Consider the following 72,089-nt stretch of genomic DNA (forward strand, 5'->3'; position numbering starts at 1 on the left):
ATTACCTATGATGTTGCTCTGAAATGTGAATTTTATCCTCAGTGTAATAACACAATCCTATCTATGTTGCACTAACGGTGCTTTTACTCTAACAATTACTTTGCATGTTAAAGGGATTTAAGGAATTTCAAACCTTAAACTGATTTTGCACATAAATGATTTGTACCCTCAAAAGTTTTCCATAGATTGACATTGTTCCAAAGGGGATTTTTGAATCCAAATGTTTCACCACACACTTGTTGGTGTTAAACTACGGGTGATTGTTCATCTTGCACCTAAATATCTTACAACACTTAAGTGTATCTCTCTTCTCCTGTTGGTGTTGCACCTAGAATAATTTTGTGCTTAAATGTGATGTTTGACCTAAACGTTATTTTGCCTCTAACAGTACATTTGCAACTAAAAAAGCTTTTGAACCTTTATGTTTTATCTTCTAATTGTAATTTGAATTCTGAAACGTTTTTTGCAGTCTCCTAGTGATGTTGCACCAGGGGTGGTTGTTCACCTAAATTTGATTTTGCTCTTAAATGTAAAATTGAGACCTGTTTACTTGGCATTGGATGAGATTTGTGATTTGTATGCCCACGTGATTTCTCTACTCTTGCTTATGTTGACCCAAAGGCGAGGTCTTCCCTTCCAACCACATCCATCCACATTGTCAAACAAATGGGCCACGACCTATAAATCACTCAAGCCTTACCCATGTGTCTATCGTCCACACTCTTCCAAGAACACACCCACCCACCCAAATGCACACATTCATCCTTTCAACCCACTACCAAATATTCGTCAATCTATTCACACACTATGCTAGCACGCCCATCCAGCATCCCACCAATGACTGCAAGCACCAATTGCCAACTAACCATTCACACAACCACACAGTTATAAATGCAGTCACCGAGGCCCCCAACCAACAACCACTACATATGCATGTAAGTGTGTTACCGAAATATTGTGGATCTGTATGTGTGTATATTTGCATCTATGTTCTCCGAATGGATCCCTATGAGATTGCTTCCTATTTCTACAACCTAATATGTCATACAAATGCGTAGGTGTATTACACCAAAGCAAAAATTAAACTAAAGCACTGCTTAAAATTAATTTTACCACGCTCGATAGTGTGATGTTACTTTTGCTGTTAATTGTTCTGTGTTCTGCATTGTGCTGTGTTATTATACATTTTAGCGGATTTACTAAATATTAAATGCATGGAGGGTTTCGGATACTTGTTGCACCTTCATGGTTGTTAAGCAACGAAAAAAATCATGCCTCAGACACGGCTATCTTTTTTAATGTGTTTAGAATCAAAATAGATACAATTACTATGCGGGATTTTACAGCACCAGCCAGCCAGCCCCTCATCTGTTGGTATTATTTGCATGGGGGTTTCCTTCCCCGATGCCGTAAGTCAAGCTGCGCCCATGCAAAAATAGGCCTAACGATAATTTTGTTCCATTTCCAAATGAGGATAAATGTTTCATTTTAGTGGCCCTGCAGCACTTACGTAGGACTAAATTGCATGAGTTATGAACTATTTTAACATTATCAACGAACAAAACACAAGCGATGCAGTTGGGGCTGTCTGCGCCGTACACCCACCTGCTCCATTCCTTCAGACGCGTTGTGCCTGATTGCTGAAAATGATGGATTCTGTATCTCAGACCTTAATCATCCTCCCAGTTGAGTTGCTGATGAGGTGTGAAAAATATTCCCGTCTGGCCCTGTCTGTTTCCAGGCCCCACTGGAACCTTGCACGCTGACAGCAATGACTCCCCAGCACCAGCCAGACCCACTCACTTAATGAGAATTAATCTGCCGGCAGTTCCTCAAGGACACCTCCTAAATGAGGGAGTTTGACAGGGTGTGGCTGTGCTTGAAATGAGTGTGGTGTGAGGTAGGCACGTGCTGGAGGCCAGTAACAATTGCATATTAGTTTTACGAAACAGAGCAACAAAACATAAGCGTTTCCTGACTTTCAGAGCCGATGGCTTGTCCCGCCTGCGTTCAGAATGGAGATGTGCAGCGCGCCTTGGTGTTCCATCATGATGACAGCTCATGAGAAACTGTTTTTGCCAGCTGCTTTACATTATTGTGGGGATCTCACGCGCCAAATAGTCCCATCAATCCGGGCTTGTCAGGCCTTCTTGTCCTTAGAGTGGTCAAAACAATGTAAATCTAGACAGGCTCACAGAAAAACCATTACAAGTGTGAGAGAGCGAGGTATTTCATGCAATTAACTATTGCCAGCCGGTTCGCAGGGAGACGGAGGCGCGCATCAAGTGACCCCAGAAATAACCAGGTCTGACAGGGCGGCGTATTTAATGCATTCACCTCCCGGAATCTTCCGCCGCGAGACAGGAGCCCCGGTGAACGGGCTGGGGTAGCTGGCACTCGTCAGCACTGCATCTCATATTGAGATACATCTACATGCCATGCCCCGGAAGTCTGGATGATTGCAAGCCAGATTCTAAGAAGAACACTGTTATAAGAATACTGCTGGCTCTTAAGTCTCTTTTAAGTAACATGTTAGTGTTAGTTCCTCTCTCGAACTATGGCTAAAGTGTTGGCATACTTCCAAAGTAAAACCTAAAAAACCACGGAAATTCCAGTTATGGTAAACAGAGCAAACGATTACTCAGTGCTCCTTGATGCCCCACTCATGGCCATATCTTTACCATTACTGATGGGGAAGATGACATCACTGAGGACATCACAAAACTGACGTGGTTACTGTCAATATAACATATTGACAGTAGGAGGCACAGGGACGAGCAACAGAAAAACACCCAACAGAGACAACATCCTCGACAGTGAACTGACCATAAAACAACAAGTCAGCACAGTCGCCTTCTGCTGTTTCCACACCCTCTGCATGCTCCTCAGAATATTCAGATGGATCCCAGTCATCACCAGAAAGACCGTCACACAGGTCCTCATCACCAGCCGCCTTGAAAACTGCAATGCGCTCTATGCTGGCATCTCGACCCAGCTCCTCAAATGACTCCAGACCATAAATAACGCTGCAGCTAGACTCGTCATGGACCTTCCCAAACAGACCAAAATCATCCCCCACCTCAGAAACCTTAGCTGGCTCCCAATCCAGAAGAGTTGCCAGTCAAGTTCCTCACGCACGCCTACAAAACCTTACAAGATCAAGGACCATCTTACATCAGCCATCAACTCTTTTGCTCTCGCCCTCACTCCCACATCCGTCACAGTTGCAGTGGTGAGCACTCCTTTCCATACATTGCCACCAAGACCTGGAATGACCTGCCATTTCACCTCTAAACAGCACCCTCCCTGGCAGACCTCTGAAAGAAGCTCGATACCTGACTCTTTGACAGAGATACAATGCCCTCAGCGCCCAGATACCCCTAGGCATGATAGTGCTGCGCTATATAAATGATGTTTGATTGATTGATTGATTTCTTGTGTACTCCTCTTGCGCATTCACTCTGAATTGCAAATTATTCTTGTAGATGTGTCTGTCATAAACAGTACATAGCAGGGTTGAATTGCAGTTAGTGTAGTCTATCAGGGAATTTTAGAGTTTTTTTTAAAAAAATCACTAACTCTAAAGTCACTTTCTATTTTTTATGAACATAATTAATTTAAAATGCACAACCATACATATATCATACCTTCTTCAATATGTTTTCAGTAACATTTTTGAAGTGTTTATCATGTGTTGCAAACAGCCCATCCCATCCAAAGCACTGAGTAAAGTTTACTAATATGGGATCAGTCTCATCACTTGAGTTTAATGGTAGGGTCTTTGGTTGGTGAAGTTAGGCCAGACTTATGGTTGTGGCTGCAATTAGAAGAGAACTGATTTGTGCAGTACATGTATCTTGTGGTGGTCCCTGGGCATTCAGAGCCAGATATAAACTCATGAATAATAATGGAGTGAGCATGATTGTAGCTGATTTGAGTGCAGCTTTTGGGTAGCTAAATTGATGGAGCAGTAACAGTAAAGCCTTAATTGTGTATGTGTTATTCATTGGCACAATTTCTGGGCATTTTGGAGAGGAGATGCACGGCCTTTCATGAGACAGTTTATGGGTCTAAAACCCTATATTTGTTTAACATTAGGCAGCATAGAAAGAACAAGAAAGACTTAGAAGATGGATTTTGAAGCTCTATGCCAATGAATTGAGATATGCTAGTTAGAGAAGGGGTAGAAATTGGCAGATTGAGGCCTGGAATCAATTTGGTATTTGGTGCAAGACCAGCACTAAGCGATGCTTCTGCTGCATTGATATTCCCATTAGGGAACTAAAAAAGCAGGATACATTTTGACTGAAGCTTCAGAGTCCTGATAAAATGATCCATAAAAGACCCACCAAACGGAAAACAATACTACAGATGTAAACCCTATGGCAAGCTCAACATTTCAGAAGCTGTTCTTAAAATAACAGCTGTTGGAAAGTGGCCCTCTATGAAGGGTCACCACAAACTTCTTGCCTTCCTCTTCCTCATTTTCTGCTGACCTTATTTATGTTGGTTCTAGGACTCTGAGCACTTTACCAGTGCTAACCAGTGCTAAAATACATGTGCTCTCTCACCTAAATAGGGTTTGATTGATACATTCATAAATGGCATATTTAATTTACTTACTCGTCCCTAGTAAACAGCACTACATATGCTGAGGGTCTGTAAATTAAATGCTACTATTTGGTCTGCAGCACTGATAGTGTCACCCATTTAAGTATAACTGTAAGTTTTGTCTCAGGCCTGCCACTGCAGGACTTTTGTGTGCAGTTTACAGTGACATGTTGGCTTTGCACCTAAAATTCCTTGCCAATTCTTGAACCACCCTTTTATTACATACGTCGCCCACAATTTAGGACCTAGGTAGCCCATAGGGCAGTGTGCCTTCTAATCAAAGACAGGACATGTATTAAGTTGTGCACGTCCTGGTAGTGAAAAACACCCACATTTATTTTTCACTACTGTGAGGCCTACCCCTCTAATAGGATACAATTGGGGATTCCTTATTACAATGAGTTCACTGTAATTCCTGATTGAGAGGAAGTAGATCTGTGATGTTTCATACATATGGATTTGAAATGATAAATCCTCTTTAACAATCTTGGTAGACTGGGCACAAGCAATTGTATCAAAGATAAAAGGTTGCTGTGTGCCACAGAGGTATCACCTGGTCGAACAGAGGTGTGGTTTATAAATGTGAAAAAAGCGTCCCCTTTGTGTAGGGAACGGCCCTCTGGGCACAACTTGATGTTTAATGTTACATCCAAGATATTTCTGCATTCACATATGTTTTACATCCATAGTGACACTTAAAGTAGCATGTTCCCAAAAAATAAAGTAAAGCATGTCAAGTTTTAACGCACGGTAAAACTTGACATGCTTTACTTTATTTTTTGGCATTTTAATGAAGAATCACACACGGTGTAATGCACGTTATGAAATGAATCATTGTAATGTTTATCACTGTGGCGACAATGTTATGAAACTGTTAGTTTACAAGTCTGTAATGTAGCTTAACAGTTGGGTAATTTAATGGATCCTCATTGTAATTATGTTATACATTAACAGATTCCCCTGACGAAGTGCCTGTCATGGGCACGAAATGCATTGGGAACATGCTACTTTAAGTGTCACTATGGATGTAAAACATATGTGAATGCAGAAATATCTTGGATGTGACATTAAACATCAAGACTTATGGAAAAGAAGCATTAAAAATCAAACTTGATGAACTCCACAAAGAAAGTTTGAAAATCTATGATTTGGAGAGTTATGATTTAAACTATATGTTGTAAAGTTAGAAGATCGGATGATCCTTTAAGTTGTGAGCAGAGGGCCGTTCCCTACACAAAGGGGATGCTTTTTTCGCAAATCCTCTTTAACCTCATTGATTCCCAGGACGGCTCCCGGCCGTCATGAGTCACAGTAGACGTGTGCTCATGACAGCCGGGTGACGTCCTACCGCTGCCGCTCTGCCATTGCACGGTTAATTCCCCACCTGTGCGGGCGAATTGATTGGTGGACGGAGTTCAAACGGCTCCCGGCCATCTTGAGCACACGTCTACTGTGACTCATGATGGCCGGGAGCCGTCCTGGGTACCTGAGCGCCACGCCCAGCCTCGCCCCTCCTCGAACAGCAGCAGAATTTGCAGTGCGGTGAAGGGGTTAATGGTAAAGTCGAATTTATCATTACAACTTTAAAAGTTGGCATTATCCTGCTTCTAGCCCTTTTTTGTGCCTGCAGCCTGTCTCTGATCAAACTAAGGTGGGTGACAGGTGGAATATGTGTTTTCTATATTGACAGCTGCAAACTAAGGAAACTTATATGTTACTTAATTTATCTTCCTAGGAGGATGGGAGAGAGGAGCTGGGCACAGCCTCACACTTACAACTGAATATTCTGTGTCTTGTTCACACACAAAGGGCTGCATACTCCCCTGTTGTGAGTCTGGGGCCAGGGCAGAAAGGGAGGACCTATGTGCACTTCAAAGACCCTCCTTTGAAGTTGCACCCACTTCAAAGGCACAAATGGATATAAGTACAGGGTCTTTGACCCTACCAAGTCAGTACACTTATGGACCTGAAACCCTGCAGAGAAGGAGGACTGCCACTCTGCTGGACTTCTGCTCTGGAAGAACTCCTTTCTGCTGTGCTGACCTGCTGCCTTCTGCCTTCTTCCCCTGGATGAGAAGGGCAGGACCTGCCTCTCTTGTCCCCAGGACCTACAGTGACTCGAAGGGATAGCTGGTTAGTTTCCTGATTGGAAGTCTCAGGAAAATAACAGACTTTAAACCACCCTGCTCCTGCACCTAGAACCATTGGAAGTGAGCCTAAAGTGTTCTGCTACAACACCGACTCATCCTCTGTGCGAGAGCAGAATTGACGTATTGACGCTGTTGCAGGAGCAGGACCGGGCCTCGCACTTGGATCCAGTGCATCGCCATCAGATCCGCAGCATTGGAACCAACGCATTGTCGCCACTGCAGAGAGAAGATCGTCAAATCCCCTCAACTGTTTGGAGAAACCCAGCGTATCAACTTCGGAACCATTGTATCTTGGATATGGCACATTGTCTTTGAAACCGGTCTTGTGAACTCTCTGCGTGGAGAAAATCAATGGATCACCTCAACTGCGGGTGATGCCTCGCTCGACTGCACCTGCGTCTTTGCTGGTGCGACCAGGAACTAGATACGTTTTTTGTTCAGCAAGCCTTGCAAGGTCCTTGCATCAGGCCCAAGATCCATCCTGGTTGGCAATACTTTTGACTTTGCCCTGATCCAATGCAACAAGATGATCCAAATAGGCACCTTTTGCTTCTAAACACTATTTTCACATTTCATTCTTAAAAATGTATATTTCTACTTATTGGATTTTTGTAATTTTGATCTTGTTTCATTTATAACATTGATTTCTATTTTCTAATCTTGTTTGGAGTCTCTTGCAGTGTTTTCACTGTGTTACAGTTTGAAGTGTTGCACAAATACTTTGACTCTTTAGTTAAGCCTGACTGCTCTGTTCCAAGCCACCAGCAGGGTGCATACCTCTGCCAACCAGAAACCCCATTTCTAATATTCCCATTGCCATATGGCTCAAGCACTGTGTCTACGGTCAGGATATTGGAAGAAATGTTCTCATAGTGTCTCAAATGTTGCAACATTTGTTTCTTTTATTTGTGAATGATCTGGATTATATTTCAGCTCCTTACTCTCCCCCAGTGAGTTCAAGGATCTATGGCTGTAGTCGTGTCAACAGTGGTGTAACACAAAATGGTGGGGCCCCCAGCAGAATGTGATAAGGGGAACACAGTGTCTTGTATCTCACAGATATTCATTGATGTGGGGCTGAGTGTGGGACCCATGAAGGATTGGGGAACCTCTTAAGGGCTGGGGGCCCCCTTGTGCCATAGGGGCTGCAGGTGCCTCTGTTATGCCCCTGCGTGACAAGCCTTGAATCGTCCAACAATATTGACATTTTTCCCAAGCTCCATAAACTTCTGACTTAAGCTACTGAGGTATTACTGCACTTAAGATGGTGAGGGCATACAACTGCGCTCATCTTGCTGTAGAGTGGATGCCCTTTGCTCAGAGATTGAAATATAATTCTATGTCCAATATTCACAAATCCGTAATGCAAGTTCCCATGAATTTCTTTGTAAAATAGTTAAATTAGACAAACAATCAAGCATACTACCTTTGACAGGGACAATATCCAAATTCTAATCAAGTTAAAGTGCTGGCCAAACCCTTTTCTGTACTGTCTGGCAGTCTGGAATGTTCTACATGTCTGCATCACCTGGTCTTCAAACGATTGATAAAGAATGATTCCAGTAAAAAAGCCAGCTGCACCACCGCCGTGCGGTGAAAACCTTTTTATTTCCTTAGTTTTAAATTTGTCTGATTATTGTTTCGTTGTGTTGTGCAGCTGCCTTGTCGGGCGCCAGGACGCTCCTTGGCTGGAGCATCTGTGCGCCTAATAAAAACGCATAACATAACATAACATAACATAACATAACATAACATAACATAACATAACATAACATATATAATATGAAAGTAACATAACATATGAAAACATTCAGAAATTATTACATCTCTGAAATACACACATCAAACATTTTACACAGAGCTTCAGGTGATTCCATTAGTTGTTAAAGCTGCACGGCAAATGTACCCTCCAGTAATATACGAAAAGCTGTATTTCTCTGGGGCTTTTAGATGAGTCAGCGTTCCAAGGCAAAACTGGTGCAAGTGGGAAGATGGAGAACAAATAGGAATAAGAAGACAGAAGAAGGTTTATAGGCTGCACAGAGACGAACAAGCACACATGGTTGCTTTAGGGTGGTTCTACTGGTGATATGGCACCAGGTGCCGAGCTCGTGTGCTGTAGTTTGAAATATGTTATTGTTGGACCTAGCATCCTTGGCATGGTTCTCCACTAACTTTTTGTCTTCAAACCTCCTGTTTTAGTAATTTAATTGTTGCTTCCTTTAGAACTCTGTGCAACTCACCACTGCTAACCAGTGCTAAAATGTTTGTGCTCTTTTCTAAAAACATTGTAGAATTGTCTTACACCTAATTGGCCTAATAAATTTACTCATAAGTTGCTAGTAAAGTGGTGCTATCTGTGCCCTAGGCCTGTAAAATAAATGCTACAAGTGGGTCTTCATCACTGATTGTTCCACCCACTTAAGTAGAACGTTAAATATGTTTCCAGCCTTCCATTGAAGACTGTGTGCTTTTTTTAAACTACCATGTCGACATGGCCAAATAAAACTTTAGCGCATCACTTCCTTTTTAATACATCTAGGACACCCCTAGTGTAGCTCCTTACCTTGACGGCCCAGAGGACAGGGTGCAGTTTGTTTAAAAATTAGGGCATGTACTTTGAAGTTTTACATTTCCTGATAGTGAAAACTAGGGCTGGGCGTAGTTTGCGAAGTAGCGCTTCCCGAAGCTACCCGAAGTGCACTTCGCACTACGCGAGCTTCGCGTAGCACTACCCGAACTGCATAGTAGCATGTTCGCACTGTGCAAGATGCTGTTTTCAATGATTGCACAGTGCGTACAAGCATCCGGCACTGTGCAATCATTGAAAACGGCATCTTGCACAGTGCGAGCTGCAGTTTTCTGCCGCTCGAGGAGATTTTTCCTCGAGCTGCAGCTTTCTCAACGTGGACTGGTAGTTTCTCGCAATGAGAAAACAGACCTCCTCACGTTGAGAATCTCACAGTGAGGTTTATTTTCCACGCTCGCGATCGGCAACTTGATGTTGCTGATCGCGAACGAGGAAAAAGTCTCACCAAGATGTTATTTTGCTTGCTTGCGGTTGCCAACTTGTTGTTGAGGACCGCGAGCAAGCAAAAAATGACCGCTGCACTACGCATGTTCGCACTGTGCTACGTGCAAACTTCGCAAACTACTCAAGCGTAGTGTAGTGCTTCGCCCAGGCCTAGAGAAAACCCCCAAAAATCTTTTCATACTACTGCAAGGCCTACCACTACTACTGGATAATTTTAGTTACCTGATTACATTTAATAAGCTGTAACTTCCAATTGGGAAGAGGTTGATCCGTCAAATTTGGGGTCAAAAGAATTGTAATTAAAAGCCCTCTTTAATGGTAAATTCAGATATTTAGTCACAATTCTGAAAATGCCACCTTTAGAAACTGATATTTTCTTGTCTCAACCATTAGGTGCCTGCAGTCGGATCCTTTATCTCATGATTAGGTGTAGCTGGCAGTTGGACTTTGTTCATTGTTCCAAGACAGTGAGATATAGTGAAGCTAGGTGTAGACAGGAAGGGCTACTCTGAGTTACCAAAGGGGAGGAGCTGTAACCTACCATACATACACATCATAAAGGCTCTGCCTAAGCACTCTCACAAAGTGTTTGACACTGGTCCTTTGTGACCCCAGATATGCTGGGGCCAGGACAGGGAGGAAGGGGATGCCCGACAACTCACAGGGGTTGAAACCTCTAGAAGCTTCCTCTACCTCAAAGTGGGCACCAGGTATGAATATATGACCTCAGACCCCAAATCAGTAGTACACTTCTGCACCTGTGGACTCTGCTGTGCTGCTAAAGTGACCGTTACACTGCTGGACTGCTGTTCTGAAGGACTGCTGCCCTGCTGTGCTAACCTAATGCCCTAATGCCCTATTCCCTGGGTGAGAAGGACTGGACATGCATCTATGAACCTAAGATGTCAGAATGGCCCCAAGGGGTAGTTGGGTGGCCTCCTGATGAAAAGCTTCAGGTACATTACGGGCTTCCAAAAACCTTGAACTAAGCACCTGCATTCTGCCAAATGTGAGTCCTGCCTTCCCAAGTGGTGCCATATCAGTTTTGGACCCTTAGAAGTGAGCCTGTGGGTCCTCTGCTAGCCCATCTGTGGATCCAGCAGAGCAGTGCATCTTGGTCAAAACCAGCGCATCAACATTGCCCCCCTGCTGATAGGGTTGGTTCGAGGTCCCTCCTTGGCAAAAACAGGTTTGAACGGTGGGCACAGCTCCTCTGGGGATGCCTGATCCAGGCTGATGGCAATGACGCAGGTCTCAGGCTGCAACAGGGCACACGCACACAGAATCTCTGGGACTCACTTAAGTGCCGGGTGCCTGCGATCACTGGGCAATCCTCACAACAGTCTCATGCTGCACAAAGCACACGCACACAGAGTCGCTGAGACTCACTTGAGCTTTGGGTGTACACGATCACAGGGCAATCCTCATGAAGGTCTCAGGCTGCACAAAGCACACGCACAAAACATCGCTGAGACTCCCTTGGACTCCGGGTGTACACGATCACAGGAAGATCCTCAAGAAGGTCTCAGGCTGCACGAAGCACACGCAGAGAGTGCCGCTGACACTCACTTGGACTCCGGGTATACACGACCACAGGACAATCCTCACAAAGGTCTCAGGCTGCACAAAGCACAAGCACACAGCATTGATGAGACTCACTTGGACTCCAGATGCCCACAATCACAGGGCAATCCTCACAAAGATCTAAGGATGCATGAAGCACATGCACACAGTGTCGCTGAGACTCAATTGGATTCCAGGTGCACACGATTACCAGTCAATCCTCACGAAGGTCTCAGGCTTCAGGAAGCCCATACACACAGCATCACTGAGACTCCCTTGGATTCCGGGAGCACTCGATCATGGGGCAGTTCTTACAAAGGTCTCAGTCTGCAAAAAGCACACGCCCACAGCGTCGCCGAGACACCACTGGAAACTTTTATGTTCCGGAGTTTCCACAAAAGGGAACCAGTTCTCTTCGGGCCCTTGTGGACAAGTTGCTTCAGGACACAGCACACAGCAAAGTCCTTTTAAGCAGGGGGACACAGCACACAGTAAAGTGCCTTAGCCTCTCCTTGGTTAAAGCAGCAAACTGCAGGCCAGCCCCAGAACACTGCAAGAGTTAGTCCTTTCCTTCAGTCTTTTCAGCTCTTTCTTCCTCGGCAGAGGTTCCTCTTGGCTATGAAGTAGTTTCAATCCTGTTCAGTCTTGATCAGTCCAATGTTTAGGGGCTTCAGCTCTCATAGTTATACCCCTACATGTCTTTGAAGTCTTTGTGTTCAGGGGGGGCACTGAAGCCTGTCCAAACTAATTCTTCCTTTGATTAGTGGGGGTCTGGATTCTATATCACTCAGCAAGAGATGGAGCCATTGTTTTATGGTGAGAGCTCAGGCCTCTTTACCTCCAGGGGCAACTCCTCCCCCCTGCACTCCAGATACAGGTCAGCCTGTTGCTGTCTCAACTCCCCTGGGTCAAGACATTCTCCAGATCCTATAACATTTAAATACAGACAGTCAATCCACAACCAGACAGAGACACACAGAAAACTAACAGCCACATCTAAAAGTGTGGTTTCTAAACACACAATGCAAAAACCACTTTCACAAAAAGATGGTCTATTAAATTGTGAGTGCAGGCACACTAAACTTCACCTCTTCATCGTAAGCCTATGGGAAGATAGGCAGGAAACATTTTACACAGCCTACCCATTCTGTCCTATGAGCAAGATGACCTTTCAACAGTGAAAAACGAAATGGAGAGTATTTCAGCGTCAGGACATGGTACACACCTCAGTACATGTCCTACCTTTAACATACACTGCACCCTCCCAGGGGGGTACCCTGAACCTACCTTAGGGGTGTCTGATGTGCATAAAAAGGGAAGGGTAAGGCCTGGCAAGTGGGTGCACTTGTCAGGACAACAAGGCAATTTAACAAACTGCGCGCAGGCACTGCAGTGGCAGGCCTTAGTTCTCTCTTTAAGGCTACTGGTGTGGGTGGCACAATTAGTGCTGCAGGCCCACTAGTAGCATTTGCATTACCAGCGCTGGCACACATAGTGCACTTTACTAGGGACTTTAGTAGTATGGCAAACATACCAATCATGGACAACCAATTACCATTACACTTTATACAGGGAGCACTTGCACTTTGGCACTTTCTTTGCGATTTTGCACGAATATATTTGCTTATGTTTTATATAAAGTTATCCATGCTGTTTAGCAAATATTTGAGAATATAATGTGGGCTGTTAACAATAGTTTTGCATTTTAATGATTGCTTATATTGTTGTTACTGACAAACTGAATAAAGCTTTTGAACTGAAACTGAACAGACACTGATCAGCAGTGGCAAAGTGCCCAAAGCATCTAAGTTGGCAACACAATGTCAGATAAAAGGTCTAATTGGAAGGCAAAAAGTTTAGGGAACGTTAGCCGAAAAAGGCCGAAAAGGGCCAAGTCCAACAGTTATGTACATACTTTTGCTGAACTTGCAACACCAAATGTACTACTCATTACCTTACCCTTGATGTGTCAGGTGCAATAACAAATGTGTATAATTTAAAGAAGAGATTACTTATCATAATAACTTACCACTGTGAACGGGATTACAATAAATGTTGTTATATATGTTACTTTGATAATTAGCTGTTATTCATATTGTGCTTTTAGGTGTTGTTATTAATTGATGAAAATATTGTCGTCATTGGAACTATTATGGGAGCTATGATTTGCATGTCCATTGTAAAACAAACAAGAGGGGTCCTACTTTGCAAAAGGACAGGACACCACTTGACACAATGTCAAAAATGATTAATCTTATTGGGTAATCCGAATGTCACACACCAATCTCTCTCTTCTCGCTTAAGTCACACAAAACCCCAAATGGATCCCTTTAAAAACAAACAACAGTAATCCGACTTATCACTGCTCACTCAGCCAACAGGAGCCTATCACAATGGGCAATCAATCAAATGTATAAATGTTTATTTATTATATCTTCAAAGTTCATTATAACACAATTGAAAATAGATAAAAAAGACAATCCCCAAAAATGCATTTAGAGTTATTGTACAGTGTTATACACCAACTTATATATATTAATAAACAAAGTGCACAAAAATAATGAAAATCTAAAATGGACATTCCATAAAGACTTTTAAGACTGTTAGTCTCACATATACTGTATGATTTATTTAAAAAAATTACTAACAAGCGACACGTTTCAGTAGTATCACAGGTCCAACCACCTTCTTCAGGCTTTAAAATGACAACATTAACATCACAGCACTTTGAATCTCTATAAAACACAAAAAAGTATATATGTATATATGTCAATATAATCAGCTGATACATATATCTAACAATAGCTAATGCATTTTTAAGAACACATCATTTCCAATAATTTGCATAAAAACATAAATAAACATGTACAATAGGATTGTTGGCTCCATATAACTTATACAGCTCCTGTATTACATATTAACCTCATTCTCACATGGGAGACTCTTGTGTACCCCCAACAGCAACCATCAAACTCACCACCCACTTGTGTAAAGGAATAATATAATTCATCCTTAGGATGGACACATTTAATAATGCATCTAATTTTGTTAATCCTTTACATTAGTATTCACTCTCATTGCAGGGAATAACCTTCTACCAGGGTCTATTCATGCCCAGTATATGTTCATACTTAATTCTCACCAAAAAGGGCTAATAATATACCACTTCCCTATTACACTGATGTTCATGACAATTACACACCCACTGGGATATAGGCGTGTGGTACGAGTTCGGGGAAGAAGTCTCCCGACTTTCAGACTTCACAAGGACGCCACCAGGATAGCTCCTAGTTCTAATGAACACAAAACAGAAACTATTGTTCGGGTCTCATGTTCCCATATAGCATAAGCCTCAAGCAACCAAGTAATTCTCATTAAAGAGTTCATATATTTCATTCTTATTTCCTTTATCAGACCAGTGCTTTTTAAGGTATTTAAAGGTAAAAGCCCAATCTCAACATGATAGCTTGACACTATGTTCCAAAGACAAGTATCCTTTATTGAGAGGGGGGGGGGGGGTCTCGGCGCCAGAGATCTTGCCGCCTGGGACCATCAGAAGTCATAATCCTGCTTCGGCTGTTGAAAATGGTGCCTAAAATTACACTCTAATTGAGCCTGACATGATCTGCTGCTGGTTCAAGGCAGCGGGACTGGCTAGATGCTTGCAGTGAGGAGTTACTGGCTGGGGCCTAGTGTGCGTTGCTGCCGAGAGGCACTGGGCTCTGTGCGATAGCGACCCACCCTTAGATGTACTGAGAGGGACATGACGGTGCTGTACTGACTGAAGTCTCTGCTGAAGGCAAAACACATCTGAGGACTAGAGAAGCCATCCTGACCTGTCGCTGGAGCTGCCCAAATGGTGTGACCATCTCCGTCTGAGAGGTGAGGACTGCAACTATACGGAGCTGAGTTGACCGGGCTCTAGCCCACGCTGCTTCTGCTGGGGGTGAGAGTGTGCTGGCTGCAAACCTCTATTCAGCGCCTCTTGACAAGCGGGTGGAGCTTATTTAGCGCCTCTTGACAAGCGGGTGGAGCTGCATCTTGGGATCACTTTGATCATTGATTGCCCGGATGTTGGTGTCACAGAGTCGCTGTGGGTGCTGCTATACCGGTCCACATTGAATCTGCACAGGGAGAGAACCGTTCTCCTGGTGTTACTGCAGATGGGCCCACCATAAGAGACCTTTGGGCGCCTCTCAAGTTCTGTCAGCAACAGGGGCCAATATCAATGCCACCAATACAATAACAAAGAACAAAAATGGAGTGCCAGTACTGATATAAATGATTTAAATAAACAAATAACCAATCAGAACTTGAAGGAACATTCAAGAATGGGGATTGCTAATTAATAGCTTTTTATTTTAGCATTTTTTTGAAGAACCTCATATTTTTTTTATTTCATCATACAAAAAACATATTCCTTCTTTGTGTATTTATTTATTTTTTCAAATTTTGTCTAATGTCATAATTATTTTCCTTTTCTTTTCCTGTCTTCTAAGTAATGGCAGAAAAGGACACCTTTGCTTATACTGAGGACCACATCAGGAGCTTGCTGAGTTACCCACCCATATTCTCCTCGGTCACCTTGAGTGAGACAGCGCCTTTGTCCAATGAATCTGATAAGCTGATTTGCCTAAAAAAGAAACAAATTAGGACAGACCTTCATGGGCATTTTTTGTTGCAACACCTCCGAGAAGGCACCATTCCAGGTGGGTTACAAATTAAAAATATACCTGTAATTTTCACAGAAGACCCTATTTTCAAAAAGGGTTTTTCTCTAATAGAAACTAAATGCAGCAGAGACCTTATGGTCCTAACTGTTGAGACAGCGGTAAGAATTTCTAAGGAAGAACTAGCAGAAATCGCAAAATTAGAGGCTGAAATTAGCACCAACCCTACCATAGCAGATGCTAAAGCACTGCTCGATAAGGTAGCAAAAGAGATACAAGTGTTTAAAGACTACACTATAACACAGAAATCCAACCAATTTGAGAAAGATAAAAAAAGTTTCTCATTGGATAATATATATCCATACCTACAGGTAGACTTCTACTCGAAAGCAGAATCAAGACGTTTTCTCACGGACAACCAAGGGAGATCCAGGAAACAGTTAATTTCCTTTTCAGATACGTCATCCTCAGGGACAGATAGTGACACGAGTGGCAATTTTAGCCGCCCAAATAGGAATCGGAATTGGAATACCAATCAACAACAGCAGAACCAATCATCTAATTCTCATTTTTTAGCGAGAGGCCAGACACGCCCCAGGGGCAGGGTGAGATATACAATCCCATGGGAAATGAAAACACGACGCCAGCATTACAAAAATTAAAATCGTCGCCCATCTTTAACCTCTCCAACAAGGTACTTACACAAGAAGAAGAAAGTATTTTGGCAAAGGGTCTATCATTTGTCCCTTCTAAAAGCACTGACTTTGTCAAAATGAAATCCGAATTTATTGAATTCTGCAGAAAATTGAGACTTACTCTTTTCTTCAGTGATAATTCTATTCAAAATTCTGTGGAAGTTACTGGTCTAAGATATAGATCCACTTTCTGTCCACCTGCCAATAAAATTCTGAAAGAACTTGTGACCTTTGAAAAAAGCGTTTTGTCTGCCATTTCAGCCATGGAAAAAGAAAGAAAATTTGTGAAATTTAATACCACTAAAAAACAGATGACTGCGCTAAACAACCTAAAAAATGACACCTCGGTGATAATTAAACAGGCCGACAAAGGCGGTGCTATAGTAGTGTGGGACTCCAATGACTACACCACGAAAGTGATGAAGCAGCTAGATGACCCCAGTTGCTATCGAAAGATAGGTAAAGACCCCACTACAGAACTCCAGAATTAACTTTTTGCCCTAATACAGGAAGGTTTCGACCAAGGATTTGTTGGCCCTAAAGAGCTTGAATATTTAAAAATCAAACATCCCAAAGTACCGATGTTCTACGTATTACCTAAAATTCATAAGAACCAAGATCATCCGCCAGGCAGACCCATCATGGCAGGATGTGGTTCTTTGCTTGAGCCAGCTGCTAAATACGTAGACTGTTTCCTTAAAGAATTCATGAGCCAGGTGATATCCAATCTACAGGACACTAGAGACTTCATTAATAAATTGGAGAATATCAACTACCGTGAGAACAGGGACTCTTTAGTCACCTTAGACGTGACATCCCTGTACACACAGATCCCCCAAGATGAAGCCGTGGCGGTACTGTCCTATTTTTTAGACTCCAGACCCCGCCCAACGCGGGTACCGTCAAAATTTCTGGTAGACCTTGCGGCGTTCGCATTAAAGAAAAATTAATTCTGTTTCAACAGAGAATTCTACTATCAAGTCAAAGGGGTAGCCATGGGCTGCCCCTTTGCACCGGAGTTTGAGGTACTCTTTATGTCAATGTATGAGAACACTTACATACATAACAACAACCCATTCCATCAATACATCGGAGCTTGGCTCCGATTTATTGATGACGTGTTTATGGTATGGACAGGAGACAGTGACACCTTGTCCCTGTTCCATCAATGGCTAAACTCTAGGACTGCTGATATAAAGTTCAGCCTGACCCAGTCTACAACTAGAATTGCATTTCTCGATGTAGAGGTTTTTCCAAAAGAAGGTAAACTAGCGACCACCTTGTTTGTCAAACCCACTGACCGAAATAAATCTTTGATGTTTGACAGCAACCACCCCAGAAACCTTAAAGAGAACCTCCCTTACGGGCAGTTTCTGCGTGTACGCAGAAACTGCACGTATAAAGAGGATTTCCACCATCACTCGGAGAACTTGATATCTAAGCTTTGTGACAGGGGGTACCTCAAAAAACTAGTAAGGAATTGTATGAAGAGAGCACAGTGGACCCCACAAGAGAAACTCCTAGAGCGGAAAGATAAGCCTGATTTGAAGCGACAAGTATGTGTCACCACTTTTTGTCCCAATGCGAACCAGCTTAAACGAGTCATAGGACAAAATTGGCACCTAGTAAAGAACTTAGATGAGAGCCTTAAAGAATTACCTCTGTTTGCTTTCAAGAAGGAAAACAACATTGCCAACCATATAGTCCGAGCGGCAATGCCAGCCCCGAAACCATCAACGTTACGTCAAATGATGGGAATGGCCCCCGTAATAGGACACCACAAATGTGGAACTTGTCTTTGTTGTGAATCTACATTTGAGGGTTCCCTCTTCCAGCATAATGGAATCTCCTGGAAACACAATACTTTCAGCAATTGCAAAACTAAGTTTGTAGTTTATGGCATAATATGCCCATGCCAACGCCTATATATAGGTAAAACCAACCAAGAGATACGTCAACGTATCTCTCAACACAAATCCAGATTAAAAAAGAAAGTTGAAAACGCACCACTGGACATCATTGGACACAAATGCAACACGAAATAGGTGACCTCAGATCGACAGTGATATCACGAGTCGAAAAGGACCCACGAGGAGGCGATTGGAATTTACAACTGTCCAAAAGAGAAGCATTCCTCATTGTAAAATTCGATACGGCGACATCAGGCCTCAATGAATTGAGCGAAATCTTTAAACTGTGATCTGTAACATGTGTTGACACTGCAAGTCTAGAGTACCCTGCCTAATCGCTTGCTGTAAAAGATGTCCTCCATTCCCACCACTTGTATGTATATTAATGGGTTGTTATATTAACTTCCTTCTGTGTTAGTTCCAACTAACAAACCTCTCCTCCTGTTTCTTCCCAGTGTCATCACCTACACTTTTTCTGTAAACAATGGTTACTCTGCACCCGGCCCTATACCTTTCTAATCTGGCCCAGGTTTTTAGTTCTAACCTCCACTTCCTTCTACTCGAAGGCGGCGCCGTGTCTACCGCGTCATATATAAACTCGAAAAAGTCCCGCCCTGGCCTGCAATACGCATGCGCCCAGGTGTAGTGCTGACTAGAACGCCATCGGCCCGACGGTTCACGTAAGCCACAAGTAAGTGTCTTGTTTCCCACTTCCCCCACGTCTCTGTAATCCTTTCAGCCTGTAAAACTAAGCACAGTGATAAGGTTTGTTTCTTCGTTTCTTTAGTTTGCTGCATGGCTTCCGAACGTAGCAGACCGCTGCCATAATCAAAACCTCATTCCTTAAATCCTTCTTCCGCACTAGTGGCGGTAAGTCATGATTGCTGAAACATAAACGAAGTTCCATTACTCGCATGTTTCTATTCGCTAATGATTCTGTATAAATTTCCGGTTTAGGCATTCTAATGATGCATCCACCCCTACTAGTTTCTACTGCCTAGATGTATACAAATGCGGTAAGCTGACTAATCCTTTTGGGCGTCCTAAAGCTCGTCTTCGCCGCCACTCTGTATTACCATCTAACCGTTACCTGTTCATATGGTTATGCCTTATCCTTGTTATTTTCAGAATAGAAAAGTATTCAACTCCTTGAAATTCACTACACTCCAGACAACCGAAAACGCACCGATTGGGTAAGATATCCACACGCTGACTCGTCTATTCATTAAATGCGTTACTTCCCGCCCTTCAGTAACCCACTCCTTCCGTTTGTTTAGATGGCTCACCTTGAAATAACTATTTCACTTTGCCCAGTACATCAAAACCCGCGATTGCGCTCCTAGGGTAAGAACCAATTTCGCTTCACCTTTGGTCTTTTTAATAGGTGACAGGTCAATTCCAGCCTAATTAGACTTCTTTATTTCCACTAACAGGCATGTGTCCGCACTGCCCCCGACTTTTGGTTCTTTGACCCTTTCTATGGACATCCTACAAAAAGAAAGACACTCACATATGAGGTAAGTAATAAGAGGTACCCTCCACTGTAAACCACCATTTTGACTTGCAATCTAACTCGATTGACACCGCTTTATGCTTTTTAATTCTAGATCCGGAGATTAGCTCTTTTCCTTTGACTACGATGCTCCCCTGATTATCTGGCATTCTCACTTATTGGTAATCTGTTGGGGGTTTGTTTGGGCCCTGTAAGCAGGCTCCTTGATGTCTGGTCCAGTCATTTTCCTTTGACTAATTATTCAACCTCAGTTTCTTACTTGTTTTTCTGTCTTTATTTTACTTCCTCCTTGTTTAGATACTACATGAGGCCCTGAAGAGAATCCCAAAAGAATCGGTGGGATTCGAAACTCGTAGGCTCCTGCCACACCTTGTCTGCGAGAGCGACAGGCTATCAAATGAACTTTCCCTTGCCGCTCGTTATTGTACATTACCCAGAACTACTAATTCTAAAAAGATTGCTTTGATCATCTGATTCAATACATAGGAATGTACCTAATAGAGATTATTTTTTCTTAACACTATTGTAAAACTTTTTTGCAGACTGTGGCTTTGTTTCTCTTCCTTAGCATTAGATTGTATATATTTTATATTGATTGTACTGTATGTCTTTGTAGTCCTTCTCCCTGAGTGGTTGAATGCTTTTGTATGCTTGTGATATGTATGTAATAATGAATGATTGATGAATAGCTAGTTCCCCTTTTTATGTATGATGTGTCCTTTTTTAATATGTTTTTTTGTATGATGAATTAAAAAAAATATGAGGTTCTTAAATGAAACGCTAAAATAAAAAGATATTAATTAGCAATCCCCGTTCTTGAATGTTCCTTCAAGTTCTGATTGGTTATTTGTTTATTTAAATCATTTATATCAGTACTGGCACTCCATTTTTGTTCTTTGATATTTAGGCTAAGCCTTGCTGATTAGAGCCAACCCTTAGTTGTTCTTTCACCAATACAATAAGGCTGCGCAAGCAACCCACCACTGATGTATTGACTGCTGCAAAAGCCCCTGCAAGCCTGGTGAAAAGTAGTTATTCCTCTGACCTGCACCGCATAGATTGAGGGCCCTGCACTGATGCCATGAAACCCCTATGATCCCGGGAAGGGAGAACTTCACTACCAATGGCACAGCGAGTGAGCCCGTTATTGGAGTCCGCATCGGGGGAAAGCATCAATGCTATTACCAATACTAACGGGTCCTCCGGTGACGCATTGTCTACTGAAATAACCCCTGCAAAAGTTGCACACAGTTGGTTTCCATCTACACAGCCTCTCATGCACTGGGCTGCTGCCAAATTGTGCTGGTGCACCCAGCGGCTGGGGGTTCCTCTTCTATTGTTGGGATCAAGATGGGATAATGGGTAGGATGGAGGGGAAACCTGCTAAACTGCTCTATGAACCTCGGAATTCTGCACGCTGCCCAACAGGGGTTACAGAAACCAGTGTGGCAGAGGGACACCAATGAACATCGCAGTCAGAAGGCACAGATGTGCGCTCCCTGTTACTTATCATGTGACAAAGCCTTACGTCAATTGAGGCCAAGATGGATTGCATGGGCATGCATATGGACTTTATCACGTAACCCCTAGAGAAACATGACAGATAAGGCAGAGCATAGAATATTACACCTGGAGGATGATTCATCAACAATAAGGAAGTGAATGTGAAGTACAGACTGGCTCCTGAAAGTTATCTCTTCGAAACTGAGGATTTGGAGGTATGATCGTGCAGGAACAACATCTGAATCCTGGGAGTTCCTGAATCCACAGCTACGGGGTATATGAAGGCTTATTCGCAGCGTATGTTGGTGGAGTTGTTTAGGGCCTCCTCCCTTTCCAAACGGTAGTAGAAATAGCTCAGCAATCATTATCTGCCTGACCTCCTCTGGGCTCCACTATCAGACCAATCATCATCCACCTCCTCAACTACAGGGATGGGGATGCAGACTTGCATGATTTTACAATGGCGGTGCAGGAGGCACATCAGAAAATTGATTAAACGCAAGCTGCAACAGGCCAATATTTTCTATGCAATATTTTATCCCCCCAGGCTCCGCATCTCCTTCCAAGAAATCCAGCTCATCGTCAACACTCCTCAACAAGCCCAGGATTTTTTGAGGTGAGCAATTTGCTGCACATTCCCAGCTGGCAAAATCTACCATGACTCTAGATCACCATCTCAGACGTCAGTTAAACCACAGATCTTATACTCCTCTTGAGTTTATGTTCTTCACTTCTCGCCCTTGAATATAAATTGACCACCAGAGAGAGAACACCTGCTAGGATGGACTAAAATGTTGGACTTTCCTTTCTTTTCCTCTTGCTCACCTCTTCATGCTGGGTAATGGGCCCCACTGACAAATCTCAGAAAACCTGCATATTCACCAATCCAGCTGCATCACCGTGGACCTAGTTGAATCCAGACCCAATGACATAATCTATCCTGTTCCCAGACACCCTCTTTAACTCAAGATGATCTGCCAGGTGCTCCAGTGTGTACCCCTAGTGGTAATTCCCTGGACAATGTCCTGATTTGAGTTATTATTCCTTTTTTTCTCTCTTATCTATACTGGGATCTATCCTGCCCTTCTCTCCTCTGAATCCCTTTCTCTCCCTCTCCTCATTTCACAGACTCATACTCTCTCCTCTCCATGCTCATTAGACTTTTCTGTTGATCAACACCACTGGCTCCCACTGTCCGGTGAGTTATACTGTTTGCTACTTACTGAAAAGTCACTAATTTTTCTTTCTTGTTGTTGGGTACTACGGATTTTAGGCAATCCCCAACAGGATTGGGCCATTTGTGTGGATGGGGGGAAGGGTGGAGTTAGTGTTACTGATTATGGTAGTGCAACACATCGCTGTTCACAGTCAAACAAATGCACAACAATTCAACAACTTGGGCTTAAATACACCAGGGTACAAACAAATATCCTGCTGCAAACACTGATTAAGCTGATACACACATGCACACCCAATCTCATTGACGGCCCTACCCACAACCTATTGGCGTGGAATGTGAGTGACCTGCGTGATTCTCGCAAAAGTAGACACATACTTGGATACCTAGACAGACACAATATCCAAATAGCAATCCTGCAAGAGACACATTTAGATCTAACAATACCGTCTACCTTAACTTGGGAAGTGCACAGCCCACAGATTCTTTGGCTCAGATTCAACTTAATAATGTCCACTACCGCCCATCTGGCCCTGACCAAGACTCGCAGGATAAATACTGCATAATGTGGGGACATATAGCATCACACTCTGTCATGCTGGTAAACTGCTATGTTCGTAATATAGATGATGCTGCCTTTTTTGATAAGCTCTGGCGACTTTAATGTTGCATCAGATCCAAATATGGATCTGTCACATAGCACCCTAGGCCCATATACCAAGGTGGGAAAGAATATAGCAGACATCATGTCTGACCACCAGCTTTTAAGTCCCTGGAGAACCTTTTGCCCACACAAAAGGAGGGCCTCCACCATTCCAGTGTACACTCCAGCTGGTCCCGAATTGATTACAGGCTGCTCTCGCGGGGATGGGCACCTGGCTGGTTGAAGCAGGACACCTCGCACAAAAATACTCTGATCACTCCCTGATGCTGCTGTGCCGATCGGGAAGCAATTCTCCATATCAATAATGGCATCTCCAGCCCACTGTCCTGCTAGATGATTGCTTCCGTGAAGAGATGGGTCAGGAAATACTAGATTTCTTTCCCAGAAATTTAGATACAGTGCCAACCTCAGCCTGTGTCTCGGAGGCCTTCACGGATACCATATGGGGATGTGCATCACAAAGAGGGTGGGGGGGGCATCTTACATGACAGAGGATTGCTCAGGAATCTTGAAACAGACATTAAAGAAGAAGAGGCCCACTTTGCAGAAGCCCCTTATGGGCAGCGACTGGCACAGCTTTGGGAATTGATAACCGAATACCAAGCTACGGCAGAATGAGAAAATCTATTCAGATCCAAATATCATTGAGCCCATGGGTATGGGGAGGGGGAGCGACTGGGGAAAGCGTTAGCTGAGGTGGTACAAACTTCCAGATTCTCCAATTATGTCCTTGGGGTGGAGGATATGATGGGTTCATTACAAACAGACTCAGTGGACATTGTCTGCACTTTCTCTAAGTAATATTCCACCCTCTATTCCACACAGAGGGCGCAACAGATAGATGTGTCACCCTACTTTGAGGACATTGCTTTTGGCTGTCTCAGTGAGGCCCACAGGGAGTTTCTGTCCACAGATATCGAGGAGGAGGAACTCCGTTTGGCCATAACACAAGGGTGAGATACCCTGAAACCGGTCCAAGGATGCTTGTTTCAGGTCCAGGAAAGACCTGCCCTGGCAGTTTGGTCTGGACTGTTCCCATGGGGTACAGGGTCAAGACTGATTTGCATATGGCTGGGTTCAAACTGGGGTGGAGTGGTAGGCAAAAGAATGATGGATTTAACCCAGATCTTTTGACTAGGGGAGAATTTTTCCATTGTCAACATTCCGTCCATCATTTGTTTGCTGTAACACTTTTTGCCCTAAGTGGGATGGGTATGCTCAGACGTGGGTCCCTGTCTCACATGCCCAAGGATTCAAGATAGCCTGGCTGAAGAAGGGTGACATGCCCTGAAACCGGTACCAGAATGCTTGTTTACGGTCCAGGGAAGACCTGGCCATTCGGTCTGGACTGTTCCCATGGGGCACAGTGTCAAGACCGATTTGCATATGTCTGAGTTCAAACTGGTTTGGTGTAGTGGGCAAAAGAACAATGTATTTAACCAAGATCTTTTGACTGGGGATAATGTTTGCATTGTCAGCATTCCGTCCATCATTTGTTTGCTGTAACACATAATACCACTGTTCTCAGGTAAGGCCCCAGGACCGATGCACTACCAGACGATTTTTATAAGTGCTAAGCAGGAACATTATTTCCAATTCTGAAAAAGATTTATGAGGAAGCAAAACATTTGGGAATCCTCCTACTCACCATGCTAAAAGTGACGATCAGAGCAATGCTAAAGCAGAGAAAGGACAGTTCCACATGCAAGGCCTGTAAGCCCCTAACCTAAATCAATTGTGATGCAAAAATACTGACTAAAGTACTGGCCAATAGGCTTGGTTTGTTTATGGAGGGGTTGGTTTTGCCGGATGAGGCAGGGTTTATACCTGCGAGAGCCACCTCCCATAATTGGCATACTCTATTTGCACTAATACAAGACACAGACCTGAATTGGAGGCCTTGGCAGTCTTTCTAGATGCTACCAAAGCCTTTGATTCACTAGAATAGGACTACATGTTTGCGGTGCTGTGGAGAATGGGATTTCCTCCCTTTTCTTTATCCTGGGTCCCTTTGCTCTATAGCCAGACATGTGCAACAGTGCAGATTAATGGTGGATTCCCCAAACCATTTCCCATTTTGCAAGGCACCAGACAGAGGTGTCCTCTATCACCTCTCTTATTTACACTAACAATAGAGCCGCTTTGCTGCCAAACTCCAACAGCATCATAGAGAGTACACGCTGCGCTATCCTTCTCGGCTTTTTTAGTGTTGCTCTATGCCACTTACATAATTCTCTACGTTCAGGGGGCTCCCTGACCAGCCTGAATCCCATTCTCAGGGAGTTCATTCACTTTGGCGAAATGTCCAGAGTAAATATAAACTGGGGCAAACCTCAGATCTTTCCCCTCCACAACAACACCTCTCGATTTCCACTTGATTTTCCATTGGCGTGGTGTGACTCAGTAGTAAAATACTTGGGAGTGGTGATTTCCAGAGGTAGAGAGGAGAACTATGGAACCACCTTCACCTCCATTACGAACTAATGTCTCGCTAGATCTTGATGCCTTTGTCGCTAGCAGGGTGGATTTCTTAGCGAAAATGGTATTGTTGCATAAATTACTATATTTATTCCTCAATATACCATACCATCTGTGACTCCCTTTTTTCACACACTCCAAAATCATCTAGTTAGACTGACCTTAGGAGGCAAGCAGCCCAGAGAGAGCTGGACTACACTTGCTCAGCCCTTTTCACGAGGAGGCTTTGAAGCTCTGGATATGGAGTTTTATTTTCTATGTGCACAAGCCAACTACACAACTTATTGGTTCAAGCCTCAGCCCTTCATGCCCCACCTGGCCATTGTAAAAGGCTATATGGCCCCCCTCCCTACGACCTTCTTCCTAGGGGTGCCAGTCCCTACAGATGGTACAACTCACTCCATGGTAGCATGCACTAACCTTCCGTGACATCGTCTAGCCAGAAGACTGAACAAAGCTGTACTGTACTCACTACTGGCGCCCCTTCCTTAGCACCATCTCACTCTGGTTTTACTCATGAAGCATCTTATCACATGATGCTACATAATAGAGGAATAGGTACCTGGGGGATTTCCATCATGAGGGGTTATTTAAAGACCTGTAAACACTGCTAAGTGGGGGGGCCCACCATGCCACTGGAGATTTTTTAATATATCAGGATCAAGCATGATGTCAGAGCTAGTACTATTAACTTTCCCCAGGAACCCCCTACACTCGACGTTCTGCACACCCTACTACAGGCAACTGGGCCAGCGCATACCATACCAAGACTTTACTGTCCCGCTACAATCGAAGGCCAAAAAATGTGGAATGGCTCATGGACAGGATGGGATCATGAGCTAGACACTCCACTCTCTGATAAGTAGTGGCTCTAGTGCTGCAAATACACAGGTATGGTAAAAGCCAGCAACTGTCTGTGCAACATACACTTTAAAAGCATACATCCGGTGTACTATACACCAGAAAGCCTTTACAGATATAAATTAAGGCTTGTTGACTGCAGCGACAGATGCAGGCAGGAAGTGGTGTGCTTCTTCACCCGCTGTGGCAATGTGCGACAATATACAGGTACTGGGCAGAGGTAATAGTTACTCTGTACAAAATTGTAGGAACCCTCTTCCCCTGACCCTGGTCATAGCGCTTTTGGGGTATACTGAGGAACTGCAGGTCACGCAGAGGAAATTTATTTTATTGGGGCTACTCCTAACAAAGCAAAGGATAGCATGCAGATTGAGTAAAGGGCAAGCTCCCACATTTAAGGAGTGTCTGAATGATCTCACATATTGCAAGGATCAAATAAAAAAACTTGTGTGTAACTCTTGTTGTTGACCTCCTGTCCAAGAGACATCTGGGATACACTGCTGAGATATCTGCGAGAATGCCCAGACGTACTTTCCATATAGATGACCAGGAGGCTCTAACCAGCTGTACCCACATTGGATAGCTAAAGTGACACAAATGCAGTGGGGAAATCCACTAATCCGTAGCATATCGAGACACATCCATTTAACTGCCCATTCCCACACTGTGTAATCCTACATTATGAGGGAACACACGTTAGAGGCGTCAGGCATAATGCAGCAGTCACTTGCTGAGTACCCAAGGGAATCTTTATTAATGTACTATTCAAACACCTATAGGATGTTATCTTGACTCATGAATCCAGTGGTAGTTAATGAATCATTTTATGTACAGACAAAGGTAACATCTAGCAAATTGTGAATGCACTACTGTACCTTGTTGAAACAAATCAATAAAAGCACTTAAAAAAAGCATTTTTGATTCTGCTTAAAACATATACAATCAGAATAAGGCTTATATGTTTCTAACAGGGAACAGTGTGTAATGTCACGAGAGTAGCGTGTTCTGACAGCAGTATTTTTAGAAACACTTTAAGCTGTGCTGGTGTCTACATCTGGAAGTTGTCAAAAGTACATTGGAATTGAACTAGTGCAACCTTTAGAATATTATTAAAGGTATATGTTTTTACTTTTTCATTAAAAGTTTTCTGCCTTAGGAAGTCTCTTACAATGCTTGAAATAAATTGTAAGCCTATCTAATTACTTTCACGAAAGATGTGGGCTGGCACTAAAGAGGGACATTTCTAAGCATAATACTTGGACAGGAATTGCTTGGCTTAAGGATATTTTCTTCTTGAGAAGCTTCCCCTCGAATACATTTAAAACATACAATTTGCTTAAGGGAATATATTCTAGGGCATAAGATAAAATGCGGTGTATCTTTACCCGATAAATATCGAAAAGGGTTAAATGTTGCCTACCGGATGAACAGTAAAACCTTTTTAAAGCTCTTTTGTGAGCTATTGCCTTAAAGCCATTTTGAGAAAGATGAGATGTATTTTCTAGATACTCGAAGAAGACCCTTGTATGTGTATGTTTTTAGTATGTTCAGTTAAAAGGCGATAACATCTTTTTCCTCTAAAAAGCAACCCATTGGTCTTAGCGACATTTATTTTCAGAAAGTTATCCTCCACATACTTAAAGAGGATATCGAGATACTTAAAAAGGATATCGAGATACTTAAAAAGAATACCGAGATTTTTGCTGAAGACCTCTAGGTGTGAGGTCAAAGAAACTTGTACATTTTGAAGTGTAATTAAAGGAGGAAAATTTTTAATATGATTAAAACAGGCTGTCAAATCACTGAGATAGATTGAAGAGGAGATAAATTACAGCCCTGTTTCAATCCATTCTGTGTTAAAATCTTAGGTGACAGTCCCTTGTTCCTCTCCATTAAAGCTCTACACTAAGTGGATGCATGAAGTGCAATAATAAGTTTTGATACATTGCTAGGGATCCTCAGATTGACCCGTTTCTGCAGAGGGTAGGTCTATCTGATCACTGAAATAATATCGAGGGACATAATATCGACTACCTAAAATATCGGCGACAAAATATCGACAGACAGAATATCGACTTTGTATCTACAAACAGGTAAATACAAAAATATCGAGTAAAAAATATTGTTTACTAAAATATAGTTTGTAAAAATATCGACTTTAGTAAAAACAATGTTAAATTAAATTAAGATTATAAATATTTACTAAAATATACTTAAATTACCTTATAATACTTAAATAATTAATTAAAGTTATAAAAAAATGTTACAATCATATTTTTTAAAACATATATATATATATAGTACCATAATATAATTAAAAAATATCCAATATTATTACCGTAGGATAGCGGAAGTGTAAAATTACTATTCCCACTCCAGAGAGTGCAACAGTAGATAAGGCGTTGGATAGCATAGAGATAAAAATTACTATTCCCACTCCAGACAGTGCAACAGTAGGGAAAGTGTTGGATAGCGTAGAGGTAAAAATTACTATTCCCACTCCAAAGAGTGCAACAGTAGGGAAAGGGTTGGATAGCATAGGGGTTAAACTTACTATTCCCACTCCATAATGTGCAACAGTAGGTAAGGCGTTGGATAGCGTAGAGGTAAAAATTACTATTCCTACTCCAGAGAATGCAACAGTAGGGAAAGGGTTGGATAGCGTAGGGGTAAAAATTACTATTTCCACTCCAGAGAGTGCAACAGTAGGGAAAACGTTGGATAGCGTAGGGGTAAAAATTACTATTCCCACTCCAGAGAGTGCAACAGTAGAGAAATCGTTGGATAGCATAGGGGTAAAAATTACTATTCCCACTCCAGAGAGTGCAACAGTAGGGAAAGCGTTGGATACAGTAGGGGTAAAAATTACTATTCCCACTCCAGAGAGTGCAACAGTAGGGAAAGAGTTGAATAGCGTAGGGGTAAAAATTACTATTCCCACTCCAGAGAGTGCAACAGTAGGGAAAGCGTTGGATAGCGTAGAGGTAAAATTTACTATTCCCACTCCAAAGAGTGCAACAGCAGGGAAAGGGTTGCATAGCATAGGGGTTAAAATTACTATTCCCACTCCATAATGTGCAACAGTAGGTAAGGCGTTGGATAGCGTAGAGGTAAAAATTACTATTCCTACTCCAGAGAATGCAACAGTAGGGAAAGGGTTGGATAGCGTAGGGGTAAAAATTACTATTCCCACTCCAGAGAGTGCAACAGTAGGGGAAACGTTGGATAGCATAGGGGTAAAAATTACTATTCCCACTCCAGAGAGTGCAACAGTAGGGAAAGCGTTGGATAGCGTAGGGGTAAAAATTACTATTCCCACTCCAAAGAGTGCAACAGTAGGGAAAGCGTTGGATGGCGTAGGGGTAAAAATTACTATTCCCACTCCAAAGAGTGCAACAGTAGGGAAAGCGTTGGATAGCGTAGGGGTAAAAATTACTATTCCCACTCCAAAGAGTGCAACAGTAGGGAAAGCGTTGGATAGCGTAGAGGTAAAAATTACTATTCCCACTCCAAAGAGTGCAACAGTAGGGAAAGGGTTGGATAGCATAGGGGTTAAAATTACTATTCCCACTCCATAATGTGCAACAGTAGGTAAGGCATTGGATAGCGTAGAGGTAAAAATTACTATTCCTACTCCAGAGAATGCAACAGTAGGGAAAGGGTTGGATAGCGTAGGGGTAAAAATTACTATTCCCACTCCAGAGAGTGCAACAGTAGGGAAAACGTTGGATAGTGTAGGGGTAAAAATTACTATTCCCACTCCAGAGAGTGCAACAGTAGGGAAAGCGTTGGATAGCGTAGGGGTAAAAATTACTATTCCCACTCCAGAGAGTGCAACAGTAGGGAAAGCTTTGGATAGCGTAGGGGTAACAATTACTCTTCCCACTCCAGAGAGTGCAACAGTAGGGAAAAAGTTGGATAGCGTAGGGGTAAAAATTACTATTCCCACTCCAAAGAGTGCAACAGTAGGGAAAGTAGATACTTCATATATTATTATATATATATATATATATATATATATATATATATATATATATATATATATATATATATATATATATATATTATATATATATATATATATATATATATATATATATATATATATATATATATATATATATATATTATTAACAATAACAACATTAATTAAAAGTAATTACCAATTTAATATAATCTTAAAATTAATTATTTCCAAATACTAATTTAATTTAATCATTACAATTAGTTATCTAGTAATACTAATTAATTACAAATTAACAATTGTAATTAAAAACTTACTTAATTAAAATCTAATAAATACCCAAAAGAATTAACATATGTAATTAGTTATAATTAAATTACTTCCCACCCTATTCCCCTATAAACTCCCAACCCGCTACAAAAATAAAATTAATTAAATAAACATAATTATCAATTAATCAATTAAATAAAATTAATTGGCAATTAAAATGTAATTAATTACAAAATAAAAATGAATTAACAATTAATTATAAACAAATACCAATAAATAAATTTACATATTTAATTAATTATAATTAAATTACTTCCCACCCTTTTCCCCTATAAACCCACAACCCGCTACGGAATTAAATTACCCTAAATTTAAATAACATTAAATTCATTAATTAAATTACATTATAACAAATAAACACTTTTAACACATAAAATACACTATAAAAGATTCGATATTGTTAAATTTTCGATATTTTTATTAGCCTATAGTATGTACTTCGATATTTTAACTATCTATATTTTAAATTTCGATATTACATTACTTACCTTCAAAATGATATTTTTGATGTCTATATTCTGTCCATTCGATATTCTGTCCAGTCTCTATTTTAAACTCGATATTATGTCCATTCGATATTTTGTAGTCGATACTTTGTCTGTTTACCAGGTCTATCCAGGGAGTCTAGTGTGAAAATAGTTATACTTGGCATAGGTTGGAGAGCCATTGCAGAACAGACTCCTAAACAGTAATAGCAAACAACCTCAACCACCAAGCGTGTTTCCTGGTAGCCTCTGTCTACACTGTGCATCCCCTTCCAATTTAATGGGTCTGACATCCCTCTTTTCCATGTTGCATCTAAAATCTGGAACAACGTTCCCTTATCCATCCCATCAGGACTGTCCCAAATCTTCTCCAACTTAAAAAAGGATAGAACATTGGGGCTGTAGGGGGAGCCCCAAGTATTTTTCACTGTTCCTGCTGGGGGGTAACAAACAGAAGAGCAGGAGTGCGAGCAGGGAATCAAATGTCTGCTCCCACCCTGTGGGTGAATTTATTCAGCTCCTGTGGGGTGAGAGCAGGCACGTTTTCCTGCCTGGCATGTCTGGTATGCTTCAAAATAGGGTTGCTCCTCATGGTCGAAGCCGCGGGCTACATCCTCATCGACACGGAGGAGCTCTTGGGATGCTATGTAAGAGGACGCTTCTTGAATGAGGATGTAATGTAGATGTAAAGTATGGGGCTGGCTAATACCTACTAAATGAGTAAAGAGGTGAAGAGTACTATTTAAAATACCTCGTAAGTGGGCTACTACACTTTATTGTTGTCCCCTACAAGGTATATTAAAATCAGGGGACTAATTCACCATGTAAGGTAGATATGTTGCAGCCCTCAATTGCCCTCCAATAGGTGTGGGTGGGCTTTTTTAGGACCTAAATGGTAGATAAACTCTGTACCAATGAAAACCTTCTAGGATGAAAAGAAAATGAGTGAAAGTACTTGACCTTCTTTGAGCACTTGCTGATTTTCACGTTGTCCGGACCTGTGTCTCTCTCTGTGTGAGAAGGCTGTGCAATGGATGAGACATATACATTACATTTAAAATAGACATTTAACAGTCGTTCTTTTCTAGCATCTCCTATTAAGGTGAGATACCTTCCAATGTTGACATAAATATGTGTTTTACTCCCTTTTATGTGAAGCATTGCATGTAAAAGAGTGTCTGTGCACCCTCATATATCTATATATTTATATATATATATATATGCTCATATATTTGGCAATACTATGATAAAGTAGTGACATGCTCACAAAGGGCTCTGAGCTGGAGTGTGTTCTGTATATAGTCCCAGCTATGGAATAGCGATGGGCGGGGTCTCTGTGGAATACTTATACAGGAAAACAGTTGGAACACTGTGGCCTCAACCACGCATTTTCCAACATCACTGGTGTAACCATGCTTGCCTTAACCACATACATGCCTTAACCAGTCATATGTGTGGTAAAGGCATATGCATGGTCTAGTTGCTGGCTGCAGCTCGGTGGAAGAGCAGGAAGAAGAAACACTGGGGCGCGCGGTGAGGTCAGTGGGATTTTGGGTGAGTGGGGGTAGTTTGTAGGGGTTGGGGGCTGGAAGGTGTTCAAGAGTTTTAGGGCTCAGGCAGGGGAAAGAAAAGGGGACGTTTACAAGTTAAGGGGCAATTGGCTGGGTCAGGGGGCAGTGGGGTGGATTTTAGGGGTTGGGGCTGTTTTAGGGCTCAGGAAGGGGGGCTAGGGTCGGAGTAGTGTTTACGTGGATGAGTTTTATGGATCAGGGCATGGGACAGGAAAGGGGCAGTTTTCAGGTCAAGGGGGCAGTTGGACTGGGGCAGGGGGACAGTGGGGGTAGGGTTTAGGGGAAGGGGTCAATTTTAGTGCTCCGGGAGAAGGGCTGTGGTCAGAGTCGTTTTTAGGGGCTAGGGGGTTGAGTATTAAAGTTCATTATTGTTGGGTCAGGGAAGTTTATAGAGTTGGGGTGGGTATAAAAGACCGCAGGTGGACCGCATTTTAGGGCTCAGGGCAGAGGGGCAGGAGTGTGATCTTTATCAGACATGTCCCTTTACCAATCATGTCTTTACCACAAAATTGTGTGGTAAAGGAATCCATGGTAAAGGCATACCTGGTAAGGATGCGGTCGTAGTTCAGTCTTACATGTGTTTCAGCATGCGTTGTTGAGGCATGCATTGCTCCATCAAACAGCCCTTATACACAAACACAGTTAAAGTCAACTAGGCAAAATGCCCATTTCGGGGCTACTCATCAATACTAACTGAATGTCGCCCTGACCTCGTGTTAACAATTAACTAAGGTAAATTCCAATCTTCAAACATAGAACATAAAACCCACCACCTAGATAATTTGAATTAGTGCCACTATTCCGCTATACCGATAAGATAAAGAATAGTAATGGCTGTGGATAAATTTCACCGTCACACCCATATGTGTGGAGACTAACGCTGAAAGTTATCTATTTCCTGTCTTCATATCACTCACTGCACTGCTTTCATGTCCCCTCTTTTTGGCTCATCTGTCCAGGCATGAAAGAACACCGTACCCAACACCTTCACCATTATATCATTAGGATCCCAATGCCAAGAGGAGTGAATGACCCGAAAATGATTCTCAAGGTCTTCAGAAGTAGAGGGATGCCGGGAAATGTAGTAAATTATTAATTGTGGATACCTGGTTTAAAAATGTGCTTACTTGCAGCGTCTTATCCACTTATCTGCTTATGGTCTAGTATACACTATATTTACAAATATAGAGCCACATCTTATTGCTTAATAAAGGCATGTAGCTACTGTCTGGTGAGTTTAACGACCCTTGAGGATCTAGATATACTAGGAAATGTAGTGTACTATGGCTGGCACATATAAAGCAGATGTCTCATTCTAAATGGAATATCTAGCTGACTGTGTGTTATCGTCCAGATGGCATTGAGATATACCTGCACAGAGTACTTACATAGTAACATGTATAAGTCCAGGATCTGCCCCTTACTGAAGGCAAATGGCCACCAGCCAATTTATGCCCTAGTCTTCAGGGTCATGGACATCCAGGGGATCTCATCATTCAAACCCATCTCAAAAGCACATAACTTAAAAATCCACCCTTGTTTTTTCGAAAACGGACATCAAAGATTGGAAGTTTCAACAACGTGGAGTGAATCTTTGTGAATCCTTATAGTTATTCATTCTACCTTTACATGGTTTATTTTAATCTTGTTGTTACATTAACAGCTTAGATTAAGTAAGAAAACGGTTCTTCTGTGAAACACTCTGATACCAGCGTGGTATTATTTTGCGCTACATAAAATTGTAAACAAATACATAAATATAAATTTACAGGACAACTGAGCAAATCCAGTATTAGACAAACATGGACTATAAATAAAGAAAAAAACGCGAAATATTGTCTTCCACTGCACCGTTCATTCTGCTACATATAACGTGCATGTTTTGATACTTGTAATCTGCTTTATTGCTGTTACAAGAAATGCGTTCTGGAAAGTGTACAGAAGTAAATTCTTAAAATTTCCCTTCACTCATACCACTTCTTAACATAAAGCAGTGCATGTAAACGGTATCCTTTAAATAAGTCATCATGTGCATGTTACATACATATCTTGTCTTCTCGTTTGCAATTATGAGATATATAAAGAGTGTAGCCTCTGAAAGTCCTATTACCACACCGCTACAGGAAACATTTTAAAACTCTCAGAGAACAAGCTAAGGAATTACACGTTGTTGGTTTCTGCCTTCATGTCAAAGTACCATTTTAAATAGATATTATACTATAGAGGAGAACGTTGTGTGATAAAAAGGGCTCCACGAAAAAGACCAAATATTTCACAGACGATCTCTACTTTCATGCTATCCTACACCCAATTACTTCCTTTCATTTCAATCTGCAGACAGTAACCTCTCAAATGACACTGTATACAGCATTAGTCCACTTGACATTGGCCCGATCCTGCATATAATTATTCTACCTTGAGCTGCAGGAGGATGATAAATAGATTTAGTCATTTTTTTCACAGTAAACATTTAATTCCAGTACTAATTAGAGCAGGTTCACTGTTGCAGAAGTTGTAAGTGTCTCTGAAAGCAAGCCGTTGTTAATGTGGGAAACCGCTGCGCAGCTGTGGCTCTGCAAATCTGAAAAACGGTAACAGATGGCAGGTATTATTGCAAAATCAGCTAGAAAGGGCTGATTATCCGCATACCTTCACAATTAGCAAGCATCGAGCTAAAATAAGAACCACACACAGACCGGTTGAGAGCACATGCAAGAAAGCATTGTTTGCGAGATCGTCCTCTTGTTCGTGACGTGCCACGTTTGTAGGGGGTAATTGTTAAACACTGAAGCGCTCCTTTAGTATGTCTGAGTATTTGTATCCATTTTGATTTGGCGAAATAAAGGCGAAAGCAGGTGCAAGCATGTTAGTTCTACCTTTCTGGTGATTTAAGCACAGGGTGAAAGAAGTAGCACGCAAACAGAGGTTCAAATAGTAAAGAGATAGTGTTCAACTGGTATTTTCGGTGGGAAGTGGGAGATTAGGCAATTTCACGCTAAACCGCATTTTGTTGTACCAGCAAAAAAGTGTCACCTAGCCCCGATGACTCTGTGTATAATGGAGGAAGTCATCAGAAATGGAACTTGTCTCTCCTGCTGGCGGCCACAAGATAGTGGACATCGGTTCTGCTTAAACCCTTCATGGGCAGACTGGCTCAAGGGCTTCAGATGTCTGATGAAGTCATCTTTATTTTTTTCTGTAAGTGATTTATTGAGTGCTTGCTTATGGCAAGACCCACATTGCAGATTTGTTGAAGGTGGGCATGTAGACCCAAGGTAAGTTTAACCCTGTCAGGTGTGTGTCAGAATGTCATATTCAGTAATATCATCAGACATAAACTAAACATTATCTTTTTAGAAATTGTCACCACAGATTAAGGAAATAGGGCCTGACAGCGAGGTTTTTCACATGTTGCCCAGGAGTCGGGCTACACCGAGTACAGGGTGGCAGCAGTCTTCTGGGCAGAGCTGCTGAGTTTTAACCAAACAGCAGAATCTCCATTCTGTCGCTGTTCAGTTGGAGACAATTTGCTGTCATCCGTGTAGCAATCCTTCTCATAAAATCTATACAACAATGTTTCACCCATCAAGGTCCTGTCCAAACAACATGATTATCTGACTATCATCCACATATGATATAACATCAAAACCACAAGATTTAACAATCTGGACAAGGCGGGGCCACGTAGATGTTGATGATATAGGCATCAACGATAAACCCTGGGGGACCTTCTTGTTAATAGGAATGGTGCATGACTTGAAGGTGTCTAAAGGGATCTTCTGTGTCGGGCTGTCTAAGAAGTCAACAAGCTATAATAAGGCTTTGCCACATGTGCCTACCTCACACAGCCTGCAATGAGTACTGTGTGAGAAACTGTACCAAAGATTACTGACAAGTCTAGCAGCACGAGCACGGGGGGGGGGGGATCCAACATCTATGGATAGTCAGATGGTATCAGTAACTGCAAACAACACGTCTCAGTCCTATGAAAAGCTCTGAATCCAGATTGGGAGGAATCAAGAACATGATAGTCCTCCAAATATGCCGTAAGATGCTTGTTTACCAGATTTTCCAAGGTTTTTCCCAATAGTGGGAGAAGCAAGATTGGGCAAAAGTTGGATTTGTTATTTGGGGCTGTAATATGTTCTTTTAATATTGGCGACACCAGTGTGGCAATCCAGGCTAGGGTAAGTTTTACTGTACCGAGGGATAAGTTGAAAAGTGAGAGAATGGTAGGTTCTATCTGGCTCAATAGACTAGCAGTGATCCATGGGGGACATAAGTAAGAGGGACCCCAGATTACCAACAGCCCCTGAATTTGGTCTGATGTAAAAGTGCAGACCTGTCCTAATAGAATATAGTATCAGGAGAGGGAGTATTGAAGCTGGCTATATCAACCTTACTTGAAAGGTTAGTGAAATTCTCATATATGGCACATATTTTTCCCTCATAGAAATCTGCAAAGGAGTCACACAGATGTTGTAATGCAGGCATGGTGTGGGAGCTGGCTCATGACTTAGTAAACTCGTTGAGCAATTTATAGAGTTTTGTGGACGAATTGCCCGCTAGCTCAATTTTACAAGTGATGTAACTTTTCCTGTCCATTCCGATTTGTCTATGATAACTCGTGAGCGCTGACTTATAGGCTTCATTATCTTGTAGAATTTTGGATTGCCGCCATCTTCTTTCAAGTCCTTTACACAGTGGTGGATCCTCTGCTAAGGCGGAGGAACATCGCCCCACAAGAAAAATAAACTGATAAAAACATTATTATCATTTTATTTTTCATTATTTGCATTGCAAAGCAGGAGCGAGCGGGCTGCCCTTACAGCAGGTGAAGGAGTGGTGGCCTTCTCCTAAGTGCGCACAAGGGATTTGGCCGGCCGTCGTGGGCTGGCCAAACCGCTCATGCGCACTTGGCATTTTCTCTACCAGGCTGTACTGTACAGCCAGATGGAGGAGATGCACAGCCTCCCATTCCTTGGCTGAGCACTGAAGCACTGCACTCAGACCAATCATAAAGCTGCACTGCAGCGTTGTGGTTGGTCAGGGGAATCGGGAGCCTGGGTGCTTCCTGGTTCGTCAACTTGAAGATTACGAGAACAGAGGAAAGCAGCCACTTGCAATGGAAGAGTTTTTTTTGTGTTCTGTGACCTTTTTTTTCTTCTGTTTTTAATCCCCCCTCCCTCCCCGACTCACCATTACTGCCCAGTAGCAGCCGCTACTGCTTTTACAGGTGGCTTTAATACTTCTTAGCCCAGTGGAGTACCACAGTGCATGAGGTATAGAAAAGATGGGAATAGCCTGTTTGAGAGGGGTAATCCTGTCAAAAACTACAGACAGAGCGTTATGATATTTGGACAGAGCTTAGTTGATATCAGAGCCTTGAGTAACCTCCACTGGATTAAAGGTCTTCGAGAATATGTTTGTCAAGACTGTATTCCAAGGTCTATATGCTCTGCTGCAGACGTTGGTAGACCTATCAGTTAAAACAGCCTTGGCTATCTGAAATTTAATTATATAGTGGTCAGTCCAAGTTAGAGGAAGTGGGCAATCACTCTCCAGATGCGCACAGTTTGTGAAAATTAGATCTAAGCTGTGACCTGAAACATGCATAGTGTCGAGCACACTCTGGTGGAAGCCCACATTTCCATGTCAGTAAAAAAATGGGCTATCTCTGGTTTTGATGTTTTGCCCCATGAAAATTAAAGTCTCACAAGAGAAGGAAATTGTTGGACTTCGACAGATGAGGAGCAATGCATTTGGCTAGGAGCTGACTAAACTGTTTCTCGGCCCCCGATGGGCAGTAAATAAATGCATCCATCCAGTGGACTTCAGCAGCAATCTCAATCTTAAAAATGCACAATTCCAGCCAATCATATGAAAATGAATCAATGAGGTGAAGCTTTATAGAGTCCTGAACAACAATGACCATGCGTGATTCAGAAGAGGTCCATGTAGTCTATCCAGGTTCCAATAAGCAAGCCGAAATCTGGGGAGAGAAGGAAGATAAAAGGTCCTACATTTCAGTAGCGTGCATGGGCATTGACCTAACATTACAAAGGATGCCTACAGACTGCAGGGCCAGGCAGAATTTAGTCCCGGAGACACTAGTGGAAGCCAGAGTATGCTGGGCAGTAAAAGTAATGCCATTGTGTAAATAAAACCCTCCCCCTAAGCACTGGGTAAATTGAATCAGACCACTCAAGGTGCTCAGGTCTCATGAGGGTGGAAAGGCAAGAGAACCAGCAAACTTTGCAGGAGATTGGTGCAACTGGACCTATAGGTACCTAACCTGAAAAAAGGCTGTCTTCAATTTGATGGAGATTTGTGGCAGAGTAAGAGTAACACACTCTCACATTAGGCATAGTCTTTTTATCAGGAGCGGCAGGGGACTCTGTGACTTTCAGGCACAGGCTGGCACAGATGGACTTGTTTCTGGTGTGCCAGCGTCGTGCCCACTGCATGAGTCTGAGCTCGCATAAAATAGGTGTTTCCTAATAACAGATAGAATGACTGGATAACTAGCCACCCAAACAGCAGTAGGTTCAAGCAACCAGGAAGTGTGGCAGCACAGCATCACAGCTCTTCCGTACAATCAGGCAAGCTGTAGCAGACCATAGTGCAAAGTGGAAAGCAGAGCCCGGGAGAGATGGCTCAAATAGGTGTTCCCTCTGAAAGTAAAATCCTAAGTGCAGTAAAAATATGAGCATAAGACACTAATGCACATCAGCAGTGAGAACCACAGTCCTGCTAAGTTAAACATTTATTTACAGTGGATTTACAAACATGCATAATGATAAAACGATTAGCAGAATGCTGGCAGTCCTGTGTTTTGTTTGTGGAATGCAGGAGTGTACTCTAATACCAACCAAAGGTCCAGGACCTAGGGGGTACCACTTGAGGGTTAGGACTCAATCCAACAGAAGTCAGTAGCAGGGTCCATTGGAGGTCCAGTTGAAAGTGGTCAGCTGGGCAGTTGCATGACAAGACATTCCTGGAACTTTGCTATGTCCCTGCAGCTCAAACAGGAGGTCGATCAACTGATCCTTAGCGTCACTACTTGAGGCCTGAGTCAAAGCAGGTCCAGGATTCCTTGAGGTTGTTCAGACAGCAGGGAAGACATTCTCCTGATTCTTCACAGGTCCAGGAGTGTCCAGAGGAGTGGTTGGTGAGATTCACATTTATGTCTAGTGTCAGCCTGTGGGTGGAGGGTAGACCTTTGTTCACCCCTGAAAGCAGTTCTGATCAGTTCCTCTCCTCCAGTTGGGTTTGGTACCATCCTGCATGTAGAGACAACCTAACACCAGCCAAGGGTCCTTGGCCTGGGAAAGCCCACTTGGGGGTTAGAACTCACTGTAACAGAGGCCAGGAACAGGATCCAATGTAGGTCCAGTTAAGACTGTCAGTTGGGCAATTGTAGGTAGACAGGCCTTTTGCTGTATCCCTGTAGCTTAAACAGGAGTTTCACCAACAGAACATTGTAGTCATTTCTGGGTTTCAAGGAAAGCTGGATCATTCTTCCTTCAGGCTCCTCAGCCAGCAGCACAGGTCTTCTTTGATTCTTCACATGAACAGGAGTGTTCTGAGGGGAGGTCTGTGGGATTCACTTTTATGCCCAGTACCATTCTGTGGGTAAAAGGCAAGCCTCTGTCCATCCCCTAAACCAGTTCTGGTCATTTCGTCCCCTCCCACTGGGTTTGATGCCAGCCTTACTGCAGAGAAAGAAGAGAGACATGCCTAGGTGGGAGATTCATCAATCAGTGATGAAGTAGGCATCCTTTGAAGCGCCGGAAGGATGCTGAGCACATACCCACACCATCCTGTCAAGTGAGGAGCCCCCTCCCCACACCCAAAGCTTTTTGTTCACGATCTGGGAGCAGTGCACATCTCACCAAAGAGGTGCCATCACTGGTCTGGTGACAACTGGAACCAGCAGGAAAGACTTTAGGTTTTAGGAAGGAAATGAAAACTTACTAAATGTGTATTTTCCAAAATGGTAATATATAGCCTTACGTCATTGAATCTAGTTTTCTAGCAGCTCCCACACTGACTCTAAGTACTATAGGTTGTTATATAGAGTAACTCAGTATTTTCCAATGGCATTTATAGAAATCCAACTCATTAATTTGTTAATGAAATCAAGTCGAAGACTGTGTTCTGGATTATAGCATTTGAGATGATAGGCCACACAATATTTACAGCAAGTAATAGAGACAAATATATATTTTTTGTAATTTGATTTCGGATTTCTGATGATGTTTAATAGTTTGCATTCAGCACAAGCTGTACTAAGTTTGTCCTTTGTGATCTTTCACCTATGCAATATTTATTGTTGGACTTGGTCCTTCTGGCAGGTTCACCCATACATTTTTTGCTTTTTAATTGTGACTTGGTGCTAGTTAATTTTGGCTTCTGCGCACTTTGCCACTGTGTCCCAGGGTAAAGTGCGAGCATGTGGTGAGGTTGGCCTGCCCTCCCATAGGAATGCATGGGGAATGTATGTGTCACTGGTAGTTCCTGATGCGTGGGGAGTGCAGGTGCGAGTTTGGTATGTGCGGACTCGTGTGATTAAATGCTGCACGATGATGTGTGCAGCATTAATGTGCCTAGTGTGGAAGTGCCACTTCTAGAAGTTGGCATGTCTGTGTAATAACTGTGAAATGACTGTCTGGCTTGTGATTGGCTGGAGCTGGCTAGTGAGCCTGGCTTTTGCGCAATTGTGATTACCTGCCTAATGTGATTTATGCAATGCTTTTTGCCTATACCTCTAAATGTATTTTTATGCTTAGGAGGCTGTTTTACATAGTATAGCTTATACTAGTGAGTTCATGGTTCCCTGTGTGATATTTTCCTTAGGTGTTTAGGATTGCGTAGGTGGTACTTACCTTTTACCAGTGGTTACTGGTTGTGTGCTACATTTGCTATTTGGTGCTACAGTTATTATATGTTCTATGTGCTGAGCGTTATTCCTACAAAGTGCTAATTCTACCAAGTGCTAGTTCTAAAAGTGATTATTCCTGACAGTGGCCCACGTGGCCCTGTCCAGTGTACATAATCCCCTGTAAATCCTGCCCGTGCCTGTGGCACATTGTAAAGTGTGTGTTTATTATCTAATGTGTTTGGTATAATACAAAGGCTATTTTTTATATATAACCTTGTGTGGAGTTTCCTTTGTGGTGGGCCTTGGGTGTTGTTGCTGGGTGCGCGCGCACCTTGCCTCCGGGATAAGCCTGGCTGCTCGTGCCAAGCTACGAAAGGGGTGAGCAGGGGTTAGCTTGGCGGGTGACTTCCTTGCACTGACTAGTGGTGGTATCTGCCTTACTATGGCGCAAGCCTTAGCTAACCAGAAATCCCCATTCCTAACATTCATGTATAATAATTAGAATAAAAACTAGTTCAACTTTTAACAGTGATATGCTGGGTGCCCTAATGATCTACAGTCTTCCTCTCTTTATGTCATGCATTTAAAGTCTCTCCATAAAGTATTGTATCAGCATTGTGAGATAGCCTGTCCTTGTATTTACAAATATTTGCTTTATCTTTACAATTGTTTGCTTTATTGCAGGAGATGTAATTGTTCAAGAGAATACACTCAACCATGATCTCTCAGCACTTAGTCTTTGGATGGAAGACGACTAATTCACCTTGAACACAAAAACATCAGACTTATGTGCACATCTCTTTATATTGCATGTATAAAACATACTGGTTTTTATTATGATTCCTATTGTTATTAAAACCTCAGCTTTCATGCAATCAATTGATCATTTTACACTGACATTTAAAAAACGCCGCCACCGCCGAGAGTCACTTACCTGCAGTGAAGGTATCCTGTTGCTTCAGCCGCCACCGCCAAGAGTCAGGAAGGCACTTGACTCCGCGCCGCCGCTCCGGGGGACTACAGCACCCGGCAGGCCACGCGGCGGCGCGTCTAGGGTGACGCACACGCGCCAGAGAGCGCCAACGGGGACGATAAAGGTCGGAGAAGCCCGGCAGAGCGGGGGAGACATTTAAAAAACGCTGCCACCGCCGAGAGTCACTTACCTGCAGTGAAGGTATCCTGTTGCTTCAGCCGCCACCGCCAAGAGTCAGGAAGGCACTTGACTCCGCGCCGCCGCTCCGGGGGACTACAGCACCCGGCAGGCCACGCGGCGGCGCGTCTAGGGTGACGCACACGCGCCAGAGAGCGCCAACGGGGACGATAAAGGTCGGAGAAGCCCCGCGTCGCGGGACGCGAGCGGGACGCCCGGAGCGAAGCCCGGGCAAAGGGCGGGCCCTCTACGGCCCTCTTCGGCACGAGGAGGCAGGGCAGGGCCAGAAACTCTACAGGACTTACACTCAAGTAAGCTGCATTGTTGAATATATCATATATATCAAGTATCTAAAGTTGTAACAACGTTGGCTGTGAGTACATTGAAAAGTATGCTTGCGAAAACGAAGGAAGCCCCACAGAACACCCTTGATAACTATCTTGTCCAGACAGTTAGGAAAATCAATATGCAAAGGAGAGACTCTCTTGGGCTAAGTCAATCCCCAGACCTTCGCTGTTTGTCACCTACTACTTCCACTATGATTGATGACACTATTCTGCAGGAAACTAGTCAGGAGAATGTAACTGGCGGCCCCATTCTCCTAGATTTAAGTAGTGCACCGGATAATGCAGTTATGGCTATTGAGACCTCTAACATACAGGCCGAGGGTGGTATTGATATTGACAATGACTCTGACCAAGAGAGACATGCACAAGTTGCACCCAAGGAGATGACACAAAAAGGGCGTGCAACAAGGCCAAGACGCTTATGCACCAAGAATCCTCCAAAGTTGAGTGGTCCGCGTATAGGAGCAAGAAAAAAAAGGGTCACCACTCCAAAGACTAAACAAGTAAACGTCGTGGAGGACAATCAGAGTCATATCTCCGAGGATGCTTTTTTCGAAAGGATCTCTGACTTTCTTGAACAAAAAATCAATGCCATTGTTAAACCCTTAATATCTAAATTAGACAAATTGCATGCAGAGGTCAAGAGGATGGGTGGCTTAAGTACTAAGGTAGCAGATGGGGTGGAAAATATCACCAAGATAGTCACTAATCTGCCCAATAACATAAGGGGAAATGTGATTAACGAAGTGTTCTGTGATAATGAAGGGACTCAGTTACCTGTTGACAATTTATTGCCCCAGCCATTAATACCTTTGTCTACCATCACTGAGGGCCCTCTTTTAGTTACCATCCCAACAGATGATCTCCCTTCTGCCGGACCACCCCCAGCAACTACCCATACTACGGTCCCCCACCAATTTTTAGTTGAGGCCACCCCAGTGGTCCTGGTGCTCGCAAACGTACCCCTTTTGGAAGGGGGAACAGTCGAAAGCCCTTCCTCCCTTACAAGCAAGGCTCTGCACTGGCTAACCAACAACATGCGGTTAGCCCCAGGGGGAAAACATCATCTGGCAAATGTCATTAAGTCTGCGACCAGGGTCCCTTGGTTGGGAAACCGCCCGAAAAAGTTTAAGGGGGACTGTGTGGCAGTGACCCTCTCGAATCAAGATGTTCTTCCTAACATACTGGCCAATCTATTCCCCCCCCCCAACGCAGAAAAGGCACTGTTGTTCCTCTAACTCTGAAGTTTTTTTATGGGGAGCAACAAAATGTCACGTATCCAAGGACTCCAGCGTTGGGGTGGGATAGACCCTGGGATTTTAACCCCAGACGAGGGCAGGATATAAGGCATAACTCTGTAGCCCAATATCCCCTTTTACCACAGCATAACTCTTTTGTTGAACCTCTTCAGTTATTTAATCGCTATGCCTCATTGTCCTTCATGGATCAGAATGACTGACTCGCTCCTATAGAAGATACCAACAATGAGGGTTCTTTACCTGTTTCTTTTTCCGTCCCTGTACTTTCAGATTTAAAAATTAAAAGCAACAGGGTGTGTAGTATCATGTGCTGGAATGTCGCTGGTATTAGTTCTAAAATTAGTAATAAGAACTGGCTGGAAATGGTTAGATCATATGACATTCTTGTATTTCAGGAGACTTGGGAGACGTCCAACGGATTTGCTCCAGACGGCTTTTCCCAGTTCTCTGTACCTGCTGTTTCTAGCACATCTGGAAGGGCAGAGGGAGGCTTGGCTATATATATTTCCTTGAATGTCCAGGGAAAGCCAAGACAAATTAACTCTAACTCAACAAACATACTAGCGGTTGAATTAACTACATTTAACTCAGCCTATTTTATTAGTTAATTTTTATAATTCTCCTGTCAGTCATTTGCTTAACGAGCATTTGGTAACCTTAGAGGATTTCTTGTCTACCCACAGCGAGAATAGCGCCCACGGCTTTGATGTGATTCTCATGGGAGATTATAATATCCACCCATGCGATATGGATTGCCGTGAGGAATATGAAGATTTTCCCCCTTACCTCTGTATTCCGCACTTTGAACACTCATCGCGTGGGGAGGCATTGGAATCACTCTTAGCAACTTTCAACCTTTATGAATTTTCTAGTAGCAACAGAGACTTGAGGTTACCGACATTTGTGGGTAACAACTCTGGCACAATAGTAGACTATATCTTTTTGTCGTCTAGTATTTTGTCTGAGGTTTCAACCTATAAGGTAGTAACCTCAGTCTTTAGTGATCACAACCCAGTAATTTTAGAGATTTTATCTCAGGGAGTTTTCGGAAAGAGAGAGGCTGCAGCCTTATGCGCAACTAACTTAGTCCTGGGAGATCAGAACCGTAGGCTGAAGTGGGATCAAGTTACCCCGATCACTTTCATACAGGACACTCTGTCCAAAGTTGAGGGTGAGGTTGCAATCTGCCTGGATAATAATAATTCGTCTAGTACCTTGTTAGAGGCATTTAACATTATCTGCATCCAGGTTGATCTAGATCTGACTGTAAGGAATAAGGCCCGGACATGCAGAGGCAAAAAATGGTTTAACATAGATTGTTCAAAGGCCCACTCAACTCTCCTAAAGGCTTTAAAAGCTGAGCCAAGAGATAAAGCACAGATAGCGTTGCTAAGGAAAAACTATAATGACGCTATCAGAAAAAGAAAATCAGAGATTAAACATGAGGCCTGGAACGACTTGCTGTCGCCCGACATACAGAGAGACAGCTCAAAATTTTGGGCGATAATAAATCATCCCTTTTTTTGTCGATCTAGATAAGCAGAGAGCAGATTGCACCATACCGGATGATCAATGGGTCACACACTTCAGTAATATCTACAGTTGTCCTGATAATATCTCAGGCTGTGGATTACAATCCACACTAGCAGCCCCCCCCATTTCTCCTTTTAGCATAGAAGAGGTAAAAAAAGCTATCAGCGACACACATTCTAAAAAGGCTCCGGGCCCCGATGGGGTCCCCGCTGATTTTTTTAAGAGTGCCCCTGAATTAAGCGCCAAAATTCTTACCAACATTTTTAATGCCACAAGAGATTTAGTTTTTCCTATTAGCTGGTCGACGTCTACCATTATACCTATTTTTAAAAAGGGACAAAGAACAGACCCAGCCTGTTATAGGCCAATCTCCCTAATCGATTCAATTGTCAAGATTTTGGGAAGAGTCCTCTTAGGAAGACTGACTCAGCTCTTAGAAGGAAAGGGCATTTTATCGAATGCACAATATGGCTTTAGAGCCAAAAGGGGAACCTTAGATCAGTGTTTGAATTTAGAACTGATCATAGGTAAATATGTGGCTGCCAAGGGGGGCTCTCTGTACATGGCCTTTATGGACCTCTCCTCAGCATTTGACCTGGTCAACAGGGCTAAGCTGTGGGGGGTCCTTTTGGCCATGGGCTTTGATGCCCCACTGGTGGGATACTTGGCAGAGTTACATAGAGACCTCAAGACGTCAGTCAGAGTGACCAGGGAAGGAAGATGTACCTGCCACTTCGAATCAGGGAGAGGGGTTAGGCAGGGATGTATCCTTGCACCCCTTCTCTTTACACTTTATATAAATGGTCTTGAGGCAGTTTTGGCTGCGTCCCATACGGACATTCCGCGTGCAGGAGAAATAAAGATACCTGTCCTCCTGTACGCGGACGACGCCGTCCTTTTGGCTCGCTCTGGAGTGGCATTGAACAAACTACTCTCAGCTTTTGGGGATTTCATGTCCTCACTGGACATGAAAACTAACGTAGAAAAATCCCACGTAATGATAGCAGGAGCCGCAGGCAGGAAAAGAAAGACTAAAACTTTCTTTTGTTCAGGGAAGGAGGTCAGGAGAGTTCCATCTTTTCCCTACCTAGGCGTGATCTTTGACGAAAAAGGCAAGTGGGGCCCCCAGCTTTTGGCCAAAAGCAACGCAGTAGCAAGAGCGGCTGCTGGGCTGCTCGGTTTTGCTAAAAAGCTTGGTGCTCGCCCCATGGAAAGCATTATAAAGGTCTATAAATCCAAATGTTTATCGGTTGCCCAATACGGCTCTGTTATCTGGGGTTACACTAATCATGATTATGATAAAATTCAGAAAGTGGAAAATAAATTCCTGAGAACTCTGCTTTCTGTCCCCCAGTCAATTTCTACATACATAACACACACAGAGCTCGGCCTGGGCTACATTACCGATATTCTGAAGGCAGCCCCAGTCATTGGTTGGTTGAAAGTGTGGCTCAATCAGGAGCTCACTCTAAACCATCATATTTTTAGAGATTGTTTAGCCCTGGACAATGTTTATAACATCCCTTGGTTAAAATATGTCAAGTTGCAGTTAACTCTAGTTGGCCGATCTGAACTTTTTTCCTCTCCACATTTGATAAATCTAGAAGACGTAAAGACAGTCAAAAATCTTTTGACTGAGCGCTATGTCCTGGAGAGGGAAGCCACAGAGTTGAACAAACACACGGTTAGGAAACATTGTACGATAATAACTGTTTTAGGTATGGAACCATATCTTTTTTCGGTACACAAACCATACCATCGTTTCCTCCTAACAAGATTTCGCCTTGATTTAATTCCTTTTATTCTGGGCAACTTTAAAAAGTGGTCTAGACCTGAAAATGCTGATCTTTGTGATTGTGACCATTTTTCTATTCAAGACACGACGCACTTTATCCTGTTCTGTGGTCATTACAAAGAGAGTAGAAAAAATTTCTTGCTGCCTATACTGTGCAATATGGGTTTTACACAGGTAAAACCAGCTATGCTATTCCTTCAACTTTTACCCAATTTAAAAGTGGCATTTCATGTTGCTAGTTTTTTGGTTGCTGGTGCACGTATTAATAAGCATCGTTTTAGCACTAGGCACTCTGTCCCTGATTAACTATTACCTTCTATATTTTATTGATTTTTACATTTTTTAAGATTATGGTACAATTTTATTCTTGTATAATGTGTTTTTAGGGTTTTCTATAAATTTTTCGATATGTATTACTATGTGTCATGATGAAATGTTACCGTGTATTGCTCGTTCTTCTTTTATGATTTTAATTAATCGAATAAAGAAATTTTGACTGACTGACACTGTTCTCTCCAAGCGGCTGGATGCACAATGGCATTGATTCTTAGTGTCCGAACACAATTCACGTGTTGATTTCTCCTAAGTTCTTAGACTCCTCCTCCTGGAGTGCTGACCCCTTTTTGTACATGTTTGGATCACTTTGTGCTTAAGTCTTCACAACATTTTTTACACAAAAGATATCCAGGCTAAATTTTCTTCCTTTTTTCCCACATGGTCGGCATTCTAAAGGTACGGAGGTTTGTAGATTCCCCTAGGCTGTTGGCTCCCACATACCTGCATCAGCATCTTTTTTATTAGAGCGTTGGGAGTGTTGCCCCCCCATAGTCGGCCTCCCAAGCCCTAGGTTTCAATTTAAATACATCTACAGTTTATATTCTGGACGTGGGTGCTGTGCATTTTGTTTTTGTTTTTTATTGTTACACAACGCGAGCTGGCTTGCTAGTGATGAGTGGGTTGGGCTTAAACTACAATATGATCGTGACACACAAACTTCAAAGTGCACATGTCAGGTTGGCCAACTGCCATTCTGTGACCACTCTGAAATGCACACTGGATGCCTCTCATCATCCGCGCATTGTTAGGGGGGCGGGGGAGGCAACTGCAGGTCCCTGAACTCAGAATGAGTGATGGATTCACCTGCCTAATCCAATCCTGGTGCTGCTCCCAGACAGGGAGCTGCACCTGGTTTTGCAGGACTGCTTGAGGCACTAACCACATTGCACATAGCACGACGAGGCCATGGAGAGAGGCTTGGTGGTTCTAAACAAGTTCCATTGATTCCTGACCAAAGGCAGCCTTCTGAGACAGTGTGAAATGCCCACCACCACTGTGTGAAAAATGTTAGGTAATTAATTTGAGACATTTATGCTGGAGTGAGGTGCATGTGTAGTCATTCAGAACAGGAGAAAAAAATACATACATTTGGTACATAGTGTTTCTCTAGCTCACTTAACACAATACAGTTGTGTGCTGTTCTATTTGTTATACAGTCTCTTGTTATCAGCTGTCCTGGGTAAGGGGATTGAAGTAATCTACGCCAAGTCCTACTCCCACCACTTCTGTCTATCCAAGGACCACACTCTGCAGAACCATCACTTATTTATAAAAGAAAATTGGAGACAGAAGAAGTGTCTGCATTGGAATCCGCTTAGGGCAAGTGTAAATAACACATCTAAGAGCCTCCGAGAATGTATATTGTTACAGCTTCTCTCACAGCATTCCTCTCGTGGCAAGCCCATCCCACCCGACTGCCAGAGGAGTGAGCCGTTCCTTTCTCCCCTCACTCCTCAAGGCTACGGGGCCTCGCTCTCTCTCACCCTCTCTTGTCTGAAGCGTGCATGCGGTTAATGCTGCCTGCCTTATCACGGGTTGTCAGAAATGTTAGGGGTAGCGCTGCTGTGTGAGGTCTGAATAATGTGTGTAACTCAGTGCTTCATTTTTGTATGTGCACAACATGACATTCACTCCTCCCCAATTGCCCAAGAACTCTCAGAATCAGAGTGTGTTGTTGGCCATACACTTTAGTGGCCTTGACCTGTCAAAGGCAGTAAATAAGGTATGCACCACACTACACTTGAACTCTTGAACTTGGCCTTGGCCATAAATTTGAACTTGGCTGTCTCGGCTCAACAAGTCCCCACTCTGCTGCGCACATTGTGCCAGCAGGCCCCAATGCGCTACAGCAAACAGTTGCACTACTTGAAAACCAGGGCTCCGCATAGCACACTGGCCACCCACTGGGGTACCTGCACCCAGGCATCCTCCCCAAAGTTCAACTCAGTCCATACATTGTGGGTTAGGGCAGAATAGTCCAGGACCACCAGCAGGTCATTCCCCCCTTCCGCCTACTCTCTGCACACATGGAACCTACCCCCTCATGGGGCCATCCAGTCGCTGAATCTCCATTGTTGTGCATGCCCATTTGTTGTTACTGTTGTAAGCAAACCTCAGCTAGGCCTACTTAGCGCAAGGGGTTCGCCCTTCTCTGCACAGAGTCCTCGGACCTTAGGAAGAAGTTGGCAATGAAACTGGAAAATACAAAAGCAAAGTTTATTAAACCTTTAAAGGTGGTACTACAATCCACACAATACCCTTCAGTATTGTATTGAGTAGCACACCGAACTAAAGCACATGGCCACTTTTATACACAAATGAGGGGGCTCAAACGAAGGCGGTACAGAAGACAAGAGCAGTTTCATGACCATACAAGGACATTTTGGAAGGCATAATTGATAGATGGGCAGAGTTAACAGTCTTCGCTAACTGGTAAACACATTCGTATCTGGAACCAATTAGTAACGGTCATTGACCCTACTGCGCATGTCTGGACATGCTGGAAGCGGGGATTACTAAAAATGGCCTGTTGCCAGGCAGACTTTAGGCGCGGTGAACAAGAAGGTAGGACAAAGCACATGACGAGCACATGGCAATGTATGGCATACAAAATGGCCACTGCAAATACAAAATGGAGTCGGCACATTTGTTACGATAATGGTCAAATGAAGAATGTCTTCTGCCAATGCTTAACCTAATCGCTGCTGATTAACAGATGACCCTTTCAGCATTGGCTGAAGACATTCGACTTCCTGAAAAAAGCTAGATACTCATCTCTTACATCAATGGCCATCATACTAGCTATCTCCTTTTTAAAATCATTCTGCATTTTGACTTCTGCAATATTGTTTTTAGTCGGTATACAAGCAGTAACACACATAGAACAAATCATCGGACTGCATTCAATACGTATACAGCAAGTGAAAATTATTGCAATTATTATACATAGAGCTGTTAATACTTTTCAGCCCCAGGCAGAAATTAAAGTCCAAAGCCATCCTGTAAAAGTCCATATACCATTTTCTGTGTGAAGGTCTGCAGCGATTTTATGAAGTTTATTAATCGCTTTGTACACTGATGGGGTGTGGTCAGGTATAAACATACAGCAGCTACTACCTATAACACAACATGCACCACCTCTATCTGCTAGCATGATGACCAGCACCATTCTATTCTGCAAAGCTACAATTCTAGCAATTTGCAATTCTTCAGTGATGTTTCCTAATGCTACAGCTGTCTGATCTGTAATAGCTTCCACTACTCTAGCCAGTCGTCGCACCTTTCTGCTGTTTAATGCAGCACCCACAAAAAAGAACAACCCTAAATTTAAATATATATATTCTTGTAGGCTAGTGTTGGTTTGATCGATGCTATCAGTAGTCAAAGTTCTTTTGTATCTATTTACAGTAATATTGTTGAACAATTTAAGATTTCGATGATACAATGGAGGTGCCAGAAATACAGGGGGCAACAAAAATGACAAGTGACAGATGCCAGTCCAACTGGCTGGCAGTCGATAATATCCACGATTTCCGCACACAAAATAAGTATTGTGTGAAGCTAAAAAGGTACTATTATTTAAGCCATCTATGTTCAATACAGTAATACATTCACTGACTCCCACAGGGATATGGCCAATGCTCTGTACACATAGTTCTGCTTGTGTTTGAGTAACAGAAATAACAAAATGTTCGGCATTAGATGAGTCTCTTGTGCTGGTGAAGATATATGGCGTTCAAATATTGTCCGGTCGATATTCCTCCCACTCTAATATAGTTCCATTTGCCTGGGGATACCCATCCTTGTCTTGATGGCACTCTTTATTTAACCAGAAAAGCAGTCTGCCCACTGTAGGCTTCCTGGTCGCAAAGAGCAAAGTTTACCATGCTCGAAAAGAGCCATTATGCGAAAAAGGGAGAGGTATGAACAGTGTACCTCCTTTCTTTTGATGCGCAGGCTTCATCCCACAAATCCAACAGTTTATAGCGTTCGTAGCAATGTGGGTATGATGTAGCATTTGAATGAAGGTATTATTGAGATAAGATTGTCGATGCTTCAATTCTTGATATGGGAGCGTAAAGAAATAATGCTCCTCTGGTACAGGTGTGGTAACAACAAACAACTCGCGAGCAGGAGTTGTCTCCTCAACAGACCATGTTATTGTTGCTGCATTCACCAAAGCAACAACAAACCCTACAGCCCAAAAACCTTCTTCTTATTTTCCATTTTGATCACAACACAAAACAAATCTTCCTGAAACTAAAGTAGTTGTCAGAGCTCTTACCCCTGGGTAGCCGTTGATACCTTCACCACGGGCCAAGACGGGTGTCACTACTCTAATTCAGGGCTGCCCCCCCTTGCCACATCGGCTCTCCGTTTCACTGACCCAGGGAATGCTCAGACAACTTTCACAAATGCTGCAGATTTCTCTCTCAGTCGCAAATTATATCTCGTTGCTCCAGGGACTGTCTGGTCTGGGATGAACTCCTCAGATCCCTCAGGTGTCACAGCACGGCCTCTCTCCGCAGTCAGAACCTCTCGGTGGTCGGTCAACACAGCAGGCTCCACCAAAGTCAGAAGTACTCGGCAACAATGGGTACCATGGACCCAGTTTTTCCGAATCGTGACTCGAACTGCTGTTCTCGTGGCAAGTAGCACTTGCTCTGGCCCACGCCACCGTGGCTCCAAACTGCTCAACCTCTCAAAGGATTTTAGAAGAACGAAGTCACCAGGCCGGAGGTTATGGCCCTCACCTGTGGATCTGTCAGGAAGTGCTTCTCGAACCTGTTGATGAATAGAAACCAAGTTATCAGTTAATTGTGTCAAATAGTCATTCAGGTTTTCAGGTTTTTAATGTCTTTATTTCGATATTAAAATCATGAAAGACAAATTAAGAAAACATTACAAAATATATCAACCACTATACAATATATTGGAAAGAAAAGAACATTAACCATGTTATTAAAATTACACTGAAATCACAGCTAAAACTGATTATTAGACCATGAAAATTTACAAAGACATAAGTAAACCTGGAGCTAAAAACTAAATTTACACATTATGCACAATTTACAGAATTTGATGGGATCTTACATAGTACAGTTAGGGTGAGTTCCTTCTAGCCCTTATTGCCCATGCCCAGCCTAAAAATTTGGCCAAGCATATCACAAATATTTCCGAGGTATTCGTTTTTAACACCCAAATCGCCTCGGAGGATCTTTTACAAGAGAGGCGCTTGAACAGGGGTTTTAACCATGTAGTACGGGGTTCTGAGTACTGCGGGCAGGCAAACAATAGATGACCCTCTGTTTCCTTTTGACTTGGGCACCAACAGCAACAAGAACTTGAGAATGTTTTGCCCCAGGACGAGGTGAAAGAATTCAATGGTAGGGCACCCACTCGAAACTGATGATAAAGTTTCTTGTCCAGTGGTCTGGTGATGATGCCCAGTAAGTCTCACGGGAACGGTCCAGCTTAAAGCTTAAGAATCTTCCGGTGAGGCTGCCAGAACTGGAAGCGATTACCAAAGAATGACGAGTTGAGGCCCAGAATAATTCTTTGAATTCTTTTTTGGATGGAAAAGTGTTGGTGCCTGGGGAATCCCACAGATGTTTTAAACCCATATCATGCAGACTCTTTTTCACCGAACAAAGCCAGGGGATTCTTTCAGAGCCCCCCATCGACCTCACTTCCGCTAACTCCTTAGCAAAGAGTATCAGATCCGGGGAAGTCCACAAACGCCTCCAGAGGGCCACTACTCTGAATCTTGCCATGTCATTAATTGGTGGGCAGCCCATATCATGGCAAAGGGGTATCGATGGAGACGATTGAGGTAACCCTACCAAGTTCCGAAGGAATTTGCACTGAGTTCTATAGAGACTAGAGAGGTCCATAAATCCCCATAGGTCAGCCCCGTAAAGTATGGCAGCGTTTATTTTAGTATCATAAATTTTCATGGTAGGGATAACCCGTTTGGTAATGGATCTCTTCTGCTAGCGCAAAAGACAGCCGGTTAGTTGAGCAAATTTCAGCTGTTGGGCCGCAATTTGCTCTTTCCAAGCCAAACCAAGTCCAAGGTGACCCCCAGATAAGTCATGGTTTCAACTTGTTCCAAGTTGACCCCACTCAATTGTACGTTGCTACGTACAATGTTATTCCTGGTTAAAACCATAAACTTGGTTTTACCCACATTTATCTGGAGATCATTTTCCACACAAAACTCCTCAAAACGGTTCAAGGCCCGCTGTAGGCCTATCCGTGTCTTGGATAGGAGTAGGGTGTCGTCGGCGAAGATAAGCATGGGGAATTTGGTCCCTGCTAGTGATGGGGCATCAGTATGGGTGGCCGTGAAGAATTTTACTACTTGGTCTATGAAGAGCAGGAAGAGAGTGGGAGCAAGGACACATCCCTGGCGCACTCAACGGGTAACCGGGAAAGAGTCTGTATATTGTCCTTGTCCTCCCCACCTTACCCTTGCGTAGTTCTCTTCATGCATTCTAATGATCAACTCTAGTAATTCTCCAGGTAAACCCAGGTCCCTCAATACCTGCCCCAATTTACCCCTAGGTACTAAATCGAAGGCTGACTTCAGGTCTATAAATGCTGCGAAGATGGTACCACCGCCTAGCGTAACCAACTTCCAGAAAATCATACAAAATCGGAACACCTGATCAATAGTGCTCGTCCCGGCTCTGAAGCCTGCCTGCAGGGGAGACAGTATATTTTCAGAGACCATCCACCCTTGCACTCTAGCCAAGATCATTCGGGCAATAACCTTTTGTAGGCAGTCAATTAAACTAATCGGGCGATAATTGCCCGGATTAGACCTGTCTCCTTTTTTGTATATAGGAAGAATCTCAGCCCCCTTTCATGTTTTAGGGATGCATGCACCATTTGCTATAGCATTGGCTATTTTGGTTATGTATGGCACCCAGAGGTCTGTGTTTGTTTTAAACAAATCAGCTGGTATTTGGTCCAACCCCGGAGCTTTCCCCCGTTGAGTCAAACCAAGGCCCAACTCAGCCTCAATATTAGTAAAGGTCAAGGTTTCTCCACAGGTGGGCGTTACATACAGCTTGTCCAGCTTTGGAGGAGGGTCAGTGCCCGCCGAACTAAATTGGGATGAATAGTGGGCTATCCAGGCTTCTGGGGACACATGATTGGTTGGAGTTCGGGAATCACCATCCTTCCCCAATTTTACTATGTCCCAAAATTTAGTCTGGTTATTTGTTTTAGTAGCTTCCAGGAGATCGGCCCAATAACCATCCTCCCACGCTCTTTTGGCTTCCCACTGTACTCTTTTGTACCGTTTCCTGGCCTCCTTTACAGCACACATATTTCTGGATTTAACTATTTCAATTAGATTGCTGTGAGCCTCCCTGCAATCTTTGTTGTACCACTTTGCCCTGATAGCATGCGGTCGCCCAACACCCTTCTGACAAGGTTTAGTAAGGAGTAGCTTGAGCTCGGCAAAACACTGTTCATGTAAGTCCATGATTTTATTTGATTCTATAGTACCTCTCCCAATGTCCTCTGGCAGCATTTTGTTTGATGCAAGCATGACCACATTTTCTATATTAGTCTGTAGGGATTCATCTCCTGATATATTAGACCATTTCAACCTCCTGCGATCATTGGAAAGCATTACAACCCCTTGCCCCGTGGGAACTGGATCTTCCAGTCTTACCAAACCATGCATCCTTAATTTCAATGACAAAGGGTTGTGATCGCTTTCTGGGCGGGGGACAACTTCCATATCAACCATCAGTGCCCAGAATTCCATTTTTTCAGAGGATGTAGTCTGTGCGGCTTTTTCTCAAACCATTATCAAAAGTAAAGTTGGCACCGAGGTCGGAAGGAGTGCGTCCATTTACTGCCCTTAACCCCCAGGTGAGACAAAGTGCAGTCCAGTTCAGGGCAGCCTCCGTTGATTTGACAGGTTTGCTGGACGATAGGTCCGGTATATTCCATGTTGCATCCTCTGCGGACCCCCAGCTGTCCCCTGCAACGTAGAGCGGCTCAATGGTACAGTTTAAATCGCCAGCTAGAAGGATTAGGGTTCCTTTGTTCCACCCCGCTAAAAGGCTATCCAGGGCATCCACCATCGGGGGACATCGTCCACCAGGGAGGCCACGAGAGTAGATGTTAATGATGAGCATATCCTGACCGCCTTCCTTGCTCAACTTAATAGCCAATAGGTCGGGAATGTCCTCATAAAGTTCTGTGATTTTGTATCCCCATACCTGTTTGACCCACGTAGTCAATCCCCCTGAAGCTCGCCCTTTATTACTCTTGAGTGCAGGTTTGGAAAAGTTTAAAAAGCCAACTTTATGTATAGGTTCAGTTGCCCAAGTCTCTTGTAATAGCACAACGTCATAGTTGTCGATAAACTCCAGCCAGTCCTCAGAGTCCATGCGAGCCTTCACTCCCGCAACATTCCAGGACACAATAATAAATGATGCTATTGTGGGATCTGCAGTGTTATTACCTAGGTTGGGAGGGGTGGGAGAATTTATTGGAGTGGTACAAGTGGGCATATTTCTAACCACTGTTGCTTCAAAGTTACTTTTTTGCAGGCTTTCCCCCTCTACCGTGGCCACTATTTCTTCCTTTTTGTCTAGTATAAACTAGTTACCTAATACAGGTGTTATTGGGGTTTGGTAAAGGGTTTGTACTTCTTCCCCACTAACATCAGTGGGATTATTCATCAAACTGGGTGAACACAGTCAGTCTACCAGCTCCAGGTCGGACAAGGGTCCAAAGTGATTGACGAGTAGGGGGTACTGTGGTAAATGGGTGTTCTTGGCCCTTTATACCTCCCATCTCTCACTCTCCACTGACTTGGGCCCATGGGAAGGTTACTATGTGTATGAGGGTAGAAGTAAGCAAGATCCAAAGATTGGACATCGCCCTGGCGAGCAAATCTAGCTTTTCGTCGTATGAAGTCTACCACCCAGGCGTCTTTGAATGAAATCAGAATACAGTCCCCTTCCAGATCTTTGGTGCCATTGCCCACCCAGTCTACTCTCCTTACATAAAGAATTTCTGTTCGGGATGAAGGTGGTAGGGGACGGTTTTTGTTTAACCAGTAAATGGCTTTATTACGCAATTCCCCTTGTGTCTCCTTAATACCGTCTCTTAAGGGAGCAACCCCAGTTAAAACTATAGTATATTGGGTCGCTTCTGGGGGTAGATTAACTCGGGGTGAGGGGCGCATCTTTTGTTTACCCACAAACGGCGTCCTGGAGGAATTGGGATTGATTTTTCCCCTACTAGATGATTGGACTGGGGTACTATTAGATTGTTTTATCATGCCTTTTGACATAGACGAGTTTGCCTTGTCTAAAGTAGGTTTGGGTGGATATTTTTTTCTTGGTACGTTGGTTGAGGGACCTCCACTGGTGGTGGAAGATGTGTCAACGGACCTTGCCCCTGCTATCAGTTTGTTAATGGCTACCCCTGATGGAACGGGCTTGGTTACCTGGGTCACTGTGGGATTACTAACTATTTGTGTTTTGCCCAGTGTCAGATTACGAGCCCCCACCACAGAACTGGGCGTAGATAGTTTTTGCAATATGCCCAAGTTAGTATTTACTACGGTTTCCAGTGCATCAATTTTGGCGGTCATCAGCCTTGTTCTCTCCAAAACCGGAAGCAAAATGTTTTTTAGCATGGCCTCAATTTTGACCAACAAAATCTCGTCACTATTGAGGCATGTTGGACAAGGATTGGATGACCCCAGGGGGGCGAATGATGGACAATACACATTTGGGAAACCAAGGGGTGGTTGTGAAGCTGGTAAAGTCGCACTACGAATATCATTCAATTTTGGCTGTTTTTGATCTTTCTCCCCCTATGGGCTCGAGACATGTTTTCTCTTACGGGATATCGGTTTCGGGGTCATTTGAATCAGCTCGGTCAAGTTAAGTGGTGTAGAATCAGTAGATTGAGGTGAATTAACCAGGTTATGTTCATCTTCCCCTATTTTCTGACCTTCGTCCCCATCCCTTGACTGGTTAACGTTGAGTTTCTGGGCCCTGGAGTCTGGGGATGAGGGTAGAATCACCCCCTCTCCATCCACATGGACTATTGCCTCTGTCTCGATGGAATAGATGCAGTTGGATGCTGCATGGGGGACAGGGCTTTTGGCTGATGCTAGTCCACCCATAGAGGAGCGCTTTCCAGTAACTAGGTCTAGGGACAGCCTTTTTTCTACCATTTCTATTTCTTTTTCCAGGATCCCAGTGGCTCTGGTGATGAAGGAATCCAGGGGGCCAGAGACTACACCCTTTGATGTTTGTAGCTGAACTAGACGTTCTTTCCCTGATCTCAATGTCATGATGGATTTCAGTTTATTTAATTTGATTATTCCTCAGTACTTTTAATACTATGTGTCACCTTCCCTTGCGATAACAGACAATGGTGATGTACCTTTAGGTCCCGCACTGGTAATGTAAAGTTATATCTGATGGTAATTTTGGCAGGGGTCCGGGCCCAACCCAACCTCGTTCGACCACGGACGGCCACAGACGGTCCCGCCCTTGTCCCGGGCTTCTCCCTGCGCGCTCCCGCGCTGCGGGATCTCGTCTACCTTTAAATAACAATGGTTGTGATAGGCGGGTGGGCGGGGCCGGCAGGGAGAGCAGCCCAGCTGGTCTGAATAGGGCGCGCAGGGACTCCTGGTCCTTGGAGTCCCTGCTGGTGCTCGCAGCCCTACCGGTCAAAGGAAGACTGCCCCCTTAAAGATGGTACTTTCGCGGTATTTACCGCGCTGCGGGACCCGCGAAGCGGGTCCGGCAAGGCGTTGCCGTGGAAAGATGCTGGCTCCAAAAGGAAGTGCTGGGCGGTGTCGGCGTTCTGCGACCAGGTAAAGATCCCACTCGCTTGCTGGAAGAGCCGCCTTTTAACACTGTGGGCGGGCGGGGCCGGCAGGGAGAGCAGCCCAGCTGGTTTGAATAGGGCGCGCAGGGACTCCTGGTCCTTGGAGTCCCTGCTGGTGCTCGCAGCCCTGCCGGTCAAAGGAAGACTGTCCCCTTAAAGATGGTACTTTCGCGGTATTTACCGCGCTGCAGGACCCGCGAAGCGGGTCCGGCGAGGCGTTGCCGTGGAAAGATGCTGGCTCCAAAAGGAAGTGCTGGGCGGTGTCGGCGTTCTGCGACCAGGTAAAGATCCCACTCGCTTGCTGGAAGAGCCGCCTTTTAACACTGTGGGCGGGCGGGCGGGGCCGGCAGGGAGAGCAGCAGAGCTGGTCTGAATAGGGCACGCAGGGACTCCTGGTCCTTGGAGTCCCTACTGGTGTCGCAGCCCTGCCGGTCAAAGGAAGACTGCCCCCTTAAAGATGGTACTTTCGCGGTATTTACCGCGCTGCGGGACCCACGAAGCGGGTCCGGCGAGGCGTTGCCGTGGAAAGATGCTGGCTCCAAAAGGAAGTGCTGGGCGGTGTCGGCGTTCTGCGACCAGGTAAAGATCCCACTCGCTTGCTGGAAGAGCCGCCTTTTAACACTGTGGGTGGGTGTGCGGGGCCGGCAGGGAGAGCAGCCCAGCTGGTCTGAATAGGGCGTGCAGGGACTCCTGGTCCTTGGAGTCCCTGCTGGTGCTCGCAGCCCTGCCGGTCAAAGGAAGACTGCCCCCTTAAAGATGGTACTTTCGCGGTATTTACCGCGCTGCGGGACCCGCGAAGCGGGTCCGGCGAGGCGTTGCCGTGGAAAGATGCTGGCTCCAAAAGGAAGTGCTGGGCGGTGTTGGCGTTCTGCGACCAGGTAAAGATCAAATAGTCATTCATTAAGACACAAGGTACATGATCATACACAGAACTCGGTTTAGGAATTCCCCAGATATTCATGGGCCTACCAAACAGGACCTCATAGGGTGTGAGACCTGTTCGAGAATGAGGCACTGATCTAATTGACAACAAAGCCAGTGGCAACGCATCTGGCCAATTCAGAGAAGTATAAGCCTGTATCTTGGCTAGCTTCAGTTTCAGAGTAGCATTGTATCTTTCCACCAATCCTGCTGATGGTGTGTGGAACACTGCATGAAAAGTCTGTTTGATCACTAATTCTTTCAGGACATATTTTATAACGTCCCCTACAAAATGAGGTCCGTTATCACTCCACAAAAATCTACAAGCACCATAGCGAGGAAAGAATTCCTTCAAAAGCACTTTTGCCGTAGTAATTGCAGTGTTGTCATTTGTGGGGTACGCCTCAATCCATTTACTGAAGGCACATACCACCACTAAGACATACTTTAGATTATTACAGCGTTCAAGCTGAATATAATCCATCTGCAAAACTTCAAAAGGTGCAGTCGGTGTAGCAAATCCTCCTGCTGGAGTTCGTGTTCCTTTTCCAGGATTAAATTGTAGGCAGATCATACAGGACTGTACTACTCTCTTAGCTGTGCTAGGAATTTCTGGATGCTCCCAAACTTGTGTAAGCAATTTCACTATTGCTGAAGCTCCAACATGTGCTACCCCATGTGCCATCTGAACCATAGGTTGTACAAAAGCTATAGGCAACTTCCATCTATCTATCTGTTTGTTTCGCCAACAACCTTCATCATCCAACTCTCCATCCTTGGACCATTGCTCCCGTTCTTTGTCAGAAGCGGTCCTCTGTATCTCTAGTACTTCCTTCCAAGCATCATGCCACCGCTCAGCTTGTGACTTCACTACATACATAGAAGTAGTGTCAGGCTGCATCACAGTCCCACGTGCCACTCGATCTACAAAAGCATTTCCTTGTCCTACCTTATCTGTCACCTTTTTATGTGCACTGTATTTCACTATAGCTACTTTCTTTGGATATGTTAATGCAGTCAAAAGATTATGCACTAGTTCTCCGTGCATTATGTGCATCCCGTGTGATGTCAGAAAGCCTCTCTCCTTCCAGAGCAGGCCAAAGTCATGCACCACTCCAAAAGCATAGCAGCTATCTGTATAAATATTCACACACCATCCTGTACTAAGCTCACATGCTCGTGTCAAAGCTATTAGTTCCGCTGCTTGAGCTGACTTCTGTGGTATGCGAGCTATCTCTACCATTGTGTGAAGCGTAGTAATCACAAATGCGGCTGAAGTTGTACCATCCGCTAACTTCAGACAAGACCCATCGACCCACAGTTCTCCATCCACATCTGGAAGGGGCGTATCTTGTAAATCAATAGACCCTTTGTCTGTTCCTCAGTCAGAAAAATACAATCGTGTGTTTCCTGCGCCTCAGGCTGAGTCGCCGGAAATGGCAAAAACGTGGCTGGGTTTAGTGTTGCAAATCTTTTCAATGTAATGTGAGGAGCTAGCAATGTCAGCTCATATCCTGTTAGACGAGCGCTAGTTAAGTGCTGCGTCTTTGTTTGATTCAAAAGGGCATCAACAGCATGAGGTACCAACACCAATAGTTTATGTGATAAGACTATCCCTTCACTCTGGTGTATTGACACAGCCGTTGCCGCAAACGAGCGAAAACAGCCAGGCAACGCTCGAGCGACAGGATCAAGTACTGCTGAGAAATATGCACAAGGGCGTTGCTTATCACCATGTGTCTGTACTAAAACTGACAATGCACATCCATCCCTCTCGTGTAAGCACAATGTAAAAAGCTTCATGTAATCTGGGGTACCTAACACTGGTGCTGAACAAAGGGCTTGTCGCAACTGTCGAAAAGCACTCTCACATTCATCTGTCCAAGGGAGGGGTATTGGGGTATCTTTTGTCAAAAGTGCTAACAAGGGTTTAGCGATATGTGAAAATCCTAATATCCATTGCCTACAAAAAGAAGTAAGACCTAATAATGCTTGAACCTCTTTCTGTGTAGAAGGTACTGGTGTGTCTAGAATTGCTTGAATACGATCTGATGTGAGTGCACGCCCCTCCTTAGACAAAAGGTGACCTAAGTAGGTCACCTTTGGTCTACAATCCTGCAGTTTCTTTCTCGATACCTTATGGTGATGTGAGGCAAGGAAAGAAAGCAAAGACAAAGTACACTTCTCACATCGCTCAGGGGTATCGGCTGCTAACAAAATATCATCAACATACTGTATGAGCGCCACACCCTCATACACATTCTTCCGTTGTTCTTTCTCAAACAGCACTTGTTCACGTTTCTCATGCTCACATACTTCTTTCACCCACATTCGCACACTCTCAAACATATCTTGTCTAGATTTTCGTTTAAACATACACTGTTCCACATACTAAATTTTTCGCATATCAAACGACCCATACTTCGGCCAACATAACTCAGGATCCTTTTGCGTGTATTTCCTCCACAATGTGCTGTACATTATAGAAGAAAGACCATATTTTAGATACATCTCTCTATGAGGCGTCCCCTCTGGGGAAGCCGGCTCGATTCCTCAAGACTTAACCGGTTATTTCCACAAAAGCAGCACAACCTACGAAGTGCGCTAAAAACAGGCATGCCAAAAATAGTGCAGAATATGCAGTATTATAATCAAAGTAGCACTTAAGGTATCTGAAATACGTTGTGCCGTTCAAATCAAAATCGCATTATGGAGAAAAATCTCCTCATTACCTGCCTATATATGTTGAAACACATATATTACACATACACATGCACATCATTGACTAGTCATTCCAAATCAAAATTGCCACAGCAAGCGTTTCCTAAAACTGCCTTGCCACTCCCAGGCTTCCAAACCCACAGCAAGTACCGTACAACGGTTCTTACCAATCACAGGGCGTCCAGATTCCAACTGCCAAGTTCTAAATTCGACCAAACGGCCACTGCACGGCAAGCCAACAGAAGAGATCTCAGTCGAGGACCGGCACCACCTGGATGGTCAGATCGGAAAGAAAGGAAAAACGCCTTGGATGCCAAGACTCGGGTCTCCTCTGGCATGCGTACGCGTCCACAGCGGGATTCCAATCCTTCGTCACGACCACTCCTTCGGGCATCCGAGTCGCCTTTGAGCCCCACGTGTCGGGCGCCAATTTGTTGTAAGCAAACCTCAGCTAGGCCTACTTAGTGCAAGGGGTTCGCCCTTCTCTGCACAGAGTCCTCGGACCTTAGGAAGAATTTGGCAATTAAACTGGAAAATACAAAAGCAAAGTTTATTAAACCTTTAAAGGTGGTACTACAATCCACACAATACCCTTCAGTATTGTATCGAGTAGCACACCAAACTAAAGCACACGGCCTCTTTTATACACAAATGAGGGAGCTCAAAAGAAGGCAGTACAGAAGACAAGAGCAGTTTCATGACCATAAAAAGACATTTTGAAAGGCATAATCGATAGATGGGCGGAGTTAACAGTGTTCGGTAACTGGTAAAAATGTTCCTATCTGGAACCAATTAGTAACGGTCATTGACCCTACTGCGCATGTCTGGACATGCTGGAAGCGGGGATTACTAAAAATAGCCTGTTGCCGGGCAGACTTTAGGCGCGGTGAAAAAGAAGGTAGGACAAAGCACATTACGAGCACATGGCAAAGTATGGCATACAAAATGGCCGCTGCAAATACAAAATGAAGTCGGCACATTTGTTACGATAATGGTCAAATGAAGCATGTCTTCTGCCAATGCTTAACCTGATCGCTGTTGATTTACAACATTACTGTCAGTGCTCCACCCTTGCTCTCTTGCCGTGTGGGTGGGTGGTGAACGACGCGCCCCTGTAGCTTGCCAGAGGTCCAGGGGAACAAAGAGACTGAAGATCCCGGGCGCTGACTTAAATATCCTTCCGGCACATCCCGATGACATCACCTCATCCATTCCCTTTCCGGCCCCGGAAAAGGCCCAGTCCCATGGCGCTACTAGGGGCACCCCTCCTCTAGGTGCGGGTGGCACTTGCTCATAATACACGCGCAACATAACTCTCACTCTCCCGTTTTCCCAGAAGGAATCCATGTCCCCCTGCCAGGAACCAATGCCGAGCTGTATTTGCACCATCCTGTATCCCAAAGGGAGCTACTACCCCAGGACATCCAGTAAATTTTGGTCCGTAAGGGTGCCTGGACACTAGCACAACCCCAATTAGTCTCCCATGGGCATCTGGGGTATGAGGAGGAAGTGATGGAAACGAAGCCTTTCTCTTACTGATCGCCTGGATCAGCTTCTTCACCAACTTGTCCACGATCTTAACCAGAGCCCCCTTAACCTATACTGCCTCTGGTATTAGTACCGACCACATATAGAAACTTCCCTTCAGACCATTGGTCATTAAGCGGGATACATTACCTGGGCCAAGATGGCTTTATATAAATACAACTTGGCAACTAACCTCAGGAACTGGCACATTGTCCATAAGCCCCTCTAAGTGCCCATCAAGTTGGGAAGACCCCATTACACTATCTCCCGTTTTCACTTAAGACATTCCACCTCCATTCCTAAGGAAACTAGGGGCATATTACCAAGCAATAGCGATAATTATCGCTATTGCTTGGTTAGAGACAAAAATTTACAGCTAGGCTGCGGCGATGTTTACTGCAAATAAACCTTGGTATTACCAAGGTTTATCGCAAATGTGATAAAAATCGGCGCAAATGAATGAATATCGCTGAAAAGTCAGCGATATTCATGCATTACCGAGCAAATGCTCTTAGCCATGTTATCCACCTCCCCTTGGATAACATGGCTAAGAACTGCTCAGGGCAGGTGTTAGCTTTTGGAGATATTCGCGCTTAGCGCGAATATCTCCAAAAGTTGGTAATAGGAGATAGCGATGTTAGCGACTCTTTCCAGTGGCTAACATCTTGGCACGCCCACTTTGCATGTCATTAGTAATAAATATCACTGACATGCAAAGTGGGGCCCAAGATGGTCGCTATCTCCTACTGGCTGTCGCTAATAGGGAGATCATTTTATCTCCGCTTTCTTGGCTTTTAAAGTAAAAAAAGCGGAGAAAAACCCCCTTGATAATATGCCCCTATGTCTTGTATTGCCCTGAGTAAGACGGCGGTTTATCATTTCCTATTTCTTTCCACAAGTGTAATTACTGATTTGGGCTTTCAAAAAGAAGACCAGACCTGTCCAACTCATATCACATTTATGCTTGTTTGCCTGATTGCCTGTTGCTCACTCATTGGATTTCCTGAGTTTATTTTGTTTTTGCATCCTGCTTCTTTCTTTAAGATTTGTTACTCTGGTCACTCTGTCGATTTGCCACCCTTGGTGGAAGTTTTCTTTTCATTTCATCCAGTTTTTTTCCATTGTGCTTCACTTCTTTATGTATCTCTTGACTACCTGGGACTAATCTCGTCTGAGTTTGCTTCAGAGAGTTGCAGGTCCTGTCTTGGCCAAAAAAGCTGTCATATAAGAATTCTGCTCATGACAGGTTGAGACGCTAAAAGGGTTGTGAAAATGGAGTAAGTTCAAGAACCTTTGGTGAAGGTGAATATTTTAAGTTTATAAGTTTAGACCTTGACTAATGAAAATGCCTCCCTTCGTCAGTCACCAGCAGTTCTTCACCAAGGTACTCTTTGTCCAGTTTAAGCTAATCTGGTAAAACAGTAATTTGATGGAAAATCATTTAAGCTGAAGACATTTTTGGATCCATTTTACCTTCAAGCTTGATGTGTATGTTCGTGATCGAGCAAATGTGGGATTTATTGTTAGCGATGGATGTATGATTAAACAACGACTGTCAAAACAACAAATTCGTTAAACATGAAGGCAAAACAACGTGCAATCCCAAACCACTAATTATTTAACAACGATTTCCTAAACCACGGAAAGAAAAGCCTTAGCCTGGCAAACAGCCTTGATTTATCAAGCCAGTCCACTCTTTGACAACTTTTTAGTATTAATTACTGAATGTATTAATCACTAGGATCATAAGTAAGTACTCAGCATAAGAAGACATTCTAGAAATTAATCAAGGTAAACTTGATCTTTCTACTTATATTTCCAAGATTGAAGCTCTCACCAGAGAAGCTAAGTGCCCAGGTTTTGCCTTATTCACCCTCTTTCACAAAGGACTGACAGAAGAATTGAAAGTTGAGAAAACGTGTGTCTCTACGTCTGATCTCATTCAACTTAATGATCAAATAGATGACCACATTCAGGAGAGGTGTCATGAGTATAAGAAACAAATAGGAAATAAACACCTCAAGAATCCAATTCCAATGAAGGACCGATGCAGGTGACCTCTACTCATGGTCTCTAGATGCATTAAGAAAGCTTCAGATGAAGGAAATTGGGTCTTATGCCCACATGCATCATTGAGAATTGCATTTGCAAACGGTGCGAATCACAATTTTCGTCCGTTTGCAAATGCAATTCTCAAATTTGGGATGCATCATGCATTTCACAATTTTAGGAATCGCAACCATGTTGCGATTTCTAAAATTGCGATTGCATTTAAGAAATCGCAATTTGAGATTTCTTAAATGCAATGCATGAACATTTTGTTGACCTTCATGCTAATTTGCGAAAACTTTCAAAAATGCACAAAAGTTTCATGTTACACACACACGTCCTTGGGACATGTGTCTGTGAAACTTGCACTTAAAGTTACATTTCAGGGGTGCAGGGGGGGGTCCTTTGGACCCCCCTCTGCACGCTTGAAAATGCATTCACATATTGCGATTCGCAAAATGCTAATCACAATTTGTGTATGCCTTCCCATTTATTCCTATGGGCCTCTTGGCAAGGAATTCCTTAATTGCGATTCAAAAATTGTGAATCGCAATTATGGAATTTTTAAAAATCGCAAATAAAAATGCGATTTCTTGATGCATAGCAATTTGCGATTTCTTAATTGCGATTCCTTAATTTTCGCAATTAAGAAATCACAAATCCTAACTTTGATGCATGTGGCCGTTAGTCTTTACTGTAGCCTGAACAGACACCTGATCACTTATTGTCCAACATGACCTAAACACTCAAACATGCTTTAGGAACACTTACAAATCTATCTCTTCCGCAGGGATTTGGGTTGATTTCTAAGGATATTTCCATGTCTCATTCTTCACACTGCTCTAGATTTAAACTTTTGCAATGGGTTTTATTATTCTCTTCTGTCTTGGATTCAGTTCATATGCTTATTGTTGGATTTGGCCCGTTTGCAGTGTCATCCCTGGACTTTTTGCTTTTCTCCTAGCCTTTTCTTCTGACATGGTGTTGGTGGTTTTAGGACTCTTGGCACTTTAGCACTGCTATTCAGTGTAAAGTGTGTGTGCTCTCTGTGATACTCATGGAAAGATTGGTCTACACCTGTTTGGCATATTTAATTTACCTGTCAGTCCCTTGTAAAGTGATATCTCAGATACCCAGGTCTGGTAAATTAAATGCTACTGGTGGGCTTGCAGCGCTGAATGCGCCACCAACCAAAGTAGCCTTTCAAACCTATCCCAGGCATCTACCATTGAGGGCCTGTGTGCGCAGTGTTACTTCCGCTATGACATGACACCTAAAGTGTTTGCCATGTCTGTGACCCCCCTTTTGGTACATGTCAGTCACCCCTAAGGTAGGCCCTAGCTAGCCCTATATCTAGGGTGAATTGTAGGTGAGTGGTAGGACATGTACCTTAAGTGTGTGACATGTCCTGGAAGTGACAAACAGCCATTTTGGTTTCTCACTGCTATGGGGCTGCCCTCCCTTAGGAAGGCAATGGGGACTCCCTGGTAAGTGTTTCAGTGGTAATTCCTGTTATGAGAGGAGCAGCGTGGTCAAGTTTGGTATATTTGGAATAGTGATAATAAATGCTGCTCATTGATGTGCGCAGATTTATTATAAGTATTTCAGAAATTACACTTTTAGAAGTTGCCATTTCTGTGTGCTTTCTGTCTGCCTACCTGATGTGGATTACATGTCTGGCGTTGGAGTGACAGGTGCTGGTGAGGTGTGTGTGGCAAAAGGAGGGAGTAGGGTGAGTCAGCTCTAGACTGACTAGGGCATCTGCATTTGGAGTAGTTGGAGGAGTAGTCCCCTGGCCATGAATAGTGCTGTGCCTGCTTATGTGAATGCAGGCTCCGCCCCCCTGCGGTGTGTCTGATGACGAGCCCCCACCTGACAAAGGAGAAGAGGAGCCTTGTCACCAAAGTGCTCCAAAACCCCCCAGAACAAGTTTAGGCTGGTTCCCCAAGCCCTGTGCCAGGGCAGACAAAGAAAATTCTAGTATAAGTACAGGGGCTGTGACCCCATGAAAAGGTGGTGCTGTTCCAGTGCTGAGGGGACCTGCTGCTGGGTTCCAGGAGGAACCGCCACAAGGAACTTCTTCCCTGCTGGAGGGTCCTGTGAGCAGACCTACCTGGGCCCACCCTTGCGCCCCGGGAACTTTGCTGGCAGGAGCTGAGGACTTTTAGTGCCTCGTGAGTGCTTTACCTGCTTTGCCAGGAAGCAAGGAGCCAGCATCGTTCAGGGCGCTGCTGTTGTGATTGTAGAGGCAACCGCGATGCAGGGATTTCCCCGAGCTGCTGGAGGAAGCAGGAGCCTACCCCGCTGATTCATGCTTAAAAACCGAGGAGGAGCCCACCCCGCATCGGTGCCTTTTGAGCGGGTGCCCACCCTGCATATTGTGTCTAAGGGCAGGAGCCCACCCCGCAGATATACTTTAGAACCGAGCGGGAGCCCACCCCGCCTCGGTACCTTTAGATCTAGTGCCCACCCCACATTGCTGCTTACTTGTCAGGAGCCCACCCCGCATCTGCTGAGATGTAGGAAAAGATTGCTGCCCCAGTCTGAGCCGTACGTCAGACAGAGGTTGCCTGGTTGTGGGCGTGGCGCAGAGCCTTGCCCAAGGAAGAGGGAAGGAGCTGCACGAAAGTGAAAGCCAGGCAAGTTGCCTGCTTGCGGGTGGGGCCGGAGTCCAGAAGTCGGCGAATGCCGGAGCAGGGCTCCAGTGAGCTGGTGGGAGCCCCCCCCTGTGCAGAAGACTGAAGAGCCTGGGTCGAGGCAGGATCCTATCCCAGCTTGGTGTGACCCAACAGAGAAGCACGAGGAGGGGAGCGGAGTCCGGGAAGGAGCCCCGGTGAGTGGGGGCTGAGTTTGGAGCGGTTGTTTTTGTGCTCCCAAGGCACGGTTGGTGCCAGTGCGTGATTTTCCTTTCCAGCTGCACCGCTGGTTGCAAGCAGCTGCAACGTTGGTGCAATTTGGGTTAAACGTCCCAGTGGGGATCCAGGAGGAACAGTTGATGCCAGTGCCATTTATCTTTAGGCAATCTCCTTGTAGAGTCCCAGTGGGGCCCAGGAGGCACAGCAGTGCCAGGGCTCATTTCCACAGCTGCCCCTATGGACATTGGGCAGCTGCAACGGTTGGGGGTATTTTGTTGGTGAGGAGACAGGGGGTGAGTTGCACCCCACACCCCAGTACATTTGCGCAGTAGTTTTGCTGCATTGGGAGCTACTCTCTGACTTTCTGGACAGACGACATTGGGGCCCCCCCTTTAGAGGCCAGTTGGCTTGGTGTCCTACTGTGTTTTAGACTAATGTGATTTATGCGTTCTGTTATTGCCTCATTGTGATACCTGTGTAACATGCTTATGCTTATGAGGTTATTGTATTATGTGTTTATGCTAATGAGGTTTGGGCCTAATGTGTTTATGCCTAATGTCATGCTATGATATTTTGGGATTGTGTCTAATGCTAATGTGATAATTCTGAGGTCAGTATGATACCAGTAGTTACTACCTGCATTCTGATGGTTCTGACAGTGGCCCGATTGGCCTGCTTCTGTAGATAATCCCCTGTGAATATTGCTTAGTGCCAGTTGGCACAGTGTATTTTGTGTGATTATGATTCTAAAGTGTTTATGATAATGCAAAGGCTATTTTTGATATAACCTTGTGTGGAGTTTCTTTTGTGGTGTGCCTAGTGTGTTGCTTCTGAGTGTGTGTTGTGCAAACGCATTACACATTGCCTCTGGGATAAGCCGGACTGCTTGTGTCCAGCTACCAAGGGGGCAAGCAGGGGTTATCTTCAGCGTGTAACTCCCTTGCCCTGACTAGAGAGGTGGTTTCTGCCTGGCATTGGCGCAAGCCTTAGCCAACAAGAGTTTCATTTCTAACACTTATTGATTGTTAAGGTTCCAATAATTATACGGACATCTTTAGGGCTAATGGACTTTCCACTTAAAACTGAAGAAATTCTAGTAGTTGTTGATGATGTAGATGGAACTTTGGTTGCATTTTGTCTTGCAACTGAAGAAACTGAACCCTTCAACTTGTAGCTCAAAAAATAACTTTTAATTTTGGTCATATTTCAACATCGTATCACCCACAAGGACAATATTTCTTGGTTTAGAGTATTGTGTGAATAACTATCATATTCCTAATTCCATGACCGTTCCTAGTGCTGGAGAAGATTCTCATATTCAAGCCAGCAGAAAAGAGTATTAAGATTACCTGGATGTATTTTCAAAAGCCAAGGAATTACTCCTCCAAATGTGGTTTGACTGCTAAATTGATATAATACCAGATTTTGTGTTTTCTTTTGGTTGAATATTTCCGCTTTTGCCTCTTAAAAAAGGGTGTTCTTAAGGAACAGCTTAATGCGAATTATGTTTGAAGATGACTTAATCAAGTAACTGTGAAAGATTGTTACCGCTTACCTTTAATTTCAGAAATCCTAAAAGTGGTTGATTTCATGAAAATAGATCTCAAATGGCCTACCGTTTTATCAGGATCAAAGTCATAGATGAATAGAAGACTGCCTTCAGAACAGCTTTCAGGCATTACAAATATTGTGCAATGCCCTTTGGATTTTGCGATGCCCCTACTGTCTTTCAATGTTTCATGAACATTATATTTTTAGATTAAATGCCCCTGCTGTGTTTCAGTGTTTCATTAACTTTATATTTTGAGATCAATCAATCAATTAATCAATCAATCAATCAATCAGAGTACTTGTAAAGCACGCTACTTACCCGTGAGGATCCCAAGGCGCTGAGGTGGGGGGGGGGCGTGCTGCTACAGCTCGAAGAGCCAGGTCTTGAGGAATCTTCTGAAGGCGAGTAGGTCTTGGGTCTGCAGTATGTGGGTAGGGAGGGTGTTCCAGGTCTTGGCGGCGAGGTAGGAGAAGGATCTGCCACCGTGGATCGCTTGTTGGATGTGGGGGACAGCGGCGAGGGCGAGTCTGGCAGAGCGAGCTGGCGGGTGGGGGTGTGGAAGCTGAGTCTGCTGTTCGGGTAGGCTGGTCCGGCGTTGTGGAGTGCTTTGTGTGCGCGGGTGAGGAGCTTGAAGGGGATCCTCTTATCAACAGGGATCCAGTGTAGGTCTCTCAGGTGGGGGGTGATGTGGCTGCAGCGGGGGACGTTGACGATCAGTCGGGCGGTGGCGTTTTGGATGAGTTGTAGTCGTCGTAGGTGTTTGGCTGAGATTCCTGCATAAAGTGCGTTTCTGTAGTCTAGTCTGCTGCTGACGAGGGCCTGTGTCACCGCTCTTCTAGTTTCAGTCGGGATCCACTTGTAATCCTGCGGAGCATTCGAAGGGGTGTTGTAGCAGGAGGAGGAGACGGCGTGGACCTGCTTAGACATGGAGAGGGAGGAGTCGAGGATGAATCCTAGATTGCGTGCATGGTCGGTGGGTGTTGGTGCTGTTCCCAGTGTGGTCCACCACCAGGAGTCGTCCCAGGCTGAGGAGGTGGGTTAGAGTATGAGGACCCCAGTCTTGTCCGAGTTCAGCTTCAGACGGCTGCTCCTCATCCAGT

The sequence above is a fragment of the Lissotriton vulgaris genome, chromosome 5 (genome assembly GCF_964263255.1).
Source record: "Lissotriton vulgaris chromosome 5, aLisVul1.2, whole genome shotgun sequence".
Taxonomy (NCBI): Eukaryota; Metazoa; Chordata; class Amphibia; order Caudata; family Salamandridae; genus Lissotriton; species Lissotriton vulgaris.